We start from the raw sequence: 53,287 nt of genomic DNA, 5'->3' as shown, positions 1-53,287 counted from the left end.
CTTTATATTTGTTGTATTTCAAACTAATCGTAAAAATAATCAATTGCTTGATTCATCATTATACGATCATGTTATGTTACAAAACCTATATCTGAAAAATGGAAGAAATGAATTATTTCCTCAAGAAATGTGGAATTTAGATCCACCATACGATTATTTGAAAGCTTATGATTCATTTCGTGATTTTAAAAGGCTAAAACAAAATGGAGATGGAAATGTTGATATTAATCCATATAATTATATAACAAATTATCCTATTTATGTAATTAATACGGCACATAGAAAAAATACAGTAGTTACAGAAAAAACAACTATGAAGTTATGTGCTACTTTTAAGGATAAAATACCTGATAATACACTAGCCTACATAGTCATGTATGGAAAGAAAAATCTCACTTATGATGCACAACACAGAATACTGACAGAGAACTTTTAATCCCATATATCAATATCTTCATCTTCATCTTCTTGTTTCTTATTCTTATTTTCTTCATGTTTCTTTTTCTCATTTAAAAATTGTTCCCATATACTAATTTTACGTTTTGTGTTTTGTATTTTTATTTGATGTTCAATATTTAATAGTTCAGCTATTTTTGCAATTATATATTTGTATGGTAATGCCTTACCTTTGTAAAAGTGATTAAACATCTCAAATAATTCTATAATACGATCCTTTTCATTACCAGTAAACATGTCCACTATTGCACCATTTTCTATAGTTACACGTAAGTTCATTAAATGTTTATTAAAATATTTAAATCTATATTTTTTATTATTATGAACACTTACTTTATCAGGATTACAGATATAACATCTTGTACCAACAATACTCCATTGTGAACAATTTTGACAATATTCAGGTGCATAATATTCAGATGGATAATGTATATCATCAGGTATATCAATTTGAACTGCTTTTTCGAATTGTTGAACTAGTCTACTATCATCATTTTGTATTTCATTTTGAATGTTACTAGTGTTCTTTGAATAATATCTATTTTTTCTATCTTGATTTATACATTTCTTACATATAGATCTTGGTTTACCTAATTTCATTCCATATTCTGATATATCTTTTATCATCTCACATTTAGTACATTTTTGTACTGTTTCATTTTGAATGTTACTGGTTTTCTTTGGCTGATATCTGTTTTTTCTATCTTGATTTATACATTTCTTACATATTGACCTTGGTTTACCTAATTTAAGTCCATATGCAGATATATCTTTTACCATATCACATTTGGTACTCTTCTTTGATATGTTGTCCATTTATTATATAAAAAAATGTAAGTATTTGTTGTCCACTATTTGTTGTCTATGTTTTATATCTGTAAATATATTGTATATATTATTGTTTCATCATCATTCATTGTATATATGTATTTACTATATAAACATCATTATTAGCAATTGTATATAAGTAAATATTTAGAATAACCAACACCATCTATAATTGTATATATTTTTATTATTCAACACCATTATAAATGTTGTATATATGAATATAGTTTTATCTAAAAGAGACACTTTATGCATTTCCCTAATTTTGTGGTTGTATCATTGTAAAAATATGAACAATAGCTGATTTCGATGTAAAATGGTCTAAAAATAGCATAAAAATGGCTTTAAATAGCTGATTTCGGTAATTGGGGTAGAACATACATTTCCTATCTACTCACTCTATGAAAACAACACGAAACAAAACAAGTCACCTCCTACCAAATTCCATACTTTGATCCTAAGATTAACAGATTCGTCAAGACAGTATTAAAATGACACTCTCCTGTTTCAGCATAGTTAATATATGTGGAGAAAACTTATCCCAGGAGTGTACTGTATGCGATTACAGGCCACAAATTTGTTAGAAGTTGATGTCTGATTATTTCACCTCAGAAAAACTTGTTTTACTTCTGGATTGTATTGGTGTGGAGAAAGAGATTCAACCTACTCACTGAATTATGTAAATCACACACAGTTCCGGTACTAATCCTGTTAACACTGTAGGATAAGACTCTACATCCGTTCACTTATCCCTGTTATCATTAACAACCATGTTATTACACCTGAAAGTGTGGTAACATGACTCCAAGTACGAAGTAAACATAGCCTGCATGGTTTGACAGTTGTCACATCCAATTTGCCCTCACCATGAAGCTTAGACCAATAGCAAACAAGTAGCTTTAATTCTATTGGTCGTTGGTTAGAAATTAACGATGGATGTCACGGTTTCAGTGCATTACCATATCATACTTTGAGGTATGCCAGTTCGCTTTGAAAATAACACTGTTCATGTGTTTACAAGACTTCCCTTCAAAAGGAACATAAAAAACGTACAACTGCAGCAGATTTATTTAAAAGAAAGAAACAGTTATAGTAAAAGAAAATTCTTGTAACTAATGGTGGGTCAAGAAAGCTATATTGAAAGTTAACATTTCATTCAAGCGCTTTTATTTATGAAGCAAAAGCTAAAAAGAAAGAAAATAATTTTATAATGAAACAAACTATTTGCAGTCTGAACTACAGAATTCTTATACTTATAACTCGAAAGAGCACATGATAATGCAGCTTATCTGTTCGTTGCTGGAGAGGCGTGGCAGTATGTTTAGAAGATGATTATGGCACGTGATGCTGCAGACAATGTTATTACAGCAACTCCATTTGTCATATTTCCATAGAAAAATATGCTGGTTATGTCTCTTCTCGATCAGGCTGCAAAGCCATCCACATAATTGTTGGTGACAATCCACATGTTTAGTATGTGCACGTTTATTACTCATTATACACATCTATCTCTCATGTCAGTACTTTATTCACTGTTTGTGATGATTTCCGATCACACCATAACTGTTCATCACATTTGTATACTACTATCGCAAACGCAAATTCACAATTCACAATCAGTGAAATGTTTCTTATACCTGATCCACAATTGTAATTATGTTCACCATGACAGTTAACTGCTTCAAACAATCGGCTGTTCGCTAAGAAGACAAATATATTACTCAGGTTTAAGGAACCTTGGCTCTCTCGATGTAGTCAAATGGCAGAAAAAACTGTAATATCTACTCTCAAAAGCATTGTTGCTAGAGGTTGAGACACAGTCCATTTCGTAATAATCAAACCATATAATCTTTTTGTTTATACTGATGACTTCAGCTTGGATTATGCTCTGTGACAGTGATCGGAATCGTCAGCTGCAAAGTTCCACAATTCACTGTTTCAGCAAGTTTTTCAGTCCAATTGAAGAACACACCCCTCACTATATTTTCGCACACATATTAACACTCCCTCACAGTAAACTGCAGCTCAATTGTTACTCTCAATATCGCTCTTGTACTTTCATGTCTAGAATTTATGTGGCAGTTCTTCATAACACAGTTAATATTATAAATTAAGATAAAATAAACAACAGTATTTTAAGTCTTTCCATATACAAGTAATAATAAGTGAACATATTTATCCATTAGAGAAAAAGAAATAAACAGCAGTTACATTTTAACATTATTACCAAACACAGCTATCCTACACTATCAAAGATATGAATACTCAGTCTAATAAAGTGAAAGAAACTACAGAAAGAAAAGAAAAAAAATTACCTATCAGTTATTGCTATACCTTCACCGACCACAAACAACTTGTAAAATGGCAAGGGTTGGAAAAGTTACTTTTTGAAAGTAACTAAGTTACAGTTAAAGTTAATTCCCAAGAAAAGTAAATAAGTTACAGTTATAGTTACTATACACCAAAAGTAACTTGATCAGTTACTGCTTGTTCTTTTTCAACAAAAATAGTTTTTAGATGTTTCATCTCTCAATTTCTTCCTCATTGCCTTAAAAACAAAACCTCCTATACTGAGAGGTCATTTTATAAGTGCTCTAGTTGGTATGTCTGTATTATAATTAAGAATGAACGTCTTGATTGTGGGAAACTTCTGTATATCTGCTGAAGATTGTAGTACAAATTGTTGAAGGTCCTGTTGACCACATAAGGTAAATGTATTAGGTCTACAACTTTGCTTGCGCCGTTTTGCAATAGACGGCAATAGCGGCAAGTGGGGTTCGGGTGGTTGGTCATAAGTGTAATACAATAAGCTTAGGCATCGGTAAACATAATGCCATAAAAATATTAGTCGATTTGTGATTGCATCATAAAGTTATTCTCGATTAAGTACGTCAACTTACGTACCCATTTCTCGCCATTTGCGGGATGTTTTAATTTTCTTCTTTAACATGAAGAAATCTGTGGTTGTGGCTCTTAAAATGCTGGGTAAGACCAATGGTGAGGGAACTATTAGTGGAAGAACGTGCAGAGAATGTTTCCAACGCCTTAAGAATGGTGATTTTGATGTTGAAGACCAGCATGGTGGAGGAAGACAGAACGTTGTCGTAGCTACTGGAACACATGAAGATAGTCACAGGACATCATTATCGAAACGTCCGCTCCAGTAGCTGAGTGGTCAGCGCAAAAGAATGTCAATCCTGAGGGCCTGGGTTTGATTCCTGGCTGGGTTGGAGATTTTGTTTAAATAAAAATGTGATGGATACCATTGTTTTATTCAAACAGGGAACATTCTCAGCATTATAAATACAGTAGGCTCTCCACAATGCAGCTCATCACTATCTGACCTCTGTTCTATCTGGGCAACTTAATTAATATCATAATAATACTTCTCCATGATAAAATAATGGTTAATTTACTGTATGTACTGTACTTTTCACAGGCTCTAGGAAACAGGCGCCAGCTACAATGCTGTGTGGCCTTTCAAAATGTTTTATGTTTCTTTTGTCCTTCTGACACATCTGGAGTTACAGTTGTAATGTACCAAACATGCTCTGTTGTTAATATTAAATCAGTTATTGGAACCACTCTTCAACAAACGATACTTAGAAGTCCTCTTCTAGCACTTACAAACAAGAATGACCACATGTAAAAATCAGCTCTGTTGACAACACCGTGTTCTTTCTTTCTACAGCTGTATGTCAGACACCCAAAGTACATATATTGTTATATTGTTGTTTTGTGCTGTCCTCTGTTTTACTTAAAGATTCCAAAATGGGTGATAACTGAAAAAACTTGTTGTGACTGTGAATGGAAAACTGATTGCTGTAATGTTGCCAAAAAGATTCCAAAATGGGTGATAAACGAAAAAAATTTGTAGTGACTACGGATAGAAAACTGAATGCTGTAACTACTAAAATCATTGTTTAGGAGTTAGGGGTAGGAAAAAGTACTGCTGGAGGCTGGAAGAAAAATCGAGGAGAAATTCAGAACTGGTGTACTTCCCAAGCTAGTGGAAGTGGAATAAAATAAGAAAGGCTACGTTGAGATGGAAGCATGGAGAAGTTGAGGAAGATTTATTTTTGTTGCATGAATATTGAAAAGAAAAGGTATGCCGATTGCAGGACCTATAGTGCAGCAAAAAGCACTATCATTTAAGTGGCAGGTAGAAGGAGAAGATTTAGAATTTCTTTTGGCCTGTGATGGATGGATAGATAGTTGGAAGAAACGATTTGGCATTTGCCAGATTACAATTAGTGGAGAGGTTTTATCTGCTGACAAAGAGGCTGTGTCATTGTTTAAAGATGATCTTTCGAAGTTAACAGATGGCAAGGGAATTTCTGGTGACCAATTTTACAACTGTGGAGGGAATGGAGTATATTGCAAGATGCTCTCTACAAAAAGTTTGATTCAAAAAAGGAAGCTGTAACATCCAGGTACAATAAAAATAAGGAAGAAGTTCCCATATTCGCTTGTGGTAATACAACTGGCAACCACAAGCTGAAGCTTACATTAAAAGGGAAAACTCAGAAATCTAGAGCTTTCAAAAAGAAAGCATGAATCAATTCAGTAATCTTTAAAACTACATTCCCAAATTAATATTTACCAGTTGTAGAGAAATATTTCAAAGACAACAGTTTACTGAGGAACACTCCGCTCCTTCTTGGAAACACACATTTACATCCTGCCAGTGCCAAACTCACAGATGGAGATATCAAAGCCTTATTTTTACCACCAAACATGACTGCTTTTTGCCAGTCAATGGACCATGGGATGCTGAAGAAAGAGTGTCGCTGTTGTTGATACCAGTGATTGATAATAATGAAGACTGTGTAACCATTCTGAAGGGAATTGACCTACCAGATGTCATAAGGTGGTTGGCCAAAGTATGGGAAGCAATTCGAAACACATGACTTGTACAGTCTTGGAAAATTAATTTAGACCATGAAGGTGGACATATAAACTTTGAATACAAATGCGAAATTGAACTCAATTATATCGTTTCGTTGCTCAAAAATTTACTTGGCTGTATGTCGATGCAGAGGTCATCTAAGGTTACATGACAAAAAATGAAGTTGAAAAATAAACTGACAATGACATTGCAGAAATGGTGATGCAAGGGGAAGTAACACAAAATTAGGAGGCAAATTTTGATGACAGAAGAAATCTCATCCAACATTGGAAAGGATTCAGAATGACTGAGGCAGTGCTGCATTACATTATTGATAAGGAGAAAGCAATTCCAAATGATACAATCTGTTTGCATAATACACTCCTGGAAATGGAAAAAAGAACACATTGACACCGGTGTGTCAGACCCACCATACTTGCTCCGGACACTGTGAGAGGGCTGTACAAGCAATGATCACACGCACGGCACAGCGGACACACCAGGAACCGCGGTGTTGGCCGTCGAATGGCGCTAGCTGTGCAGCATTTGTGCACCGCCGCCGTCAGTGTCAGCCAGTTTGCCGTGGCATACGGAGCTCCATCGCAGTCTTTAACACTGGTAGCATGCCGCGACAGCGTGGACGTGAACCATATGTGCAGTTGACGGACTTTGAGCGAGGGCGTATAGTGGGCATGCGGGAGGCCGGGTGGACGTACCGCCGAATTGCTCAACACGTGGGGCGTGAGGTCTCCACAGTACATCGATGTTGTCGCCAGTGGTCGGCGGAAGGTGCACGTGCCCGTCGACCTGGGACCGGACCGCAGCGACGCACGGATGCACGCCAAGACCGTAGGATCCTACGCAGTGCCGTAGGGGACCGCACCGCCACTTCCCAGCAAATTAGGGACACTGTTGCTCCTGGGGTATCGGCGAGGACCATTCGCAACCGTCTCCATGAAGCTGGGCTACGGTCCCGCACACCGTTAGGCCGTCTTCCGCTCACGCCCCAACATCGTGCAGCCGGCATCCAGTGGTGTCGCGACAGGCGTGAATGGAGGGACGAATGGAGACGTGTCGTCTTCAGCGATGAGAGTCGCTTCTGCCTTGGTGCCAATGATGGTCGTATGCGTGTTTGGCGCCGTGCAGGTGAGCGCCACAATCAGGACTGCATACGACCGAGGCACACAGGGCCAACACCCGGCATCATGGTGTGGGGAGCGATCTCCTACACTAGCCGTACACCACTGGTGATCGTCGAGGGGACACTGAATAGTGCACGGTACATCCAAACCGTCATCGAACCCATCGTTCGACCATTCCTAGACCGGCAAGGGAACTTGCTGTTCCAACAGGACAATGCACGTCCGCATGTATCCCGTGCCACCCAACGTGCTCTAGAAGGTGTAAGTCAACTACCCTGGCCAGCAAGATCTCCGGATCTGTCCCCCATTGAGCATGTTTGGGACTGGATGAAGCGTCGTCTCACGCGGTCTGCACGTCCAGCACGAATGCTGGTCCAACTGAGGCGCCAGGTGGAAATGGCATGGCAAGCCGTTCCACAGGACTACATCCAGCATCTCTACGATCGTCTCCATGGGAGAATAGCAGCCTGCATTGCTGCGAAAGGTGGATATACACTGTACTAGTGCCGACATTGTGCATGCTCTGTTGCCTGTGCCTATGTGCCTGTGGTTCTGTCAGTGTGATCATGTGATGTATCTGACCCCAGGAATGTGTCAATAAAGTTTCCCCTTCCTGGGACAATGAATTCACGGTGTTCTTATTTCAATTTCCAGGAGTGTAGAAGGAACACTGCAATATGGCAGATGTCTGAAGGAGGAAAACAGTCATATATCAAAGACTGTTTTAAAACCTAAATCAGTAAGTGACATATTGTTTGTCAGTCCTGGCTTTTCACATGCACATAATAATACATTTGTGCCTTCCAGTGCAGATCATTGTATGTTTCCTGCAATAATTTTCGAAGGACACAATATGTACATAACGAACACTGGCTCTGATTAGACATACAGGTTGATGCCTACAAGTGTAGTGATGTTGCAGTTATGCCTAGTCCCATGTAGTGCACTCCCTTCAATATTCGAAAAGGACAATGCTGAGAGTCTGTAGTTGCCTAGTTCGAGCACTAGCAAAGTGTCAGTAGCGACATGTTGTGTAGATTTTCGAGTAGTTCTTGTTTTCCGTTCTTTATTGAGTTATTAGTTTCGGTACCTTGCCTCAAAGTAAAAAAATGTGTCTTCTGATATTGTTTGTGCAATTTATTTACTGAATGGAAGTATTTGCGAAAATAGAAGAGCATGAAGAAACATAGATTTCCCCTGTGCCATGTAGGTCAGGTTTCCAAACAACCCTAACAAGACACGCATTGACAATAGAAACAATGCAACAGAAAAAGGCAACTGTGTTTTGGCGGCAAAGCGAATCCATAATCGACAGTGTCTATAAATATTTAAAACATCTTGTAGACAATGATGGTGGAATGTTAACATCTACATGCACACACATTAGGAAAGGTAGACATAATCAACAGCGAAGATGTCAATAAATGTAATCATATGTTACTGAAAAAAAAACACTGTAAGGAAAAAAGTCTTGATTCTCCCAGGAAATGTTAAACAACACAACTCTTTAACCAAACTAAATGACTATAACAAAGACACCCTCATGCGGAAAATTTATGAATTTAAGGACAAATTTTTACAAGTTTAACAAATTTTTACAATTTGAGAAAAAAGTTAATTGAAAAAAAATTTTACTGAATCTGCTAGATCTGTGAGATGCATATTGATCTGCTAGATCTGTGTGACGCATATTCAGTGATACAGGATTTAAATACAAGCATCAGAATGATGGTAGACAATTTTTACCTAACTGCAACATTATAGTGGCCTCCAGAATTAAATTTTTGCGGGCAATGAATTCGCTGCCAACTTCAGGTGCCATATTCTACTTGGATGAAACTTGGGTTGGTCAAAACCATTTGTTAAAGTACACCTGGCTGAATTCTGGCCAAAGTGGGGGCCTTCAGATACCTGTTGGAACAGGGGCCAGGTTATTTGTTGTGCATGTGCAGTCTGTGAAGACTGGCTTTCTTAAAGGAAGTAAATTAGTTTATAGATACAGCAAAATAAACAAGTCAGAAGAGTACTGTTTGGAAATGAATGCAGCTACGTTTGACCAGTTATACGTTATTGTTAGTGTGCTAATTTGCTTGAAATTCCAGTAGTTATATTTTTTACTCAAGTATACACTTTTGTCACCGATTTACTTGCGTTTGCACTTCATATAAACAGACAATACCTAATGTTATCTACAGTAATTTTATACACTGTAGAATGCAAATACTGAATTCAATGGTAAAGCTTTTAAAATGTTTTTAAATTCATATAATGTACACACAAATTGCTTACACAACAATATGGCGGACATAGCATAAATCAATATTTCACTGCAGAAACATAGTTATATTTGTGTTGACCAAAGAATAAATTATTACAACGAGTAACAGAGGTGCATGTGACTACCAAGCGCATGTGACTCATGATCTGGCATAACCACACTAACAGCCACCTGCCAGTGTGCCTGACCAGAGCTATAGCATGTAATATGTAAAAAGTAAGAAAATGTTAATAAAATTAGTTTTCTGTATAAGAAATGTTTGTTTTGAATGGTACACCTGGGGTCAGAAGAGAGAATTAATAGAACTCTGATCTATATGGGATTTTTATTAACCAGATTGACCTTCAGTCCCATTAGGCTGGACAGTGAAGAGACTGTACAGACTTCAAAAAGCTAATATGTTCAATTCTCACTTTCGTTTAATCCAACATCTACATTCCCTAAAAGAAACTGAGGAAAACAAAGTACAAGGCTCGAAAAGGAGTGCAGCAGTACCATAATGGGTCAATGTCAAAACAAACAACACTTAACTCTTGGAGCAACCCTTCGGCTTCACAATATGTAACCCAAAGTACAGCTGACAAAGCAATAATGAACTTTATCATAGAAACTGCTCAGTCATTCTGCATAGTAGAGGAGCCATCATTTAAACATCTTGTATGTCTGGGATTCCAAAAGTCTCTGTCAGTTGCGCTAGCAAAACTGTAAGTGACAGATTAAGTAAGTGATTTGAGAGAATGTAAAGCCAAAACTAAGGTGAACTTGAAAAGGTGGACGAGGTGTCATCTACCATAAATGTATGGAATAAGGGAAAAGGTATTCTCATAAATACCTCATATTTTAGATAACATCATTTATCTTTTATTTATTTTCTAAATATATTGTGTAATTTAATGTGAAGATCACACTTTTCTTGTATCATCAAGTTCTAATCATTGACTTTTCAATTGTCTTATGTTATTGTGTTTCAGGAGCTTCACTGGACTAACTGGTCAGTGGCTTGATACAATCACACTAAAAAGAAGAATGACAGACTTAGCATGTAGACATATAAAAGGAAGACATACATATGATGGCATGGCAAAGGAAATAAGTGACACATTGTTAGGATATCACATAACAAATAAATTATTCACAACAGACAATGGCACAAACGTTGGCAAAGCTTCTAGATTGTTCCAGAGGGAAAATATTGTTGATGAGTAAGAATACAATATGAAACTGATGATGATTATAATGATTTACAATTTATAAATGGCTTCAATATATTAGAATCAGTAAGTGGAACAGAAAGCGCTGAAGATGAGACACTAATGACCTCTTGCCAACATTATGCAACTCATACGTTAAATTTGATTACCATGAAAGATTCTGAACATGCAGTTGGAAATATAAAATTCAAAAAAGTTTCAAGGAACTCTGTGGTAAAGTGTTACAGGCTTTGGGACAAACAGAATCAGTCAACCCAAGTTGCAGACCATACTAGAGATGCTTGCGGTGTCCATTTGTAATTATGAGTTGGAATTCAATGTATGAGGCTGTCAATGGGCCCAAAAGTTGATAGATAGTGGCAATGAATAAACAGACAGTGGCATGGACCTTTTGTTAATTCCCAAGACTAACCCTGACTCCTGAAGAAGTTACTTTCCTAAGAGAATATTGTGACGTTTTGAGTTCACTGGCACAGGCTCTGAACTTGCTACAAGGCTAAACAACATTCTCATGGAATTCTTTCTCCCAACTCTGACTGCTTTGAGACAAAAGCCAAAAAATTTATCCTCTAAGCTGACACAGTGCAGAACTCTGCTTGATGCAGTCATTCTGCAGTTGTATCTGAAAATAAGACCTAATCCTGTCTGCATGCATCCTCCAAAAATTCAAAACCAACCAGATAAATCAACCACATTTCTGTGTAGACAAGGCTCACGTGCTGGAACCTATGCTGCAAACAACAACTGTAAGAGACACTGTCAGAGAAGAGTCAGAAGTACTCGAAGATGAGGAGAAAGATTTTTTCTGCTTTGAGAGACATAATACTAGGTCTACAACTTTGCTTCCACCGTTTTTTCTCGAAGTTCGGTGCTTTATTGTGAAAAACTACAAAAATTTATGATTCATACTATTGCCCATCGCTGGCCACTACATTCTCCCATCTTTCGGATAGCATAAGAATCCCGTGGCGCAAGAACTGGGCGTCTTTCGTGGGGATCCATGAATCGATTCAAGGAAGGACAAAAGAAACATAAAACATTTTGAAAGGCCACACAGCATTGTAGCTGGCGCCTGTTTCCTAGAGCCTGTGAAAAGTACAGTACATACAGTAAATTAACCATTATTTTCTCATGGAGAAGTATTATTATGATATTAATTAAGTTGCCCAGATAGAACAGAGGTCAGATAGTGATGAGCTGCATTGTGGAGAGCCTACTGTATTTATAATGCGGAGAATGTTCCCTATTTGAATAAAACAATGGTATCCATCACATTTTTATTTAAAGGCCTAATGCTAACAGCAAGCAGAAAATTAACCTGCACATTTTTTTTAAGTTCGCTGTGGAGCTCCAACTGCTTTGCATTCTTTTCCCATCGGCGCACTCTCTGCAACGACAGGAATCACTTACTTCCATCTGATGTCAAAAATTCAACCACGTCAGCATAATCCAGCCAAAACGTGCTTGTGTCGTCTTCCTTCTCCATGTTGTAGAGACGTGTGAAACTAAATATAACATTGGAGACTGCATGCTATTCATAAGTGACATTTCACTTGACTGTAACCTACTCGTTGTTGTGTACCAGTGCATATTTTCAAATAAAAATGTTATGAATAAATGAGCAGGCATTAAATGCAATAACAGAGCTAAAAATTATAATTCAGTCATTTCATATGTACATTGTTGAAAAGATTTAATTTGTGAACAAATGTCGCGTTTTTTAAACTAAAGGACGGTATTACCTGTCTTATGATACTTACAACAAAATTTGTTACCTGTGATAAAAAGTAACGACACTTTCTTTAAGTCGTTACCAGTGCTGCCAACTGTTAAAGTGAGCTCATCACCTGTTTCAGGTGCAAAAAAAAACACCAGAAAACCACTAACAAAAATACCCCTACTCCCATAATCGCTAAAATTTCCAATAAAATATTTTAATTATTCCAAAAGAAAACAGTAAGTAATAAGTAATTAGTATCTTTTATTATTAAATAAAGTCTTCACAATCATTAAATGAACATATGATCAATCAGCAAGTCAAGATCAGGAGCATATAAAGAGCTCTGTAACAACAGCTAATCATTTAAATGAATTTGCCTTCTTCAGATGAATCATTTTTGTGTGCATCATCATCATCATCATCAGTTTCAAACTGGTATGATTATTTGGTACCGAATTTGTACAACGTATATCGGAATTTCATATTCGTTGCAGCATTTTCCTTCCAACCTAAAACTGCAGCGTATTCGTAATACAGCAGTTAAAAGATTTAACTTCATTCTATTTCTCTGCTTGTTTTTATGACATTCATACTGCTACATAGTCTCTCAACATCGGCGTTGGAATGAGGTAGTATTAGGAGAGTAATCACAAAAGTCACTAATTCCTCAAATGTGGATTCCCCTTGAGCATCTTTGAAACACAATATTTCATTCCAAAATTTTTTGTGTCTTTGGTTTCGTGCCAGTCCAACAAATGAAATTGTCGCCACTGATCATCTACTCTTGCTATAAATTCTACACTTCTATTGAACTGAGCCATTATCAATTAGATTTTCTTTGTTGTGATTAAGTGCTTGTTCAACACTTATCCTAGAATTTTTTTCATCAATTTCAAATTTCCTGCCAACCCGTTTTTTATTTCTTCAATTAGACTTGCTATTAATGTTATGCACCGATTACGCAACATTTCTTCGTCTTGCCATGGTTATACATTTTCTCTCATTTCAAGCAACTGCCTTTCAAAGCGGAATCCGCGATAAACATCTTCGATCGAAGAAATCACGAATATTTCTAGTAAAAATATTAACTTTATTTGCAGATAAGGTAACTGTGCTGACAAGCATATCTATCAGGTTGGTCAACTCTTCAAAGAATTTGGTGTGATCTGTATCTTTCGCTTCGAACATTTTATTCACTATGTTTATTTCAATTAATATTGGATATAAAAATGAAATATATGCGTAATTAATCTCGTTTGCACACACAGTGTGCAATAACTCTGCCATGTGACACCTTTCGCGCACTTTAGCTGTTGCAAAATTTGTTTTTAGCTCTGATCATTGTGCGCATGTTCTTGATACACCGGATTCTATTGATAACCACCTTGTCTGACATGCTTGAACTGTTTTTGACGGTTTCTGTCCATCGTTGACGGTTTTGTATAGATCCTTATAAAGAGATTGTCTGGTAGAGGAGCGACTAAACCAATCATACGTCTCTTTAATTAAAAACTCCAAATTTTTTCGTAAAAATTATTTTGCAGCAGCAGAAACAACCAGTTGCAATGAATGGCACAAGCAACGTACTAAAATTAGGTGTGGTACCTCTTCTTTCAATTTCTCTGTTATTTACTCCAACCATGACAGAGGCATTATCTGTACCAATTTTTATGTCACAAATCAGATCGTTGAAGTGTCTTCTTTCTAGCAGAGACAATAGCTTCAGCATTACATTCGTGCAGTTGAGAAAGATCAAGGCATGCAGATACTAGTTTTTAGTGTAATTTCCTGTAATAAACTACAATCAATCCGAAGTATTTCTGTACAGTAATATCAGTAGATTCGTCAGTTAATAAGCTAAATGGTTGATCATTGCAATCTTGTTTTAGAACGTCAGTGAAATGCAGTGCTAACACCTTCGATGTCTTTTTCATGACTGTGATAATTACCTGTCCCACATGGTCAACTACATATATACTTAGGCTGACCAGACGTCCGGATTAATCCAGACATGTCCTCCTTTTTAGCTCTTTGTCCGGGGTCCGGCCGGATTTTTACAGTGTCCGGACTCTTTCGCAAAGTTGAGCGTAATACGGTTAAATTTACAATTCGTTCTGTTCTATTGTTCTTTTCTTAAATACTTTAACTATTGGCACCAAGCCCCAACCTTGCCGTAGCGAAGAAGTGAGGCAACTGTCCCCCAATTGAAGCAGCTGATCGCCGCCATTTGCAGGGATAAACCCTAGTACTGGTCTTGTGATTTGAAATATATGAGACGCAACAAGAGCAAATTGAAGCACAAATTAAACACGTTTGTTAAAATAAATACTGAGTATTCGAGTCTATTTTGAAAGTATACTTAAATGAATGGAGTTTCCTAATTTCCGAAATACGTCTGCATAGAGACGCAAAATTTAAGAATGTAAGGCTCTTTCCTGACAAGGTGGAACGAGTTTACATCGAGTTATTTGAATTAGATAATTACATGAAACTTTTAAAGTAGCAGACAGTACGATTATTATTTAATTCGCGTAATTTTTCTGTCAGGTCCTGTTTGCTTTTTGCCAACTACTGTGTACATTTTGCACGCTTACTTTTGTTTAGCACAGTATTGTCTACACTTGATTTTTGGTATGATTAATTGTAATAACCCATATCGCTTTAAATAACATAGGAATTTCATTCGCTCATTAGTTTTTAACACTGATATCACCTCTGAATGTGGTTGAGTTTGCAACATTTGATCAAATATTTTACCATTTACGAAGTATAATCACCACCTGACAGCACATGTTAAGTATCTAAACGCAGTTATTCGACCTACCTCCGATTCATACTTAATATATATTTGATTAAAAATCTAAATACCTATCATGTGCCTAGTTCTTCATTCAGTTCAACTTAGTACATTAACCCTGTTAGTATTTTTAGTAATTTATATGCAAGTACAACATAAGTACTTGACATGCAACAAAGTACCTTTATCTGTAATCTAACACTGCAAATTTTTCCCTATGTAGCTTGCAATTTTTGTAGCAGAAAGTTTATTAGATACAGTATAAGGTATAAATTTAGACATCAGGTTAGGTTATAGAACAATCTTCTGTCAGTTACATTTAGCATTTCCATTAATTGGCTTTGTGAACAAATTGTTACTTTCCAATTTATCCTACAGCTCAGAGGCATCACATATTGGTTTATCACAACCAAGATGTAGTGTCATTTCAAAAATATCCTGTAACAAACTATTATTGGTATTTTGACAACTATCCATTAATACCCTTTATCATTATCAACATTTCTCACTATAAATAAATGGTGAAGGCAAGGAAATAAAATACTAGGACCAAAAAGAGCCTCTGCAAAGACCTAAAGGTATTAAGAAGAGTCAGCTATCCATGTTTTCAGTAACTTACCAGAGCACATTAAATGTCATGTAGTTGAGGTCAAAACAATCAAAGAACTTTCTAAGTGACAACTCCTTGAAATCTATTCAGTAAATCTTAGATTTATTATTTTGGTTATAGAATTAGCACTTTTGTACAATGATGTAATGACGTTTCACTGTCTTACACCGACATGTACATCCCTAACTTCATTCTACACCTTATGGAATACTACTGATGTAAAGTTTAGTAGAAGGAGGTAAGAGATGTGAGGAAGGACCACCACACTACAGACATTAATTGGAATAATTAGGTTCACAGGATTTAATTTTGTATGCATACATAAGAAAGACATTTACAACTGTCTGAATTATTCATACACAGGTGGTAAAATGCAAGAGTTGAAATGATACAACAACGCTATTTTTAATTTTAAACAGTTTTATTTTTAATTAAAAAACATCATATTTCACCCATCACTGATTTTGAAATAAAATTGATTTTGTCAGTGTCTGTCTAATAACTTTTTTGTGTAATTTTGCATTGCATGTGTTTGCAATATGGTGACAACAAACAGTAACATACTGCCTTACAACTGATTTTACAATAATGTACAAATGATTCTCAGGGAAAACATTTTCCATCAGATGGTCCTTCAGTTCAGGAAATAAGTCCTGCTGCATTACTATTGGCACAACATGTGACATTATTTCAATGAGTGCATTGTTTTTCTGAATTACATTAGTTGATTTCACAACCTGTAGCCGTATTATTTTCTCAGCTTCTCTGCAAACCACAATTACTCCTGCTGATGGCATAATCAAGCCACCATTGTTTTTCCTCCTTAACAAATCAGAGAACTGAAATGCTTCTACACTAAATAAACTATGTACACAATAACTGCAATTCAATTTCTTTACCATATGTGTCACAACAAAACCTGCAATATATACAACAACATTACTAGCCTACTCTGTTAAGTTATTTGGCAATATCACATAATCATGGTCAGACAAAGACTCCACATTTCTTTCATCAGTACAGTCATATCTCCTGCTGTTGCAAAACTCAACTGGGTCATACCAAACACGATTATTTTTCCCATGCCAAGGTAAAAGACATCATTTTGAACCTGACAGTTAGCAGTTACCTTAGGTCTGATCTCATTTGAAAGGAGGAGGTTCCTATATGCTGCTCCGAACTGCAGGTAGGATGGATTGTTATTCCATCCTAACCTAGATCTAACTAAAGAAAAATATATTTCCGGATGATTCTGGCTAAACTTGTACATCAGCAAGTAGTTCATCTTTTTTGTCATGATTACATCATTATACACGCCTTTATTAGTTTCACACAGTGCTAATATCCCAAGTATAGCTGTCTTTCTATCACCTTTATATAATAGCTTCCTATATGTATCTTTAAGGGATGTCAAATAAACAGCTACTGTCTCGAGGAAAGGCTCCCAAACACACTTTTTACTCTCCCGCATTGGTGCTTTGTATCCCTTAGCCAAAGGATTTTTTGAATTGAACATATCAAATATTTGATAAAAAATAAGACAAAAGTCTGCTGTTTCTTCAGATCCCTGAAATTCCTCTAATTTTAAATTGCAGCATAAATATTGCAGTGCAGAACTAACTGAAGCACTTAATACCTGGATAGCTAACTTCACTTTCATTTTTTGTTGTCTAGAGTTCAGGTGCAATAATTTCAGTCTATTAGCTAGAGTAAGCCCCTCCCTTTCTTGTATACAATGCAGCCTTTCTATATAATGGCAGGAGAATTTCCTTCCACTCCCATCGACTAAATTCTTATATGTACCAAACATATTTCTAAGTAACTTGACATATGGCAAGGATCTAAAATTATATATACATTGACACCTGTAACAGGATGAGAAAAATAGGGTTTCATATCTTCAACAGCAATATTTGCCCCTAACTCCTTTGCCATTGCAATATTTGTGGAAAGTCCATCACAAGTAACAGCTAACACACTGACATTTACATCATACAACATTGTAATGGTCATTCCAATAATTGTTTTCTTATCCCAGGCAGAAACACCATCAGTTAGGAAGTATCCTGTAGGGGTCTTCCAATGATCATTGACACCTACTGCCATAAGAACTAATGCTTCTTTACATTCAACACCCTCTAGTCCTGATGTTGGCACACACCCAAAATTTACATAGCCTACAAATTCACTTCCATCCGACTCAACACATTTTTCATTGACATTTCGTCAAACATTAACGCACAAAACACTTCACGAGACGATTTTGCAACTCTTGCCTTTATAATGTCAAAACTTTCTGACGTAAAACATGACAAACCTTCAACACAATTGTACCATCTCTGTAAAGTACTTGCATGTGGTAGGGATAAATTAAATGTAGGCTACTGCGAACATGCCTGTAAGCAGCAGGTGAATAAAACTTTAAAGTTACAGCAAAAGCGTTTAATCTATCCGAATATTGCTGTTATCTGTTTTTGCTTCAATCTAGGATCTCCACTAATATGTCACTGTGAGTAGCGTTAACAAGTGAGATTACTTTATCATTTACTAAGTTTTTAGCTTTTAGTTCTTCTAAAATATTTGCTAATTTGGAAATTTTCTGCGTCTGTCTTTTGCACTTTTTTTCACTGTATTTAACTTAGTCTTATATTGCACAATTTTTGCTTCCTTCCTTTCTTCAATTTTTTTGGACTTTTCCTTCAGCTTACTTGGACTTGATGGAAATGAATAATTGTCGTCTCTAGTGTAACAAGAAACGTGCACATCCACACACGTTTTCTGCTATCTCAACATTTCTTGGCTTTGAAGGTTTCCTTGCCTAGGTAACCTGGAAAAGAAAAGTTAAAAATTATACACACTGACAGTATTTCCACACTATTTAACCTAGGCTTATATTGCACAATTTCCAGGACACTATACCTTTTTCAAATGAGTTGGAAATCCAGATACTGTCGGTATAGCATCGTCCTTCAGTTGACATCTATTTACATAATTTTCCATGTAACAATTCTCTTCAAAATGAAGAGAGCACAGCAGATGATTTGCTGTCGGTTGGAAGTTCTCTCTCCGAGTAGCAACTATCCATTTCCGATTTGGAAAATCATTTGTAAGGGGAAACCTAAACAAAAACAAACGATCATGATGTATTATTTCTCCATGCAAATACTATATACAAGTAATAGAAAGTAACAAACAACCAGAAATGACTGACCTGTGAAATGTAACATTGTTTCTGTCTTCGTCTATGCTTCCATTCTTACTGTTACAATTAAAAGCAGCACACGAACGAACCATGTTTACGCACTGTTTCCCTGCAAATGGCGTCTTCTATCACGTTCACTGTGGGGACGCGACACTAGCGGCAATGCGCAGTCTAGTTTTTATTTAGTAAGTCTATGATTGGCACAGCCTTCGTGATAAACACGCACGAAGGCGGTGTTAGTAGGTGGCACCAGGATCGTCGATGTTATCGTTGATCAACCTATAAGCGAATGCAAATATCGATTATTTAAACTTCTCGTTTCGTATCTTCGCTTTGTATTGGCTTGGCTTCCTGTAGTGCACGTGTGATTTGTGAGTGTAATTTTTAACCGAATGAGTTACGTAAAATATTTGGCTAAGCCTACACGAAAGTGTACATTTTCTGATGTCCTTTCCTGCAAATATCTGGCTTTAAGAAAGGGAGGAACGAATCTGAAGCGGAATGTAAGATATGTGGAGCTGGAACGTACGTCTCAGTGGCCAGTAAAGGTAAGAAATAACTCGACAGATTAACTGTCATGGTTTTATTTCATTGTTTCATAGTCATTCAGTTTATTTGTATTGGGAAGGTTAAAGTGCAGTTTACATGTCGTCAGCTGCTGCTTGAATTGTAGATGTTGGTTGCGGTGTGTCGAATGAAGGGAGGTGAAAGGTCTTACGTTTTTCACTTTATAAACAATTACGTGTTGTTGACATAAAACAGTTGACGCCACACTGTCACCACAATCAATGTTTTTAATTGTTTTTTATATTGCTCAGTTAACCACCACTTGACCGTCAGTAACAATTAACTACTAGTTTTACCGGTAATTCCCAGCAGTCAAATGACTTGTCCAAAGCTGGCAGGTGGTATCCACATGTGCAGCTGATCCGTTTGATGTGTCCTCTTTTTTCTTACTTTGTCCTCCTTTTTGAAGCCGTTTGTCCTCCTTTTTAAACAATTTATGGGAGCCTTTATACACTCCTGGAAATGGAAAAAAGAACACATTGACACCGGTGTGTCAGACCCACCATACTTGCTCCGGACACTGCGAGAGGGCTGTACAAGCAATGATCACACGCACGGCACAGCGGACACACCAGGAACCGCGGTGTTGGCCGTCGAATGGCGCTAGCTGCGCAGCATTTGTGCACCGCCGCCGTCAGTGTCAGCCAGTTTGCCGTGGCATACGGAGCTCCATCGCAGTCTTTAACACTGGTAGCATGCCGCGACAGCGTGGACGTGAACCGTATGTGCAGTTGACGGACTTTGAGCGAGGGCGTATAGTGGGCATGCGGGAGGCCGGGTGGACGTACTGCCGAATTGCTCAACATGTGGGGCGTGAGGTCTCCACAGTACATCGATGTTGTCGCCAGTGGTCGGCGGAAGGTGCACGTGCCCGTCGACCTGGGACCGGACCGCAGCGACGCACGGATGCACGCCAAGACCGTAGGATCCTACGCAGTGCCGTAGGGGACCGCACCGCCACTTCCCAGCAAATTAGGGACACTGTTGCTCCTGGGGTATCGGCGAGGACCATTCGCAACCGTCTCAATGAAGCTGGGCTACGGTCCCGCACACCGTTAGGCCGTCTTCCGCTCACGCCCCAACATCGTGCAGCCCGCCTCCAGTGGTGTCGCGACAGGCGTGAATGGAGGGACGAATGGAGACGTGTCGTCTTCAGCGATGAGAGTCGCTTCTGCCTTGGTGCCAATGATGGTCGTATGCGTGTTTGGCGCCGTGCAGGTGAGCGCCACAATCAGGACTGCATACGACCGAGGCACACAGGGCCAACACCCGGCATCATGGTGTGGGGAGCGATCTCCTACACTGGCCGTACACCACTGGTGATCGTCGAGGGGACACTGAATAGTGCACGGTACATCCAAACCGTCATCGAACCCATCGTTCTACCATTCCTAGACCGGCAAGGGAACTTGCTGTTCCAACAGGACAATGCACGTCCGCATGTATCCCTTGCCACCCAACGTGCTCTAGAAGGTGTAAGTCAACTACCCTGGCCAGCAAGATCTCCGGATCTGTCCCCCATTGAGCATGTTTGGGACTGGATGAAGCGTCGTCTCACGCGGTCTGCACGTCCAGCACGAACGCTGGTCCAACTGAGGCGCCAGGTGGAAATGGCATGGCAAGCCATTCCACAGGACTACATCCAGCATCTCTACGATCGTCTCCATGGGAGAATAGCAGCCTGCATTGCTGCGAAAGGTGGATATACACTGTACTAGTGCCGACATTGTGCATGCTCTGTTGCCTGTGTCTATGTGCCTGTGGTTCTGTCAGTGTGATCATGTGATGTATCTGACCCCAGGAATGTGTCAATAAAGTTTCCCCTTCCTGGGACAATGAATTCACGGTGTTCTTATTTCAATTTCCAGGAGTGTATTTTATGAAGTAACAGCTTTTTCATGAGATGAGAAAACATTTTATTTTCCAAGCACAGATCAAAAACTAACAAGAATAAACAACTCGTAACCAAGCCAACTACGGCAAAGATAAATATCTATCAGCTGCAGTTTTCACCCGCTGTTTTTGGCGCAGTGGATAAATCACGTCGCCACATCAGCCCCCCTCCTTTTGAAACCGGGTGCTCCAGGTATGTGGGGAAACTTGCACTTGATTTTTCTACCAGTTCTCGTGAAAACATCTGGTGCAGGCAATGGCTGCTCCTGTTCTGCACTTGCTGCTTCGTTGTCCTCTTCTGAAACCGAGGGCTCGGCGAGACTCTCTGCCGTTTCTTTGGCCTCCACGTTTGAGGGTGATTTTGCAGACCGAGGAAGGAGTGTACCCTCTTCGGTGTAAGCAGGTTTAAGCCGCTCACTTGAGACTGTCTCTTCTTTACCATCCTTATCGATTTTGAAGCTGTGGCTTCCTCTTGTGATTACCCCCTGTGGTCCAGAGTATGGCGAAACAAGCGGCGGGCGCACCGTATCATCCCTAAGCCGCACGTGGGACGTTGCTTGCAGGTCTTTATGTACAAACACTCTCCGGTCTCCATGTCTGACAGGGTTAGTGGGTTTGATGTTTCTCATTCTAACGCTGTCTCGCGAATTGCGTGCATAGCTCAGGGGCGAACGGCTGTGTAAATGCTGGAACGATAAATTCTCCAGGAACCCTCAATTGCTCGCCATAAACCAATTCTGCGGAAGAGCATTGTAAGTCCTCCTTCACGGCCGTTCTCAATCCGAGAAGGACCAGCGGTAGTGCTTCAGGCCATGAAGTGGAACTACACATTAATGCAGCTTTGAGCGTGTGGTGTAGTCGTTCCACCATTCCATTACTAGATGGATGATAGCTTGTGGTGCGTAGGTGGTTGCACCCGCACAGTAGTAAAAGTTCATTGAAAAGTTGGCTTTCAAACTGCCTTCCGCGATCTGTTATCTTTTGCGGAACGCCAAACCTGGAGAACCATGAATGCAACAGTGCTTTTGCAACAGACTCCGCAGAAATGTCTTGTATTACAACTACTTCTGGCCACCTGGTAAAACGATCAATGATTGTGAGCAAATAGCGTTGTTCTGAAGAGCATGATAGCGGGCCCACAATGTCCACATGTATATGTGAAAATCTTGCAGATGGCGTCGGGAAGTCAGCTATAGGTGCAAAGACATGTCTGCTGATTTTATTACGCTGGCATGTTAGGCATGCACGCGCCCATGCACGACAATCTTTTTGTATTCCAGGCCACACTACTTTGGAGGAAACTAACTTGGCTGTAGCTCATACTCCTGGATGTGATAGGTTATGTAGTGCACTATAAATCTCGCGACGATATTGTTCTGGTATGCAAGGTCGCTCCTTTCCTTTTGCTACATCACACCAAATTCCGTCTGGAACATTTGGGACAGACACATGTCTGAGCTGCAGCTCAGTTCTCTGTTCCTCTATTAGACGGCGCAAGAAAGGATCTTCTCGTTGTTTAGACGCTAACTCGGTCCAACGAATTGAATTTAAACTAGCACAATTCCTAGACAGGCAATCTGCGACCAGGTTGTCTTTTCCTGAAATGTGATGCACGTCGGTTGTGAACTGTGCAATGTACTCGACTTGCCTGCACTGACGTGGTGACTTGAGCTCTGTGTCTCGTTGAAATATAGCTACTAACGGCTTGTGATCGGTAAAAATTTCAAAGTGCCTCCCTTCGACAGACGTGCGAAAATGCTTTATGGCTAAGTAAATAGCAAGCAACTCACGGTCAATAGCACTCCATTTTTGCTGCTGTCGAGTCAGGTTTTGCCACTTGTGCTGCCAGTTGCTGTATGGTGGGTTCGGTCAATGAGCACTGCTGTTGGGAAGTATTATTGCATGTCCCAGGCTCACTGACGTCAGATTCCATCACACTACACGTTCTTGGGCCTCTATCCTGGCTGTAGTTGAATTCGGAACACGCAGAAACTTCGGTTAAGGTGTTTGCGATGGTGTCTGCCTTTTTTGCTAAGACTTGCAATGGTGAGTCTGTTTCTGCTGCAATGACGGCACGGATGTTGGCAGGAAGTTTACGAAGCCATATTAGACGTAAAGACACTTCAGGTAGGAGTTCCGGGCCGTCTAATGTACGTAAGGCTTTGAGTACTTGTGACGGAGTCTTGTCGCCCAAATCATCGTATGCGAAAATTTTTTGTGGTCGCACATCTGGTGACAACGTATAATGCTGTATGAGAGCTTCCTTTAGCACAAAGTAATTTTGTTGCGACAAGGTTTCTTCTACTTGCTCTATCACTTCTAAATTTAGATGTGAAACCACTATCTTAAATTTGTCAATGTTGTTAGACACCCCACGCTGCCGAAATATGCATTCAGCCTGCGTAAACCAAAGCTGGGGGCGCGTCTGCCAGAACGCGGAAAGCTTAACATTTCCGTGTCGCGCCTAGGTACTCCCATCTTTTGCGTTAACATCTGTCGTTCCGTTCTGTGGCGAACCAAAGGGCGTGGACCGCGATCCTTGGTCGAACAGACTGTAGTCTTCAATCTTGATTCCACTGCCCCATGCTTTTGTCTCTGAATTCATTATTCTCGTCGGTATATATATTTTCTTTATGCTTCTGCTACGATTTTTTGGGGTCACCACTATGGGAGCCTTTATATTTTATGAAGTAACAGCTTTTTCATGAGATGAGAAAACATTTTATTTTTCAAGCACAGATCAAAAACTAACAAGAATAAACAACTCGTAACCAAGCCAACTACAGCAAAGATAAATATATATCAGCCGCAGCTTTCACCCGCTGTTTTTGGCGCAGTGGATAAATTACGTCGCCACAAATTGATCTGGTCGCCCTATGTATACTAGTATGCAAGGCTGTGTTTAATGCAAGTCTTGCTTCTTCCTTTTTTTTCTATTCCCAATGGGCTCTGACTTAAAAGTAATTTTAGGCTGCTTAGTTACAATCTGCAACAATTTACTTAATCCAAGTGTGGTCAAGGACGTAAGACAGATCAATGAATGGCTAATCAATTTGGAAAAAAGGTTGCTTACCTTTTTATTTTGTAGAGGCTTCTTTGACACCTCATGAGACGTCACATCTCCATAGTGACTCCTAAAAACTATACCACAATTTTTGCAGTTGACTCCCTGACCTGTAGTACTGTCAATAACTTGATGCCAATTTTTAAATGCGGGTCTTCAAGCCAAGAATCCAGAAAATTTTGCGTATGTTGTGGTTTCGGCATAGCTATACACGTATCAAGTCGTAAAATAATACTATTCACAAAGAATCACATTTGTATAGTGCATACCGCGAACGACGACAGTCAAGTTCCTTTTCCGGCACGTCTGACGTGACGCACCCTGTCTGAGCCACCAAGCGTTCAGTGGTTATTCGAAGCGGTAATGAAATAAGTGAGCACCCATTGTTTGAAACCAGATGCTGCACTCCCTACACCTGCACAAGCCGCCTTCGCTCGTGAAATGAACTATAACTATGTGCTACTAAATACTGTTCATTCTGCAGGGAATCCCCGCATGTAACCTATCAAGTGCGATGGTTGGTTCGATGCCACATCGTTACGCATCAGTGTTGTCTTCGCAGTAAAAGTTCAATACTCCTGAAATCAAATAAAGTAGAAATAACATATTTCGAAACATATAAATAGCTTAGTGGTTGAGAGATCGCATTTTCAGTAACTGAAACTGAATTCTATTAAACCACAACAAAATCCACCAGCCGCTAGAATCAATATTTCGCCACTAAAAGGAAGGTAGAAACCACCAGTTTTAGTGGAAAACCCACTAAGTTGGCAACACTAGTTGTTACCGATAAGAGTAACTTAGCTACAGTTTACCTTTAAAAGCTAACTGTTACTAGTAACGGCGTTATAAGTACGCGTTAAGCCCGGTCCACACGCAACGATCTGTCTGCGCAGACATCGGCGCAGATGTCTGTACATGCAAAAGATCGCTGCAAATGTGGTGTGTTCACACGACACAAACCCCAATCTACTACTCGCCCGCCATCTGTCGGTGTAGAAAAGAAATATCAGTGGCAAGCGACTACTTGTAAACGTCAAAAATTTAATTCAGTTATTTTGAAATATAGAAATGGAGGAAGTTCTGTTGTGATCTGTGTTCGCAAGTTGTGTTGCAAAAAAACATTCAGACCGACCGCAGGAAACAGAGAAAGCGGTCAAAATGGTGTAGACAGTGGCTGCTAAAGTGAAAGCAGTTTTCTCACGTAAATTTACAGCGAGAGTTGCAGGGCGAACCTAATGACTGGCGAAATTATTTGCGGATGGATGTCGAAACTTATAATTATCTCTTAAAGCTTGTTGTTGTTGTTGTGGTCTTCAGTCCTGAGACTGGTTTGATGCAGCTCTCCATGCTACTCTATCCTGTGCAAGCTTTTTCATCTCCCAGTACGTACTGCAGCCTACATGCCTCTGAATCTGCTTAGTGTATTGATCTTTTGGTCTCCCTCTACGATTTTTACCCTCCACGCTGCCCTCCAAAACTAAATTGGTCATCCCTTGATGCCTCAGAACATGTCCTACCAACCGATCCCTTCTTCTAATCAAGTTGTGCCACAAACTCCTCTTCTCCCCAATTCTATTCAATACCTCCTCATTAGTTATGTGATCTACCCATCTAATCTTCAACATTCTTCTGTAGCACCACATTTCGAAATCTTCTATTCTCTTCTTGTCCAAACTATTTATTGTCCATGTTTCACTTCCATACATGGCTACATTCCATACATATACTTTCAGAAACGACTTCCTGACACTTAAATCTATACTTGATGTTAACAAATTTCTCTTCTTCAGAAACACTTTCCTTGCCATTGCCAGTCTACATTTTATATCCTCTCTACTTCGACCATCATCAGTTATTTTGCTCCCCAAATAGGAAAACTCCTTTACTACTTTAAGTGTCTCATTTTCTAATTCCCTCAGAATCACCCGACTTAATTCGACTACATTCCATTGTCCTTGTTTTGCTTTTGTTGATGTTCATCTCATATCCTTGTAACCCCTCATATTATGAGAAAAAATACTTGTATAGAGAAGGGCAATTTCTCCTCACGAACGGCTGGCGGTAACATTAAGATTCCTAGCAGCAGGAAGGAGCTACAACGATTTGGAATTTTCAACTGCAATATCGAAACAAGAGTTGAGTGAAATAATACCCGCAATTTGTCAATTAGAGCATTGTATGCTGCTCAGTCACTATATTCTTTACTTTAATCTTCCACAAACATGGGTGGTTTCTATATATTTCAATGAATTCACTTACAAACTCTCGAGAACACTGACGAGTATCGGCCATTTTAATGCCCTGTGCGCACAAATACAAACACTAGACTGAGCAAACAGCTGTTTCGCGCCAGATTTGCGGCGATCTCCTGTCCACACGCTCCAACTTGTCTGTGCAGATGTGGTTTGAACCCACAGATTTGAGAGGTTTCGCTCAAACCTCCAACTCCAACTTCCAGGTTTGCACACACCTTAGGTCGGTGCAAATCTTCTGTCCACACGCAACGATCTGTCTGCACAGATGTGATGTGCGCAGACAGATCGTTGCGTGTAAACGGGCCTTTACTCACCAACCCTGAAAGGAGCGAGTAGCTTTTCGATAGAACTGCAACTAAGAATATCTTTTGGCGATCTAGAAAAAATTGTGCACAACGCTCGTTATGATTATAGATCCTTAACGGGAATTTATTTTCTGTAACAATAGGAAATTTTATCTTTCATTGCAGTAACTGCTGCATTTTCATAGCATATAACGTTTTATTTTGATGTTATGCTCTTGTTCATGTTTTATTACTGGATTATTACTGTGCGGTTGAGGTAAAATGCTTTGTTGGAATACATAATATTAAGGGGATTTCAAATTGTATTTCCGCGAAAATGCAGTGCATCTTTGGTACCACAGGTCATATTTGAGTTTTCTCTGTGCAGTATTTACATTACACGCTTACATAGGACATCCAGTCGTATAGTGCACTGTTCATATTGAAAGTTTAGCGCGTGAGATGCGTAGTGCAATTATTGCGTAACGTAGACATGTCGTTCCAGCAAATAAATCCTCGACAAGGTAATGCAGATATCAGGATGTCAATAAATTCCAGTTGAACGTGACTCATAATTTTAATAATATGCGGACAGATATTTCTTTTATTTCTAAGAGGATGAAGAATGGTTTAATAAGACAGTGTAAAAGTGGACTGATGCTTTCTTCTAACCTACATTAGTTTATGAGCATTAGGAACTTTAACGTTGGTAAATAGGAAATAAATGTCAGTTACCAAACAAAATCAGAGTGCTCGCACGAAATAACTGAACAACCACACATTTGCTCTGTAGAATTAGATACGTTAGGGAATCATCCACCTCAAAAGTGAGAAATTCGTTCCATTTTCAATTAACCAAATGTACTCATAACTTAGTGACTGCAACAATCGGTGAAGTCTGAGGAAACACTTAGGCACCCCATATCACCATTGAGACTTTTTGAACAGAATATCTTTACCACCAGCTCCGTAGTTGGAATGTTTTGTATCAGAATGTGCTACTAGTGTAGTAGGGCTTACATAGAAAGCACTCAAAACTTTACTGGATTCTTAGTTAATATAGGATTTCCTTTGTGAGAATCAGTGTGCCATATTGGTAAAGATACATATTAGAAAATAGTGATTCAAAATTAATATTTGCAATGTTTCAAACTTGCTTGAAGTGTTGTATGTGTTGGGAAGAGTTTTTCTTGTCTGGATAGACCATTCTGTACAGTTCAACCATGAACTCCTTGTATCATAAGCATTTACAACCATAGTTCGTGTATATTTCCCTCGGCACTTTATAATGGGATAAGATATGATTAATATTAGGTTTATCTTGATTTTTAGTGTTGCCGGCCAAGGTAATGAAACTAATGTGTTGCTGCAGTTCATATTGATAACTGACCATATTGATATTTAAGCAGTTATGAGTAATGTCAGTGATATATTTAAAATTATATCTCCTCCCCTCCCCCCCATGAACGATGGATGTTGGATGTTGCTGTTGGTTGGGTTTCTTGTGTGCGTGTGCAATAGGCCTACAGATAGCCATACCATAGGTGCAACCACATAGGAGGCTTATCTGTTGATAGGCCAGACAAATGTTGGTTCCTGAAGAGGGGATGCAGCCTTTTCAGTTGTAGCAGGAGCAACAGTCTGCATGATTGAATGATCTAGCCTTGTAACATCAACCAAAATGGCCTAGCTGTGCTGGTACTGCAAACGGCTGAAAACAAGGGGAATCTATAGCCATAATTATTCCTCAGGGCATGCAGCTCTTCTGATAATGGCATCCTTAAGGATAAAATACACTCCTGGAAATTGAAATAAGAACACCGTGAATTCATTGTCCCAGGAAGGGGAAACTTTATTGACACATTCCTGGGGTCAGATACATCACATGATCACACTGACAGAACCACAGGCACATAGACACAGGCAACAGAGCATGCACAATGTCGGCACTAGTACAGTGTATATCCACCTTTCGCAGCAATGCAGGCTGCTATTCTCCCATGGAGACGATCGTAGAGATGCTGGATGTAGTCCTGTGGAACGGCTTGCCATGCCATTTCCACCTGGCGCCTCAGTTGGACCAGCGTTCGTGCTGGACGTGCAGACCGCGTGAGACGACGCTTCATCCGTCCCAAACATGCTCAATGGGGGACAGATCCGGAGATCTTGCTGGCCAGGGTAGTTGACTTACACCTTCTAGAGCACGTTGGGTGGCACGGGATACATGCGGACGTGCATTGTCCTGTTGGAACAGCAAGTTCCCTTGCCGGTCTAGGAATGGTAGAACGATGGGTTCGATGACGGTTTGGATGTACCGTGCACTATTCAGTGTCCCCTCGACGATCACCAGTGGTGTACGGCCAGTGTAGGAGATCGCTCCCCACACCATGATGCCGGGTGTTGGCCCTGTGTGCCTCGGTCGTATGCAGTCCTGATTGTGGCGCTCACCTGCACGGCGCCAAACACGCATACGACCATCATTGGTACCAAGGCAGAAGCGACTCTCATCGCTGAAGACGACACGTCTCCATTCGTCCCTCCATTCACGCCTGTCGCGACACCACTGGAGGTGGGCTGCACGATGTTGGGGCGTGAGCGGAAGACGGCCTAACGGTGTGCAGGACCGTAGCCCAGCTTCATGGAGACGGTTGCGAATGGTCCTCGCCGATACCCCAGGAGCAACAGTGTCCCTAATTTGCTGGGAAGTGGCGGTGCGGTCCCCTACGGCACTGCGTAGGATCCTACGGTCTTGGTGTGCATCCGTGCGTCGCTGCGGTCCGGTCCCAGGTCGACGGGCACGTGCACCTTCCGCCGACCACTGGCGACAACATCGATGTACTGTGGAGACCTCACGCCGCACGTGTTGAGCAATTCGGCGGTACGTCCACCCGGCCTCCCGCATGCCCACTATACGCCCTCGCTCAAAGTCCGTCAACTGCACATACGGTTCACGTCCACGCTGTCGCGGCATGCTACCAGTGTTAAAGACTGCGATGGAGCTCCGTATGCCACGGCAAACTGGCTGACACTGACGGCGGCGGTGCACAAATGCTGTGCAGCTAGCGCCATTCGACGGCCAACACCGCGGTTCCTGGTGTGTCCGCTGTGCCGTGCGTGTGATCATTGCTTGTACAGCCCTCTCGCAGTGTCCGGACCAAGTATGGTGGGTCTGACACACCGGTGTCAATGTGTTCTTTTTTCCATTTCCAGGAGTGTAGTCCAGACGTAAAGTAGTCCCCCATTCAGATCTTGGGGACTAATCAGGAGGATGTCACCATTAGGGGGGAACCTGCATTTGTATCGGAGCATGGAATGTTAGATCCCTTAATTGGGCTGGTAGGTTAGAAAAATTAAAAACGGAAATGTGTAAGCTGAAGTTAGATATTGTAGGAATTAGTGAAGTTAGATGGCAGGAGGAATGGGACTTCTGGTTAGATGAATTCAGGTTGTAAATATAAAGGGGTAATGCAGAAGTAGGTTTAATAATGAATAACAAAATAATAACATGGGTAAGCTACTGAGAAACAACTTAGTGAACGCATTATCATAGCCAAGAGAGAGACAAAGCTTGCACCTATCACAACAGCAAAAGTTTATGTGCCAACTACCTCTGCAGATGATGAAGAGAGGAAAGAAATGTATATGATGTGATGGGAGGACTCGAATTCGATGGTAGGAAAAGGAAGAGAAGGCAAAACAGTAGGTGAATGTAAAATAGGGGAAAGGAATGAAAGAGGAAGCTGCCAGGTAGAATTTTGTATGGAGTAGGAACAATTTAATCGTCGCTGGCACTTGGTTTAAGAATTACGAAAGAAGACTGTAAATGTGGAAGAGACCTGGAGACATTGGAAGATTTCATATTGATTATATAATGGTAAGTCAGATTTTGGAACCAACTTCGAAGTTGTAAGGCATTTCCAGGGGCAGATGTGGACTCTGACAACAATTTATTGGTTATGAACTGTAGATTAAAACTAAAGAAATTGCAAAATAGGAGGATATTTAGCAGAGGGGACCTTGATAACTGAAAAGGACTAGTGTTGTTGTGACTATCATCAGTGTAGGAAAAGATAGATTGCTACTTACTGTAAAAAGACACGTCAGGTTGCAGAAAGGCACAATTGAGACACTGGTCAAAGCTTTTGGCCACAGCCTTCTTCAGCAAAAGGAAACTTGCACCATCCATACACACTGGCAACCACACGTGACCACCAACTGCGGCAGCTGGGCTGGAATGCAGTTGAAGGCCATGACAAAGCTTTATGTATGTGTCTTTTAATTGTGCTTATCTGCAACGTAAGGTGTCTTCTTTAGACGGTAAGTAGCTATCTGTTTTCCAACGTTGTTGTTAGTTTAAGAGGGAGCATTTGGCAACTACAGGCTAGAACAGGGAAAAGGAAAACAGTAGAAGATGAATGGGTGCCTTTAAGAGATGAAATAGCGAAGGCAGCAGAGGACCAAATAGGTAAAAAGACAAGGCCTTGTCAAAATCCTTGGGTGACACAGGAGATATTTAATTGATGAAAGGTGAAAATATAAAAATGCAGCAAATGAAGCAGGCAAAAGGAATACAAATGTCTAAAAAATTAGATTGACCGTAAGTGCAAAATGGCTAAGCAGGAATGGCCAGTGGACAAATGTAAGGACGTAGAAGCATACATCACTAAGGTTAGGTAAATGGCACCTATAGGAAAATGAAGAGATATTTGTATAAAAGTGAACCACCTGTATGAATATCAAGAGCTTGGACTGAAAACAAGTCCTAAGGCCGGTATTACACTATCAAATTTCTTTGTCAAAGATTTGATCAAAGATGTGATCAAATATTCCGTCAAATATATTTGACAAAGATCTTTGACTTAGCGCTAGAAGGGGTATTACACTGTCATCAAATTTTTCGTCAAAGTTCAAGATGGCTGACAACAACTTGTTATTAACCGCAGCAGTTGCACGTACCGCAATTGCATTGTGTGCACATGCGGAAAAGAAGTGGGGAAAAAAAGGAACTATACATACGAGGTTGACAGTCTTAAATTCCTGGGATTACAACTTGATAATAAATTCAGTTGGGAGGAGCACACCACAGAACTGCAGAAACGCCTTAACAAATCTGTATTTGCAATTCGAGTGTTAGCAGACACAGGCGACATAAAAATGAAAAAGCTTGCATACTTTGCCTACTTTCATTCCATAATGTCATATGGGATAATATTTTGGGGTAAGTCTTGAAGTCAAACAAGTTTTCAGAGTTCAAAAGCGTGTAATACGTATCATTTGTGGAGTAAATTCACGGACGTCCTGCAGAAACCTCTTCAAAGAACTGGGTATACTAACTACTGCCTCTCAGTATATTTACTCCTTAATGAAATTTGTCCTAAATAATATATCTCTTTTTCCAGCAAACAACTCAGTTCATATATACAATACCAGGAACAAAAAGGATCTGCATGAGGACTTAAAAGCACTTAACTTTAGTTCAAAAAGGGGTCCACTACTCAGGAACACTCATCTTCAATAATTTGCCAGCAAACATAAAAAATGTAGTTAGAAATAAAGATCAGTTTAAAAGGAGCCTGGAAGACTTACTAGTGGCCAGCTCCTACTCCATTGGCGAAATTTTTAATAGAAACAAATGATGTATTGTATTTATTCATACTACTAGTATTGATATTTCAGCTTAAAAAAAAATCGACATGTTCCACATCCACGAGGATCTCCTCAGCACGGATTTATGGAACGAAAAACTAATCTAATCTGGGTGAAGCCGTGGGTTTTACGACGACACGATAAAAGCATTCAACAAAACTTGTTACGTGAGCTTACAGTGGAAGACGTCAAGTCGTACATCAATTACTTAAGAATGGATGAGCATACATCTCTGTATGTGCTCAATGAAGTGTATCCTCATATCACAAAGCACAATATTCACTTAAAAACTGCCACATCTTCAGAAGACAGGCTCACTGTAACACTCAGATTCCTTGCTACAGGAGAGGCCCAGGGTTATGTTAGGTTAGGTCAGGTCAGGTCAGGTCAGGTCTCCAATCTTCTTAATCTATTTTTGTATTCAGGGTGCCTCACGTTGTAAAGCGCCTCATCAGCTTCAGACATCTCTATTAATTTTGTAGTTGTCGGCACACACGAATTGTATTTACCGGCAATGGTTATAAAAACACTACAGACGACAGAACGCTGCAGCGATGCTAGCGCTCCATGTGGTAACATGTCACATTGCAGTGAACAGAAGACAAGCGATTTCTTTGATAAAATATACAGCGAGGCCCTAGATTTGATCAAATATGGACGACATTTGACAAAGTCCCTATTACACTGTCAAATATCTTTGACAAAGATATTGGAGAAAGAAATTTGATAGTGTAATACTGGCCTAAGCAAAGAATGAAAAGGAGAAAGGTGGAAGAAGTGTATAGAGGGTCTGTACAGGGTAGATGAACTTGCAGGCAATATTATGGAAATGGAAGAGGACATAGGTGAAGAGGAGATGGGAGACATGATACTGCAAGTAGAATTTGATAGAGCACTGAAAGACTAACTAGGCCCCAGGAGTAGATGGCATTCCATTAGAACTACTGACAGCCTTGGGGGAGCCAGTCATGCCAACTCTTCCATCTAGAGTGTAAGATATGATACGGGAAACACCCTCAGACTTCACGAAGAGTTTAGTAATTCCAATTCCAAAGAAAGCAGGTGCTGATAGGTGTGAACATTACCAAACTATCAGTTTGATAAGTCACAGTTGCAGTTTTTACTAGCACAAATTCTTTACAGAAAGACAGGTAGAAGCAAACCTATGGGAATATCAGTTTGGATTTCAGAGAAATGTAGGAACATGCGAAGCAATACTGACCCTATGACTTATCTTAGGTGATAGGTTAAGGAAAGCCAAACCTAAGTTTATAGCATTTGTAGATGTAGAGAAAGCATTTGACAATATTGACTGGCAAACTCTTTGAAATTCTGAAGGTGGTAAAATACAGGGAGCGAAAGGCTATTTATAATTTGTGCAGAAACAAAACTGTTGTAGCCTGTCCCCAATGTTATTCAGTGTGTACATTGAGGAAACCAAAGTAAAATTTGGAGAAGGAATTAATGTTCAGGGAGAACAAATAAAAACTTTTAGGTTTGCCAATAATGTAATTCTGTCATTGACAGCAAAGGACTTTGAACAGCAGTTGGCTGGAATAGACAGTGTCTTGAAAGGTGGATATAAAATGTATATCAGCAGAAGAAAATCAAGGAAAATGGACTGTAGTCAAATTGAATCAGGTGATGCTGAGGGGATTAGATTGGGAAATGAGATACATCAAGTAGCACATTAGTTTTGCTATATGGACATTAAAATAACTGATGATGACTATAGTAGAGTGTAGATTAGCATTGGCAAGAAAAGCATTTCTCAAGAAGAGAAATTTGTTAACATTGAATATTGATTTGTTATGAAGTCTTTCTGAAAGTATTTGTGAGGACCGTCACCAAATATGTAAGTGAAACATGGGCAGTACAGTGTAGACAAGAGAATAGAAGTTTATGAGATGTGGTGCTACAGAAGCAGCTGAAAATTAGTTGGGTAGAGCACCTAACTAATGAGGAGGTACTGAATAGAACTGGAGAGAGAAGAAATTTGTGGAACAGTGTGACTAGAAGATGGAATCAGTTGATAGGACACATTCTGAGACATCAAGGGATCACCGATTTAATATTGGATGGAAGTGTGTGGGAGGGGGGGGGGGCTAAAAATCATAGAGGGAGACTTGACAGATGAATACAGTAAGCAGATTCAGAAGGTTGTAAGGTGCAGTAGTTGGATGGAGATGAAGAGGCTTGCACAGGATAGAGTAGCATGAATAGCTGCATCAAACCAGTCTTTGGACAGAAGACCACAACAGCAACCCTTGTATCTTTTGATATTGTGTATTCAGAACAAACCAAGACACTGTAATACTCCAGATTCCACCACTTTTAAGCTAGTATCTCTGCCAGGTTTTAGTGTCGAAACTGTGTTAATTAATTCATAGTTGTTGATATTCCAACCTGGACACAAACATTTCTAATACAAAGGAATAACTAAATGATAAGATAACAAGAAAGTTTGCCTATACCAGATTTCAGTTCTAGAAAAGCATGTAGATTGATAAACTATTGTGCACCAGGTGAAAGATAGAGTAGTATCTGAACTTATAAAACTGACTAATACTACATGAACTCATAACTGAGACATGGGAAAAAAACATACACCAAAATATCATAAAACTCTATTATTATGTCTAGGCATAAAAAAAAGAGAGAAGTTGGCTCGTAAGAGTCCTGTCGTTTGAATACAACATCAGATATCATTTGTATAGAAGTGGAAAAAGGGTAAAGAGTACAAAAATATCCCTGAAAATGTGATTTTCAAACAATTTACAAATGACAGACTCAATTACTTGGTGACTGTAAACACCAGTTTGAGAGCTCTTCTTGTGACAGTGATCTGTAGCATTGTTTGTTTTCACGTTTCCCTGTTGGCCTTACTCCCTCAGGTTTCATCTTTTTCACCCATACTTCATTCTGTCCTGTCCTTTTTGTGTTTTTCCCACGTATTTTTGAGCTTGTCCCCATTCATTTTTATGTAATTTTTGTTTTTACGCTTTTTTGATCCTCCAGCAAGGATCCTTGTTCCTTCCTTCTGAACAAAAACAGAAAAGTTTCCTTATCCGTAGGCAGAACCCAACCCCACATACTGTTCCCAAGTTGTTGCTGAGCTCATATGAGTCTCTCCCCCCCCTCCCACCCCCCCACACACACACCCTCCAATGAAATTAAGCATCTCTGGCAGCAACCACTTTTCATAATGACCTCTATTTGTCCAAATTTTGCCAGTCCATAGCCCTCATTAACCTTGTTCCACAAGACCATGTAAATCGGGCCCAAACATCCTTCCAATGCCTCCTCTCCAGCCATAAAATTCTCCTTCTCTGCAGTCGCAAATTACTGCATCTCGTGTCTCTCACTGAAACCACTATCCACCACCGCTACAACAGCCTCAGAACTTCCCTCATAGCTGACAACCCTGCCTCACAGATCTATATGCTGTTTACCACTCTCACAAGCTCCCTTACACCGCCATACAGAATCCAACCTAAACAGACCCTAAACACTGTTGTGAAGCTTTGCTCTAAAAGCCATTTAGTCCCGTAAAAGTATTGGTCCTTTCCAGGGGCTTTGTCTTTTGCCACATTCTCAAAGTCAGTCACACTGGATTGTTTAACATTTTCTCTCCTCCTCAATCCGTACAGTGGAAACACTTTTTTGACGCCAACTCTTGTCACTCAACCTAATGCCAATGTTGAGCCCTGTCTGACTCAGTTCACTCCTCCAGTCAACCATGATGCATCCCACTGCCCTTCAACTCACCACTATGAACATTGAAGAATTTATTAATCCCAAACCTTGCCTCACAATCATTTTCCAAATCCTTTAACATGGAAACCAATCTTACATCTGCGGAATGAATCATAATCCACCACATAAAAACTTAACCCTACCTGCTGACAAAGGCTCAACCTCTGTAGTTTTGACCTGCAGTGATCAACTGACAGAGACTTAGCCAGTTGTTACATTGCTCCACCTACAAATCCTGCCACAGTGACCCAAATCCAACAGGATATTGAGTCTCTCCTCTAATTCTTAAGCTCTATGCAGAACTCCCCCTCCCCCTGCGCTCCTACCTTCTACATGCTTTCCAAAGTCCATAAAACCAACCACGCAGCGTGCCCATTGTGTCCGGTCAGTGTACCCCCGTTGAGAGAATGTCTACTCTTGTAGACCAACACCTTCAGCATATTACCCATATCATACCCTCCTATATAAATGACATCAATCATTCCCTGTACCAGTTCTCCACAATTCTTGTCCCTTTACCACATAATTTTATTGCTACAGTGAAATGAGATTCAGTTTAACACAAACCACAGACGAAATTACGATAAAATCCATACAGATATGTGCATATGAAGATATTGAAGTTTTTGCAAGAAATAGAAGTGCACCTATGGAAATCTGAAGGCATAGTCCATTTCAATTCAGGCAGGGTAGGAAAAATCTTACTTTCATAGTATCTGATGTTATTGAATTTAGCATACGTTAAAATGAAGAACTAAATATGGAACACTTTTTTGCTTTCTCCAAAAAAATTTCTGCTCAGAGATTCAGCCCGCCAAAGATGATGCTGCGCATACGATTTTGAAGTTTGCGAATTTTGATTAAAATTTTTATAATGCTGTATCTCTGAAACAGTTCTAGATATTTTATTGGTTTTTTGTTATTTGAAAGGTAATTGCTCTATGATTACAAAGAAATCCTCCATTTGGGCTAATCTGTCAAAGTTCTTTTACAACAGCATTCAGAACTTTTTATAATTTATGAAAAAATTTTTTTTCAGAAATGCCAGTACATAATTTTTTTTCCCTGTTGATTAGTACCATAGGCCTATAGTTCTACATTCCCTGAAAAGGAGAGCTTTCATATTGTGGTTGAACAGGCTTTATAAACAATTGAAATTTTTGCGATACATAAAATCGGTTTTATTACCACATTATCACATAACAGGCTCATAAAAATCAAACATTATTTAACATAATTTTAGTTTTGAAAGATGAGGAAGAGACTCATTTTTCAAGCATTTTAAATGGTTCCAAAATATGTGTGAAAGGTCCAAAGACTTAAAGGTTTCAATTTATACAACTTCTGTGCACTCTGTTTTGTACCAGAATTAGCCAGTCAATGAACTAAAAGTGTGTTCCATTGCTTCAGTATCTTCATTTGATATAGAGTGATGCCTTCCTGTTGAACCAATAGGAACTGGAGCACTTAAAATCTTCCAAACATTGTGAACAGGAAGTGAGCACTGACGGCGTTGTTGCTGTCCTTCAGCTGGAAACCCATATCCAGCAGCTGGTCTATGTGGTAGCATAAAATTCACCACAATTTCATTTAACTCACAATTGGTGTCTATAATCTCTGCAATCCACCAATCACCATCATACACACACCCCACAAATATCCCCCTTCGCAGGTTGTGAATCTGAATATTATCCTGCTATTTCTGAGGTGTTGGCCGAACGAACAAAATTTCTTCTTTCTTGCTCTTTAAAGTGCGTGCAGTATGAGTTCGCCCATCAGTTTTAATCCAAAAATGTGTCTTCTGAATTCCTTTCACAGGAGTACTTTGGTTGGACCATTCTTCTTTTTTCTGCACATGGAATTCTTAGATTTCCCCTTTGGACAAAAGAGTGAGGGCTGTGGATGTGTAAGATTTCAAGACTCTCAAAAAATCCTCAGCATTCTGAAGCACAGCTGTATTTGGTCTGGAAAGATTGCTTTGTAGCATGGTGCTTCAGCAGGCCTTCCACACTATCACAAGGCCCCTTCCTGTGACCAGTAGCACTGTATACCCAGTCAGTTGGCACAAGCAACTTAATTCAAACAGCTGGTAACAATTTTTAAAATGACTGGGAGCACCATCAGAAATAATGATCATCTTCTCTGCACCTGTTGGATTTTGTGCATTGCTAGCAAAGCATGTGCTGAGTCACGTCCTGTGTCATCACTTATAACTGCAACACTTGTGGTCTAGTGAAAATGTCACTCCTATAAAAATTGAAACCTGGTCATTACTCCAATGATAGCTTTGTACTTCTTGTGGGAGAATTACAGACCAGTTCTCAGCAAATTCACAGTGAAGCACTAAACATAGGCTAGTTCTTCAGCCTGTACACACCCTTTTACTTCTGCAATGTGTTGTTGCAATTTCTTCAGATGCTGGTGTGTTACTGCTTTCACTGACTATTTACCAAGTTCATCAGTGAAATTGTCAAAGGCAACAGTTTGTTTTCTTAATTAGTTTATTTTCCTCCCATGTTGCATATGTAATTTCTGCAGTTATCTGCTACGTCTTCCAGGCCAAGTGTCTGTAAAGACAGTCCTCCCTTTCCAGGGCAGTCACCACATTCTTGAAACAAAGAAGTCACTTGCTTTACGTCACAGACTACTAATGACTTAAGACGCCCAACCAAGGTGTTGTATGTCACGTGCTCCAGTAAGTTCTTCAAAGTTACCACACAAAGTTCAAAATTCGTGCAGTACAAACATAAACAGACACCTCTAGGTGGGTATAGAACTACCTACTTAGGTCATAGTGCATAAAATGTTGATCTTCCAATATGTGAAGTTGTATAGTTGCTCTTATAAACTGCAAAAGTTTCTTTAATACTGCGAGTCGTGTACCTCCTCACTTTCGCAACTTTTTGACCTTCAACTGTTACTGTTGAGTGTCTTTTTTGTTGGCACTCTGGTAAGAACAGTACCATTTATCTTCCAGATAAGATGACTGCCCTATTTAAACTTGGTATGCTCCTACAGGATGACCATAAGGATCTGGTGTTCCAAAGACTCCTTTTACAGGCCTCACATTTCTTGATTTGTCTACCATGTACTTTGATACTGTTGGAATGTGGTTCAAAATTGTTTTTTTTTTTTTAAATGTCTCTGGAATATTAGTTAAAACTTGCACCTTTTTTACTGTAGGATGCACACTATTAAACAACTGAATTGACATTTGTGGAAAAGCTCCTGGCAAGAGGTGTAAGAGTGCTTTGGTTCATTTTCTTCTGAAGATGGAATTCCTACTTTAAAGAGTGTGGTCAGCTTTGCTGTAGTGTATTCATCCATAGGTTTAGTAATTTCTTTGTTTTCTTGATGTATAGAGCTTATGACTTGATTTCACTGCCCATGGTTTCTTAACAGGCCTAACACCTACCTCTGCAGCTGACTGATTCAGGTTATTTATTGGTCCAAAACTTCACCTGCAACATGGGAGGCTTCACGATGTTCAGGTACTATCATTGTTATTCAGTCAAAAGATTTAGAACACAAAAAGTCATCACTGGAAACATCTTCACCTTGAAACAGAGTCTTCAAATGAGAACGCTTCTTCCCAACCTAACAGTCTGTGTTTTTTATCTTATATATCACTCTTTTTATGGATATTCAAATAGTCAGCACACTTCACTCTCCTGTGGCCCCTGTCAGAAAACATTTCAAACAGTCTTTTCCCCAAAACAAGCTGCAACTGTGTCAACAGGCAAATTCCTCACAAAAACGCACAACTCACTGGATGGTCTCAGATTTCTTATAAGCCTCTTCAGGAAGCAAATTAGCACTGAACAATTAGAATACAGAAACCTGCAATGAACAGCCACAACAAAGACACTGGCAAGAAACTACAACAAAGTGTAAGAAATAACTGCAACAATGAAAGTGAAAAGAAATAACTGCAACAAAGACAACAGAAATAAACATTGCAACAAGGAAATTAGTTAGAAACAACTGTAGTAAAGACATACATTACCCTTGAAAATGAAAAAAAAAAATTTTTTTTAAATAAAACCTGCCCAAGGTAAAAGTGGAAGCTCTCCTTCACAGAGAATATAGTACCACAAGGTGCTAATCAACAGAAGAAAATCTAACTTTGAACTGGCATTTTATTTTTAAAAAATCCTGTAAATTAAAAAAAAATTCAAAAGGTGACAGTAAAAGAACTTTGACATGTATGTCCAAACAGAGTATCCATTGTAATCATAAAGCAATTATCTTTAAAAAAAAATTCAGAAATTTGCATCTCCAAAATGGTGTTTACAGTGTCATCTTTGGAGGCCTGTATCTCAGGGCAGGGCAGGAATTTTTTTGGAGAAAACAGAAAAATATATGTTTCTTACTTGCTCCTGAATTTTAACATATGCTAAATTCAATGACATTCAAGCCTATGAAGGTAACCCCCTGTCTGAAGTGATACGGATTATGCCTGAAGTAATGAAAACAAAGGGAACACCATTTGGACTATCTGTAATGAAAGCAAAGTATATAATAATGTTAAATTCGTAGGTTTTAATGTCATATGGCTATGACTGCTAACAAGTCTCTGAAAGGTGTTGCATGCTTCAGTACTTTCATTCAGTGATGATAATATGAGAGTATGAGTGAAAGGATGGAAGCTGGAAATAGGTTTTGTGTAAACTTACAGAACTGCTTAATTACAAGAATAAAAATGTTGATACTACTATACTGGAAATTCTAGGATGAAACAACAGAAAATGAGGGAATGCAGCCAATCACCATAATCAATCTAAGAGCATTCGAACAGAAAGAAAGTTATGGGCAGTGTGTTGAAAAATAACATGTAGGCCTAACAATGTATTATTGAAATATATACAAGGGTAAGCATTGTTGCTGTTGGGAAACTACAAGCAATTTTATGAAATTTTTGCCTTTGTTTGTATTTTATAATCTTTTGTCCACAGGACACTTCCTCAATAACTGTGAATCCAACTGCTTATCTCTTGTGTTTGTAGTGCCTGTTACAGTTTTTGGTTGTCAGTCCAGCACTAATAAGCTGGGTGTTGGAAGAAATTGTGAAAACTGTGCCATTCTTTTCTCATTGGGAGAGCCAGTTTTACTCCCAATATCTTTTCCACTCATTTTTACTATTTATGTTTCACAACATCTTATCAGGCCTAGTAATGACATTGCTCAACCACTGCAATTTATTATTAAAGTCCTATATTTTTCCTCAGCTATTATGTGAAAAAACAGAGTTAAGAAATTATCTACACTGAGGGTTGTCATTGTATTGATGGCCAAAATGTTGATGCCTTGACACACACACACACACACACACACACACACACACACACACACACACACACACACACACACACAGGCAGCAGTGAATAGCACTCCCTATCAAAGGAATGTAGTGTCTTTGATGCAGAACTAGTAGCCATTATGCCAGCTTTGAAGTATATCAGCAGCTGCTCACATTAAACTTTTGTAATTTTGGACTGGCTCTTTGAGAAGTTAAAAGCTGTTAAGTTAATGTTATCCATGACACCCACTTATACTGTTCACTCAAGACCTTTCTGAGCTCCAAAACACCAGAAGGCCGATCGTTTCTCCCTGCACCCTCAGCCATGTTGAAATACCTGAACATGTTACCACATATGATTTTGTCAAGGAGAGCACCAAAGATGACACTTTGGAAATAAAGGTACCAGCCCTGGCTTAGGGGGACCCTATTCCATTACATACCAGTGCCATGGCATAGTGAGTGGTATGCTGTAGCAAACATCAGCAAGCTATGTACTGTAAAAGATCCTACATTTGCATGGATGCCTCCATACAGAATGTCCCACTCGGAATCTAGAATCTGTGCTGATGCCACGTCCGCAACAATAGAATGACCCATTTGTATGATCTTAAATAAGTTGTCCCACCTTACTGCAGTAAGGCGAACTATCTGCAAATTTAGCAAATGACATCCAGTAGAAATTTGTTTTACATTTTGTCAGACAATGTTGCTTATCTGAAAGTCAAACACTGAATTTTGTTGGCACCCAGGTGGGGCGATTCAGCTATTTTACCAATCTTTTAAAATGACAGGGGTGTTCACTGTTTGGATGTGGAAGGTGTGCCTAGCCCCATTTGTCAAGCCCAGTGGACCTCCAGTTATTTTCAGCGAGGTTATTTTCCGCCACCCAATGGTTATGGTACGTTACTCTTCCAGTATTTTGGTCCCTTAACCCATCAGTCCAATCCACTTTCATATGACAGTTAATACTGTATGAAATTAGTTCATTATTCAACATTGATAATGATCAAAATAATTTGTACTTGTATGTTTTTAGATCTTGCAAGCAGGAAGATACTTGAAGAAATCCAGTTAAAGAAACAGATGCTTTTGAAGCAAGGTGTGGCGCCTACTCTTAACTCCTCTTCAATCAGTGCTCTGCCTGTCGGAGTAACAAATGTTAGTAATAAACATCTAACTTAAAACACATAGTACTGTACTGTAATGGCTGGAATTATTCTTAGTGTCTTGTGAAGACAGAAATGGATTAACATTTTTGCTGTTTGGTGGATGCAGAACTAAAATATGTAATGCAAACTTATAGTAAAAGTTAAGAGCAACTAGTTTCCTGAGACACTTGCTAGCTAAAAAATATTTGATCTTCACATTCTTTAGCTCTGATAACTTTTCTTTCTGTTCTAGCCATCGTCGATGTCAGCTGAAGCCCATATGCTTTCTCCATCACAGAGAGTTGCTATGCAGCAAGCAAATTCCATGTCATTTGGTTTCTTTATTACTCAGGATTCACTATTTGGCAACCTTATACTACCAGTGCTTCCTCGCTTTCACAAGTAGATAAACTATTGTAAAATGGCGTGCTTGAAATTAAAAGAACTTGAATCTTGGCTTCAAGATATTGACATTTTTGAAAAACCAAAGGTGTGGCTAGAGCAATATGCGACCTCTCCACACATCGGTAGCCGTATGCTATATACAATGCAGTCTTGTTATGGAGACATAGCAGGGAAGTTGGTAGCAGATTTGGGCTGCGGATGTGGTGTTCTTTCGGCAGGTGCTGCAATGCTTGATGCAGCACAGTGTGTGGGATTTGAGATAGATACTGATGCTTTAAGTATTTTTTCACAAAACATATCAGAACTTGAACTTACAAACATTGATGTAGTGCAGTGTGATGTGACTAATGGGTTGCCAGTATGTTTTGACAAAGTGTTTGATGTTGTTGTTATGAATCCACCATTTGGTACAAAACGCAATCAAGGTGTAGATGTTAAGTTTCTTGAAGTGGCTGTGAAATTAGCCAGTGAGGCAGTTTATTCTCTTCATAAAACCTCAACAAGAGAATACATCCTAAATAAAGCCTCAAACTGGAACATGAAAGCTGAAGTTCTAGCAGAGCTGCGTTTCAATTTACCAGCTTCATATAAATTTCACAAAAAGAGTTGTGTTGACATCGATGTTGATTTCATTAGATTTTCATTTTTATCATAAAATAAATAATGTATGTAAATAGTTTTGTTTTATGGCAACAGTCATTTTAAACTGTGTAATTCCTTATGTCCTATATTGATATGCTCCTAATAACTGTGTGTGTGTGTGTGTGTGTGTGTGTGTGTGTGTGTGTGTGTGTGTGTGTTTCCTGCTGTTTTCACTTACTGCAGCATTGCAAAATGTGTGGCTGTACATACAATGACAATTTTGTAATAATTTAAGCAGGAGGCAGTGTTCAGTTTTTATCATGGTGGATCACATTTCCTTGGAGTGTGTTCCTCAAAGTGTTTATCCTAGGACTAAAACTGCTTTAATGTGACATTTGTTCATAGTTTGCATCAAGTGGCATTCGTTGTACGGCCAGTCCACCATATCCAGTCGTTACACGCACTGCTGTGAAAATTTTTACCATTAGATAATGGGAACGGCATTAGTGCCCCTAGTGGTGAGAATCCAGCCATTAGATTGATTGTTTTTAATTATTTTTCTACTTCATTAACAAAGTAGTTCTTACATTTTTGCATTCCAAGCATCCGTAAAATATCAGTAGATTGTGACATAAACATAAAATCACCAATTCAGTGACATAATTTGTAAAGGAAATCATTCCAGTTTAAGCTGTTTAAAACATTATTTATTGCAATTTTGACACATTGTTATTTTCAAGCATGTTGGGAATTTGTAACCCACTCAGTAATATAAAATTGTGACACGCTGTGTAAGAGGCAGTTGCATATGATGGTTTGAATTTATCTGCTGTTCCATATATTGTACACATTATAAAGCTGGTGAAATAATAAGCTACAAGTTATTCATGAAGATACATTGACTGTGTGTATAATTGCAGCTTACTCTGCTGAAAGCAAGAAAACATTAACACACATTTCATGCTTGAGCAACATATATTTCTATTGTCTGTTATTATGATAGGCACTTTGCTTGACACACAACAATTTCACATGAGTCTTAAGAATTGCACATTCTTACATTTCACTCGACTTTCTAAGACACAAACATTTTTGTAAGTGTAGCAACTTGTGCTTCAGAAGCAAATGTGTTTAAGGTTCTTGCTGTTTATGGTTCAGATGTAGCAAAAATTGTGGAATTGGTTTCTTTTTTGTTGGGGGGAACCTTCTATTGCTTTTGATGTTTATCATTCAAATATGTGTGTGCCCCCCCCCCCCCCTCAGCTACAGTTGGGGTCTCATTTGCCATGTAAATAAGTATTGCATTTCATACAAGTTTCCGATGCTCCACATTCACTGATTTGTTGGGAGTGTAGTTGTTGAGTAGATATATGATGAAAGATAGTGTCTTTTGCTGTTTACTAGCCACTTTTTTTTTGTTTGTAGAAGAAAATGACATTCTTAAGTAAACAACTATTAAGTCACAAGAGAATCGTAAATAAGCTGCTCTGTAATATACTGTTTCATACCCTTCAGGGTGTTTAGGCAACTAAATAAAGACAAATTGGTGTCATTTTTTATTTAGTGCTGAGTTTTATGGTACTCCAGATACTCCCTTTTCCAAAAACTGTTTGAAATCAATGTAAACAATACTGTTCACACTCATCTGACATTGTATTCAGAAATATAACTTTCCGTCCACTTGGAACACTGCTGTCGAAGTGTGTAACAAGAATGAGCAGGAGCATTATGACTGTGTGCGTTAATCTGTGGTATGGTTTTCAATATTGTATAAGAAATAGGACAACAGTACTGACAAATGGGTGATTAAAGACTTTTCACCCTTCCCTGACCATACATTCATTGGTCATGATTACGAGCAGGTAAGGGAATATATTGAGTTGTGATGCAAAATCCAGTTTCTTGTTACAATAAGGCATAAATCCTTAACATTATATACATCATAGAATGAAACTTCAGCAAATGGTCATTTTCAGACATCAGATAACTTAATTGTGCACATATTGATTTTATTCAAAATATATTATCTTATAATTTATTATCAGCTTGATAGAAAACAAATTGATTAACATTATTCTCTGTGTGGTATCTATAGATATTATCCTGTTGTGTGTGGAATGACCAAATTTGTTGGTTGCTCCAGGTTAGAGTTGGCACTTCAGTCAGCTCTCCACAGGTCGAAGAAAATGGTATCCCACACGGTGCTGCCTGAATGTCACGCTCTTCATCGCCATTAAATGCTAGTGACCTCTATCAGGTCGTATGTCAGCCCTTCGCTGTCTTTCAGTGACTTTTGCATCTGGTGCAGTTCCCACTCAGTAGCCCTGGCTGAATGCCAGCTTCAAGCTGTCATGTGATGGGCCTCTGTGTGGACTCTTTCCCATGGTTTCCACTTCTTCGCAAAAAAGGGTCATAGTTTTGCCACCATACCACATTCCATCCTGACTCAGAACCCTACTTGGATATCCAGCACTTGTAATTGTTGCACAGTCCAATTTCTTTTGGGCCTCCTTTTTGATAAGAAACTGACTTGGCTGCCCATTTCACCAACTTAAGACTAGTTCACATGGAAGGTTAACACTGTCTGCTTTCTTGCCCATATCTCTAAGAGTGTGGATTGTGCTACTCCACCCCATATATACTGGTACTTTCTGATTTGAAATTTAGACCCAGCCCATCATCATGGAGTTTGGCCGTTGGTGCCTTCCAGACTGGCACTGTATACATTCTCCTTGCTGAAGCTGTGTCCTTACCTTTTTAGTTCTGATGGTACCAACTCGTTGTTTCCTATGCGGTCACCATTCGACAATTTCCTGATCATCCAACAATCCCATTCCTATCGCATACGAGGGGCATCGACCTCCTGATACTTGCCCTCTTGGTATTACCAGTAGGATTGCGCCTTGCAACACTTTGTCAGACTCTCCACCTCACCTCCCTGGAATTTGCTCCCCAAGTTTTCTTGCATGCCTCCTTTGATTGGTGCCCAAGCCATGAATTAGGATAGATATTTTTCTATGTTCATAAAGCATGTCACCCCCATGACCATTTGGTGTCTCTTATACTCTGTTCTTCAGGAGTTTCTGTGCTCCCATCTTTTACACTGTCTGCTCTAAAATAGTGGATAAGACAATATGCTTGTCTGTGTCTGTGTCAGTGAGGAACGCAATTTGTTGCCAGGAATATTTAGTGTCTTCACAGCTGAGCTGAGAGCTGTTAACAGAGCCCTCCGCTTTATCAAACAGGTCTCCTGTGGCCATGTCTTAATATGTAGTGGGTTACTCTTTTCACCTGCTGGTCTCTACTATTTAAGACCTTCTTGCTCAGTTGTCTTTGTGTGTCCTAAGTCATATGGGTATCACAGGGAATGAGGGAATGAACTGACCAACCATTTTTGGCTAGAGGGGTGATTGATTACCTGCCGCTGCCCGCCCCCCCCCCCCCCCTCCCCCCATTTACTTTGCTGATCCCAAGTGCAGATTTGCATGGCAAATAAGACCTTTGCTCACTCAGAGATGGAATGACATGTGGTTAGCTACTGCACCGACTAACAACCTCCACACTATCAAGAAGACTACTGCTGCATGCCATTCTTCCTTGTTCCCCCTGAAAGGAATCCACCATTCTATGTTACCCCTGTATTGTTCATAGTTTCATTTTACATAATGAGCCACCCCAACATTGTACTTGTGGTGCCTTACAAACAGTTGCTTATATCCTGGTGGAATGCCCCCTTCTTTAGGCTCTCAGTGCTGAGTGTGGCCTTCAGAATTCTTTGTCTCAAATACTGTCAGACAATACATGGATGGTAGTTTTTGCACCCTACTTTCTGTTTTAGAGGTCTTTGTTGAATGGTGGGAGTTTAAAGCCTTGACTACAGTGGGGCAGGAGTGGGTGGGATGACTCCCATCGCCCATTTTTTTGCCTTCTCACTTTTACTATTCTGAATCTGCTAACTGGAAGGCATTCGTTGCTCTGTAACTTTACACCCTTCATCAGGCTGGTTGGATTCGGATGTGGAGTTCGGCTTTTCTTGCTATTGGATGGTCTCTGGGAGACCCCTTGTCTGCTCTGACTTACGTACCAGCCTGGTACATACTCTTCTCTGTAAATTCTTTCTCAGCTCTGACATCAGTGTTGCCTTCAATGCCTCAGTCTTACTGCTCATACATACTTTCATCCTCAGAACATGTACTTGGTGGATGTCTTGTGGATGAACTACTCCTGGATCAAGGGGCTGATGACCTTGCTGTTTAGTCCCTTAATCCCCAACCAACTGATGGCCAAGAGCAGAGTTGACCACCTAGTGCTGGAGCATGCAGCCGAGCAGAACATACTCAACTTCAGTGGCTGTTTAACAACACGCCACGGATCTTTTCCCTGAACAGCAGCTTCTCTGAATTAAATAGATTGGAATTGCCCTTACAACACAGCCTTCAGTCCCTCCTAGCCTTATCTTCACTGACCCGTGCCCATAAAATTAGGTCTATCTCTGCCCCCATTTCATTTAGCAATTTCTAATCTCCCTCTTGCTCTGTTCTATCCCCTTACGCCATTCAACTCCTCCAATTCCTTGTGTGCCAAATAAAACTCCCCTTCTTGCACCAGGGCATGTGCACTAGTGCCACATTTCTATCCTGTCTCTTGATACATCTCCCTTTCAGTTGTCATCCACCCCTCCTCTCACCAGCTCCCACCAAAACAATTCCCTGCTCCCAGTTGAGCTGCAGTGCAGAGCATGATATGTCAGAAACCTCAGCAGTGTACTCATGCTTATTTAGGTGTGTATCAACTGATCGACAACTCATCTGTGTAGTGAATAGTTACTTTTCTCCTTTTAATATTTGTATTCCACTTAGGATCTTCCATTACATTTTTAAATAACACAACTTTGATTTTAAATTATAGATTGCTTTCCACTCTAATAGAGGATTGGAAAAACAAATGACAGGAAAATACTATAGAATCAGAATTGTTAAATCAGTTTCCTTCCATGCATTGTACCACCAAAGTGGTGGTGTTTTGAGTGATGAGTAGAGGCAACTGTTAGAGGATTTTGTTTTAGTGGAGTGTGTGGAAATATCTTGGCCTCAAGGCCAGGAACATAAACTGGTTGTAACGCTGTTGGATGCAGTTTGTTTCATATGCATGTAGAAATTGGAGGCTGAGAAGAGTTTAATTTAGAAACTGTTACTGGCTTTGAATTTAAAAAGGTGTTTGATAAATGCAAAAAGTATGCGCTCATTGGACTAAAACATGTTTCTTTCACTATTACGACACAAAGTCCACATCAGAACACACATTTAGTAACATGACGGCATCAGTTCAGACAAATCAAGAAAACATGGAGCACTACTGTGAAATTAAGATACTTTTGGATGCTATAAACATGGAAACAAAACAAAACAATCCTGTTTTCCATCATAGCGGTGAAGTAGTAATTTATGTGCAGACACTGTTGTGGTAGTTACACAGGCAAAAGATAGCTTATAAGGGCAAAATTCTTTTTAAAAAAAGTTTATTAATGTGGAGTGGCAGTACTCCCACATTATGCAAGTGATGGCTGGCTGTGAAATATAAACTGCGGAACACTGAAAATAGCTCACCCAGAGAAGAATGGTAAAAATGGCCACATTGACACTGCAATTAGGCAGGGGGCCCTATTTAAATGGCACATAGTGGAAAAGTAATACATGTTACAATCTCATCGCTAACTCGGAGATGACATTAGTAGGCCCAGAATGCCGGGTAGACATGTTAATTACATTTCTCACAGTACAGCCGGTTTGAGAGGGACCTAATCATTGGCATGAAAACTGCAGGTTGGTCAATATGTCAGGTCGACAATCATTAAGTAGAGTTCCGACAGATGATGATGATGATGATGATGATGATGATGATGATGATGATGGGAGCAGTGGCCACGAGATGGCACACACAACATACTGGGTCTGGAGCAACCCGAAAGATGACGATGAGAGGGTTGAAGAATTGTGGGGCAAGCAACCGTGGATACTACAGTGACTCACTTCATGATAAAAGCAGATGTAAAGGTGCCAGATGTTCCACAAATGATATCCAGGCACCCTTGTCATGTGCTGCTGTTAACACTGAGACATCATCGACTCAATCTTCAGTGATGCTGAGCCAGAACAATGTGGACTGCCACAGATAGGCAAAACGTAGTGTATAGTGATGAATTCCAATTTGTTTTGGGGATATATAACTGCATACAGATGTGGTGAATAGTACAATTCCACCCACACCGTCACATGCTGCACCACCCACATAGCTGGTGTAATGGTATGATCCCCTAAAATTGTGATATGTGGAACCTTAATGGGTTGGTGTTATGCTGACTTGACATTCTTCAGCCTGATGTTGGACCTTTATTACGTAGTCTACCAGGGGCACTTTTCCTGCAACATAATTTTCATCCTCATACACTGTGAGTTGCTCATGACTTCGTACATCATGTTCAAACCTTTCCATGACTGGCCTGCTCTGCGGACTTGTCCCTTATACAGCATATGTGGGACTAGCTGAAATGGTAGATGCCGTTGTCACTCTGTACATTATTTGGAGGTGGCTGTTCAAGATTTTTGGATCAATCTGCCTCAGAACATCAGATGTCTAATCAGCTCGATGCCAGACCATGTAGCAACACATATTGCAGCCAAAGGTGGTCCAATGTGTTACTGATGTTGCATTGTATTTGTCTATTTGTACTAACTACACTCCTGGAAATTGAAATAAGAACACCGTGAATTCATTGTCCCAGGAAGGGGAAACTTTATTGACACATTCCTGGGGTCAGATACATCACATGATCACACCGACAGAACCACAGGCACATAGACACAGGCAACAGAGCATGCACAATGTCGGCACTAGTACAGTGTATATCCACCTTTCGCAGCAATGCAGGCTGCTATTCTCCCATGGAGATGATCGTAGAGATGCTGGATGTAGTCCTGTGGAACGGCTTGCCATGCCATTTCCACCTGGCGCCTCAATTGGACCAGCGTTCGTGCTGGACGTGCAGACCGCGTGAGACGACGCTTCATCCAGTCCCAAACAAGCTCAATGGGGGACAGATCCGGAGATCTTGCTGGCCAGGGTAGTTGACTTACACCTTCTAGAGCACGTTGGGTGGCACGGGATACATGCGGACGTGCATTGTCCTGTTGGAACAGCAAGTTCCCTTGCCGGTCTAGGAATGGTAGAACGATGGGTTCGATGACGGTTTGGATGTACCGTGCACTATTCAGTGTCCCCTCGACGATCACCAGTGGTGTACGGCCAGTGTAGGAGATCGCTCCCCACACCATGATGCCGGGTGTTGGCCCTGTGTGCCTCGGTCGTATGCAGTCCTGATTGTGGCGCTCACCTGCACGGCGCCAAACACGCATACGACCATCATTGGCACCAAGGCAGAAGCGACTCTCATCGCTGAAGACGACACGTCTCCATTCGTCCCTCCATTCACACCTGTCGCGACACCACTCGAGGTGGGCTGCACGATGTTGGGGCGTGAGCGGAAGACGGCCTAACGGTGTGCGGGACCGTAGCCCAGCTTCATGGAGACAGTTGCGAATGGTCCTCGCCGATACCCCAGGAGCAACAGTGTCCCTAATTTGCTGGGAAGTGGCGTGCAGTCCCCTACGGCACTGCGTAGGATCCTACGGGCTTGGCGTGCATCCGTGCGTCGCTGCGGTCCGGTCCCAGGTCGACGGGCACGTGCACCTTCCGCCGACCACTGGCGACAACATCGATGTACTGTGGAGACCTCACGCCCCACGTGTTGAGCAATTCGGCGGTACGTCCACCCGGCCTCCCGCATGCCCACTATACGCCCTCGCTCAAAGTCCGTCAACTGCACATACGGTTCACGTCCACGCTGTCGCGGCATGCTACCAGTGTTAAAGACTGCGATGGAGCTCCGTATGCCACGGCAAACTGGCTGACACTGACGGCGGCGGTGCACAAATGCTGCGCAGCTAGCGCCATTCGACGGCCAACACCGCGGTTCCTGGTGTATCCGCTGTGCCGTGCGTGTGATCATTGCTTGTACAGCCCTCTCGCAGTGTCCGGAGCAAGTATGGTGGGTCTGACACAACGGTGTCAATGTGTTCTTTTTTCCATTTCCAGGAGTGTATTTGTTTACATGTCTCAATTTTGGGATAAAGGGAATCTTGCATCTGCATCATTGTCTAATAAATTTCATTTCAATCTGATGCTTCCATCGTGGTGCACTATTTAAAATATTCCCTAGTGTGTTATACATAGAAGTTCCAAAATTCTGTAGCTTCTGTTTTTTCATTATCTTGAACCTGAAATGTTTCCCATAGCAATTTGTTTTTATGACATACACACACCTGTATCATTAACAGTATCTGGTAATATAAATGTAGACAAGTGATCAAACTTATGTTTTAAAAAGGCAGTTCACCAGCGAAATAAATTACAATATTTAAAGAGTAGAAGGATAATTAGAACAGTTAAGCTGCAGTTTCATAAATTGTTGGAGAGGGAGGAGGTGGTGTAATGTGATTATGGCTACGACTGATGCATTATGTCCCCTCACTTGGTTGCATAATATGTGGTTTGGTTTGCATCTGAATGCTTCTGGTAAAACATTACTTACACACGTAATTGGCAGTATCACCTAGCCTGACAAAGCAGTATCCATCTTTTCCCAGTGATATCCAATGTGGTCCCTAGGCCTTTAAGGTAAAATAGATTTGATAGGCAGAGATGCAGAATAAATATGTTGTTGGTGTGGTCTTCAGCCCGAAGACTTGCTTGATGCAGCTCTCCACTCTAGTCTTTCATGTGTAAGACCCTTCCTCTTTCTAACTACAATAAATCCTTTTGAATATGTTTACTTGAGTCAAGCATTGGTCTCCCTCAACGATTTTTACTTCGATACCTCCGACTGTGTCCCTTTTTTTAGTCAAGCGGTACCCTAAAAATATTTTCTCCTAAATTATACCACCTCATTAAATGCACGCTACACCCTTCAGCTTTCTTCTGTAGCACTAAGTTTCAAAAGCTCCTATTAACTTCTTAACTGTTCATCATCCACATTTCTCTTTCACACGTTACACTTCGTACTGTACTTTCAGAAGCAACTTCCTAAAACTTAAATTTATACTAGGTGTTAAAATGTCTCTCTTTCAGAAACATTTTTCTTGCTATAATAAATCTGCATTTTACACTCTCTCCACTTTGGCCAGCATGTTATTTC

At 39.9% G+C, this 53,287-nt stretch overlaps 3 protein-coding genes across 3 annotated transcripts in view; 2 read left to right on the top strand and 1 right to left on the bottom strand.

Annotated features, from left to right (window-relative positions):
• The window catches only part of LOC126263557 (collagenase 3-like), a 9,399-nt gene extending 8,664 nt beyond the window's left edge, over positions 1-735 (bottom strand). Inside the window, exon 1 of the mRNA XM_049960650.1 lies at positions 627-735. Within this exon, the coding sequence (XP_049816607.1) occupies positions 627-735 (109 nt within the window). The remainder of the gene's footprint in view (positions 1-626) is intronic.
• Positions 736-27,565: 26,830 nt separating this feature from the next.
• Positions 27,566-43,513, top strand: LOC126262401 (SOSS complex subunit C homolog). The gene is made up of 3 exons (XM_049959016.1): positions 27,566-27,722; positions 42,939-43,060; positions 43,304-43,513. The coding sequence occupies exons 1-3, from the start codon at positions 27,692-27,694 to the stop codon at positions 43,454-43,456; spliced, it is 306 nt and encodes a 101-aa protein (XP_049814973.1). The 5' UTR covers positions 27,566-27,691; the 3' UTR covers positions 43,457-43,513.
• Positions 43,472-44,132, top strand: LOC126262400 (rRNA N6-adenosine-methyltransferase METTL5). Its single transcript, XM_049959014.1, has one exon. The coding sequence runs from the start codon at positions 43,472-43,474 to the stop codon at positions 44,108-44,110; it is 639 nt and encodes a 212-aa protein (XP_049814971.1). The 3' UTR covers positions 44,111-44,132.
• The last annotated feature ends 9,155 nt before the right edge of the window (positions 44,133-53,287 follow it).

The sequence above is a fragment of the Schistocerca nitens genome, chromosome 6, assembly GCF_023898315.1.
Source record: "Schistocerca nitens isolate TAMUIC-IGC-003100 chromosome 6, iqSchNite1.1, whole genome shotgun sequence".
NCBI classification, from domain to species: domain Eukaryota; kingdom Metazoa; phylum Arthropoda; class Insecta; order Orthoptera; family Acrididae; genus Schistocerca; species Schistocerca nitens.
The sequence above is the reverse complement of the archived record's forward strand: the minus strand, read 5'-3'. Positions and strand labels throughout refer to the sequence as shown.

Bases quoted from the DNA above. Each gene is read 5' to 3' on its own strand.
- LOC126262400 (XM_049959014.1), top strand. From the start codon at position 43,472: ATGGCGTGCTTGAAATTAAAAGAACTTGAATCTTGGCTTCAAGATATT.
- LOC126262401 (XM_049959016.1), top strand. From the start codon at position 27,692: ATGTCGTTCCAGCAAATAAATCCTCGACAAG. The intron at 27,723-42,938 runs GTAATGCAGATA...GTATGTTTTTAG, and splicing joins GCAAATAAATCCTCGACAAG to ATCTTGCAAGCAGGAAGATA. The intron at 43,061-43,303 runs GTTAGTAATAAA...TTTCTGTTCTAG, and splicing joins TGCCTGTCGGAGTAACAAAT to CCATCGTCGATGTCAGCTGA.